Source organism: Nelumbo lutea, chromosome 1 (assembly GCF_056320005.1).
Source record: "Nelumbo lutea isolate HS-2025 chromosome 1, American lotus-T2T, whole genome shotgun sequence".
NCBI classification, from domain to species: domain Eukaryota; kingdom Viridiplantae; phylum Streptophyta; class Magnoliopsida; order Proteales; family Nelumbonaceae; genus Nelumbo; species Nelumbo lutea.
Window position 1 is genome coordinate 159,877,259 of NC_142684.1, and position 52,445 is coordinate 159,929,703.

At 37.4% G+C, this 52,445-nt stretch overlaps 1 protein-coding gene and 2 long non-coding RNA genes across 4 annotated transcripts; all 3 read right to left on the minus strand.

Annotated features, from left to right (window-relative positions):
- Nucleotides 1–2,692: 2,692 nt before the first annotated feature.
- LOC148878709 (uncharacterized) lies at nucleotides 2,693–30,184 on the minus strand. 2 transcript variants are annotated; one of them, XR_016105836.1, is made up of 7 exons: nucleotides 29,822–30,184; nucleotides 29,608–29,658; nucleotides 28,635–28,730; nucleotides 28,390–28,465; nucleotides 27,984–28,037; nucleotides 27,427–27,810; nucleotides 2,693–2,927 (listed from the first exon to the last, which is right to left on the minus strand). It is a non-coding gene; the product is annotated as an uncharacterized LOC148878709 (long non-coding RNA). The 2 variants fall into 2 exon arrangements; XR_016105837.1 differs by lacking the exons at nucleotides 27,427–27,810; nucleotides 27,984–28,037.
- Nucleotides 24,644–26,473, minus strand: LOC148878710 (uncharacterized). Its single transcript, XR_016110379.1, has 3 exons — nucleotides 26,010–26,473; nucleotides 25,437–25,931; nucleotides 24,644–25,358 (listed from the first exon to the last, which is right to left on the minus strand). It is a non-coding gene; the product is annotated as an uncharacterized LOC148878710 (long non-coding RNA).
- A 2,027-nt stretch (nucleotides 30,185–32,211) lies between the features above and the next one.
- LOC148878711 (uncharacterized) lies at nucleotides 32,212–35,412 on the minus strand. Its single transcript, XM_088973158.1, is given in 2 exon segments — nucleotides 32,212–32,730; nucleotides 32,732–35,412. Coding segments are annotated over 2 exon segments (3,048 nt in total). The 5' UTR covers nucleotides 35,261–35,412.
- Nucleotides 35,413–52,445: the final 17,033 nt, after the last annotated feature.

Here is a 52,445-nt window from a genome sequence, read left to right on the forward strand (position 1 = left end):
GAATCTATTTGTGCGAGTAGATCCCCACGCGAGAGCATCCGTTTTCTATTAATTACTGTTATTATATAATTAGTGATTATTCTAGTAATTACGATAACTAATGAATAATTAATGGAATCTACTGATTATTACAGTAATTAATTACTAATTATTACAGTAATTTAATAAATATATAATTGGTGATTATAATTAATAATTACTATTATTATAAATATTGTTAATAACTAGATACTTACTTTAAAATTATAAATACTGTTATTAAAAAATACTATTAATAAATTACTAATTATTACAATAATTTAATAAATATATAATTAGTGATTATAATTAATAATTAATGTTATTATAAATATTGTTAGTAAATAGATATTTACTTTAATTTTACTTTAAATTAAAATTATAAATATTGTTAATAAATTTAGTAATTATTGTTATATTAAAAATAATAATAAATGTTATTAAAATTATTGTTATTGATTATTTAATAAAATGCTATAGTTATTGACTATTATTGATTAATACTATTAATTTAATTTGGTTATGGTAATTATTAATTTAATGAATATTGTTAATAAATCCTATTCATAAATTTAATATTTACTGTTATATTAAAAGTAACTAAATAGTATTATTAAAACTATCATTAATGATTATTTAATTAAATAGTATAATTACTTACTATTATTGATAAATGTTGTTAATAACGTTTTGACATTCGACGGTTCGACTGTCCAGTTTGAATGGATGGCCTATTGTAACAACTAAAATTACAAGCAAAAAATTACGGATCCATTCTGGCCACCGGTTTTCGGGTCGACGGTTTGATCATCTGGATCGAACGGATGGCCTGTTCTAACAACAAAAGTTATAGGCAAAAAGTTGAGTTTGTGAGGTCCATTAAGTAGTATTACATGTTATGTCATTCGAGCGTATGACCCATATGACTCGAAAACAGAACCGTTCTGGCCACCGATTTTTGGGTCGATGGTTCGAATGGATGGCCCTTTCTGACAACAAAAAATTATAAGCAAAATATTACAGAACAGTTCTAATCGCCAGTTTTCGAGTTGATGGTTCAATCGTCTGGTTCGAACGAACGATCCATTCTAACAACAAAAATTACAAGCAAAAAATTGAGTGTGGGAGGTCCATTAAATAGTATCATACATGTTATGTCATTCAAGTGTGTGACTCATATGACCCAAAAATGAAACCATTCTAACCATCAGTTTTTGGGTTGACGGTTTGACCATCCGGTTCAAACGGATAGCCCGTTCTGACAACAAAAATTAAAATAAATAAAAAAAAGGCCAAAAACCATTGAATAGATCAATGGGTTAATGGTTCGACCACTCAGGTCAATGGGTCGTTGACTGATTTAATGGTTTTTGGCCAGGGACTAGGATTGGGGTAAAACAAAACTAGTTGTTTGGACAGTTCTCAATTAAAAAATAAAAACACGGATGACCCGTTCTGACAAAAAAAAATTATAGGCAAAAAATTGAGTGTGTGAGGTCCATTAAATAGTACCATACGTGTAATGTCATTCGAGCTTATGACTCATACGACTTGAAAACGGAACCGTTCTGGCCACTAGTTTTCAGGTTGATGATTCAACTATTCGGGTTGAACGGATGGCCGTTCTGACAACAAAAATAATAAAAAAAAAACAAAAATCATTGAACGGGTCAACAGTTTGACCGCCTCAGTCAATGGGTCATTGACCGATTCAATGATTGTTGGCCAGGGACTGAGATTATGATAAAATGGAATCGGTTGCCTGGATGGTTCCCAATTAAAAAAATGGCCAAAAACCATTAAACAGGTCAATAATTCGACGATTCAACCGTTTGAATCAATGAATCATTGACGGATTCAACGATTTTTGGTTAGAAACCGAGTCAATGGGTCAATGGGCTCCGCTAGTTTGATATTAATATGTCTAAAAATGGTTAGGTATTGTTGTTCTATGTAGAAAAATGGTAAAATGTTTTTTTTTTCGATGATTACAGCATATATGGTTTTTGCCTTTTTGCCATAATAGTATTTTTAAAATAAAAAGTAAAATTTATTAAAAAAGATTAATTACAAAAAAATGATCGATCCAAAAAAAACGCCCAAGAAGCACAAAACAAAAGATCCTAAACCAAAAAAGAGCCCCCAAACTTAACAGGAATCTATGATAAGATCATAGTCGAACCCAAAACACAATTGAGAGTCTCTCTTCCAACAAATAACTCAAGGTTTTTGAACTGCCATTGACCCGAATGGTCAGACTGTTCGGCCTGGGAAATCGTCTAGGCAATCGGTTCTGTTCTACCCCAAACCCGATCTCTGACAAAAAATTGTTGAATCAATCAACGATCTGTTGACTCAAGTGATCGAACCGTCAATCTGTTCAATGATTATTTTGCCATTTTTTAATTTTTTTTTTGTTAAAACAGACTATCCGTTAGAATCAACCCAAAAACTGACCAATAACTTTAAAATGGTTCGATTAAAGTGTCAAAAGACATAATATCAAAAAAAACTTATAATCAATCAAAAATATATCATAAAAGAAGTAACTAAATAGATGATATTCTCTATTAAAAAAAATCAGGTATATCAAAATTCATGAGGGTGCTTTGATTGATAAAGCTCTTTTTGGATATCATGTCTACCATGTGTTTCTGGTGTTATAGATTTTCCATTGCAATTAATACAGGTTGTAACCTTATTTGCTCTCTACTTCTTGGATTCAGAAAATCAATAAAAATTTACTGATAATAACAAACTATAAATTTTCATTTAATATTTTCCCCATATAACTTAGCCTGGTTGTCCCGGGTATTCCTGTGCTGGACCTTGTGGCGGCCGTGGGGCTTGTAACAACGTCCTTGTGTTATATCGGCGAGAAATCTGCTGTGCGACAGCCTCCTCACCACCTTTCAGACACAACAGTCACCAAAAGTCAAGACATAAAAACTGGTAAATAAATGCTTTGTTAATTTCACAAATGAGAAGTGATCGCTTTTCTTAAGTTGCCAATTAGTAGCTAGCGTAGAAAGTTTAGCTCAGAGAAACGATCTCACAAACATCCGGCTCGCACAATGAATTATGAATATGCTTACAGTAGTTACAGGAAGTATATAAATCAATCAAAATTTAGAGAAAAAAAAATACCAAGTAAAGTTGAACTCCTCACACAAGCAAGGAAGAGGAGAAGCCCCAGCCAAAGATGGGACAACAACCAATTTAACCGCCGGAAACTGCCCATTCTGAATTGATGAATGACAGTGTTTGGGGAAGTACTGGTGGGCAAGGGAGACGTGAATTGCGCCTCCACGCTTACATTTTTATACGCAAAACTACTTTTACTATCACGCGGATCCACTTTCAGATCCAAGACCGCTGAATCAAAATAAGCCTGCGATGCGACTCCCATTTTTAATTAGATGGGGTGACATCGTAATAGGTCACAATAATCAGGGGTAGCCACGAATCGACTTTTTCATGAATTATTCGAGTTTGGTTGGTGAAAATTGAACTGAGACAAGTTTAACTCCAATTTACAGGTTCGTTTGTTAATTAAGTCAATCTCGAACTTAATAAAGTTCGATTCGTGCTTAAATCTAAAAAAAATGTTATAATTTTTAATTTTTTAAATATTAAATAAAAAATAATTTTTTATTTTTATAAAACATTTGACTCAGTCAAACTCGAATTTACTAAGTTTTGACTCGAGTTCAAGTCTCTAACTCTAATTGATGAGGGCGGATTTGGCCCTCCAATGACATTATGACGCCTGGCGGTGAGCTACCTGGTGATGAGCTACTTGGTGACGAGCTCCCTGGTGGTGAATTACTTAGTGACGAGCCCCCTGGTGGTGAGCTACTTGGTGACGAGCTCCCTAGTGGTGAGCTACTTCGTGACGAGCTCCCTAGTGGTGAGCTACTTCGTGACGAGCTCCCTGGTGGTGAGCTACCTGATGACGAACTCCCTAGTGGTGAGCTTCCTGGTGATGAGCCCTCTGGTGGTGAGCTGCCTGTATGTGACGAGCTAGTAAGCGCTGATCCAATTTCTTAGGCTCTGGGAGTTGCCTGTAAGTGGCGAGCTGCCTGTAAGGTGAGGAGGTCTCCACTAGTTCAGAACTGTAGTCCTTAGGCTCTAGGGGCAACTTATAGTCCACTTTTGCTGATTTTTCCCATGCTGAAGAAGTGACTGGGTCTTAAGCAGTAATGTGGCTCATAGGCTTTGGGATCGACTCGTAGTCCACTCTTCTTGACTTTGCCCATGCCGAAGAGGCGACTGGGTCTTAAGCAGTTGTGTTACCCATGCCATAGAGGTGATTGGGTTTTTCAGCAATAATGTTGCCTGTAGGCTTTGGGAGCGACTTGTAGTCCACTCTTCTTGACTTTGCCCATGTCAAAGAGGCGACTGGGACTTGTGGTGTCGGGCTGCCTGTGAGGTGCCGAGCTTACCAGGTGTCGAACTACCTGTGAGGCGCCGAGCTGACCAGGTGCCGAGTTACTTGTGAGGTGTCGGGCTGACTGGGTGTCGAGCTGCCTGTGAGGTGCTGAGCTGCCTGTAAGGCGCCGAGCTGACCAATTGTTGAGCTACCTGTGAGGTGCCGAACTGACCAGGTGTCGTGCTACCTATGAGGTGTCGAGTTGACCAGGTGTCGAGCTACCTGTAAGGCACCGAGTTGACCATGTGCCTAGCTACCTGTGAGGTGTCGGGCTGACCAGGTAGGTGCCTTAGAGCTATGATTGCACTACGTCAGCCTCGTAATGCTGGTCACCTACTCCTACAAGAAGCTACTAGGAGCTCGACCTTTGGGGGCAACACTACTAACTTTAGGTCGCCAGCTCATACGGGAGCCTTGGAAGGCTCGACCAACAAGGGCGCCCATGCTGTCTGTTGTCTGCCAACTCCTGCGGAAGCCACGAAGAGCTCATCTTTGTAGGGGGGGACCTCATGAAGAGGATTGACGGGGTTTTATCTGAATTGAAAGTAAAGTTGGTAGAGCTACTTAGCCTGTTAGCTCCCTGCATAGTCTTTGAGTTCATATAAAATGGAAACTATAAAGCGAGAGCTTCAGCTTCTAAAAAGTGAGGACTTAACTTTTCGGGAGGAGAGGACTTAGCCTTTTGTAGGATGAGAACTTAGCTTTTTGTAGCGTGTTCCCACAGACGACACCAATTGATATAACTGTTTCTAGTCACGTACCAATTTTTTTTTTCGTGATGTATCAATTTTTGGCTAAGTACTTCGTCATTTGACCTGCTCCCAGGTCGCCTGTGACTCAGAGGATGATGGAGCTCCCTGGTGACAAATTGCCTGGTGGTGAGCTACTTGGTGGCGAACTCCCTGGTGGTGAGCTGCTTGGTGACGAGCTCCCTGGTGGTGATCTACCTGGTGACGATCTCCCTAGTGGTGAGTTACCTGGAGACGAGCCCCCTAGTGGTGAGCTACTTAGTGACGAGCTCCCTAGTGGTGAGCTACTTGGTGACGAGCTCCCTAGTGACGAGCTCCCTATTAAAAATGATTCTATCATGTTAGCATAGCTCTCCTTTAAGGGAAACTATTTATTTATTTTCTTCATTTTTTGTATTATTTCTTATTTTCTTTTGTTATAAAAATATAAAATAGTAATCATTGCTTATCTTGATTAGATTAAACAATCAATGAGATGCACTTTCCTGAAACCTAAACAATCTCTTCTCCTAAAATTTCAACTAAACTACCTCCCCCACTTTCTTCAAAATTATCTCGAATTCCTATTTATCTTCAAAATTATCTCTAATTTAGTACAGAGTTTCTCCCCTAAATTATCTCTAATTCCTATTTATCCTCTCCCCTACTTTTTATTTATATCTATCTAAAGAAAGTTTGGATTAAAAAATTTAAGAATTATTTAAATGTTCTAACAAAATTATATAATAACTTTAAAATATTTATTAAAAACACAAAAAATAATTTTATATTTTTATAAAATAAATCACGAAATTATGTACTAACAATTTAAGTTATGTTTTTCTAGATTATCAATTTAAATATTTTTCAAATATTTAATAATAATATGTAATAGCTTTAAATAAGTAAAATTCAAATAAAAAAAATTAAATATTTTATAGATTATTTAAATATTTATTATAACTAGATTTTAAATAGTTAAAATAACAGAATTATGTAATAAATTTAAAAAATTCTTCAAAGTAGAAAAATAATTATAACATAATATTGAAATTAATAATAATTTAATATATTAAAAATTAATATAAAATTATGTAATACTATTATAGTTTTATGGATAATTAAATTCAATAAATAATTAATATTTCAAATTTTAAATATTTTACATATTATTTAAGTATTTAAATAACTAAATATTTTAAATAACAAAATATTTAACATAACTACATTTTAAATAGTTAAAATAAAAAAATTATGTAATAAATTTAAAAAATTTTGAAAAGTACAAAAGTAATTATAAAATAATATTGAAATTAATAATAATTTAATATATTAAAAATTAATATAAAATTATGTAATAGAAGTATTATAGTTTTATGGATATTTAAATTCAATAAATAATTAATAATTTATAATTTAAAAATTTTGCATATTATTTAAGTATTTAAATAACTAAATATTTTAAATAACAAAATATTTAACATAACTAAATTTTAAATAGTTAAAATAAAGAAATTATGTAATAAATTTAAAAAAATTTTGAAAAGTAGAAAAGTAATTATAAAATAATATTGAACTTAATAATACTTGAATATTTTTACATAATATTGTAAATAACTAATTTCACTTATATCAAGTAATAAATTGAGAAAATAACTTTCAAAAACATTAATATTTATTAATAATAATTTTAAACTCTTAATCTATATTTATTATATAATTATATATACTAAGATTAATATTTATTGTCTTTCAGTAATTATTATTTTTCTGATAAATGTATTTTCAATGATTATATATAAATTTATTTTGTTTGTTATTTAAACGAAAACTTTCAATAATTATTGGAGATTAAACCAAGGTTTTTAAATCCGACGCGAAGAACGAATCGGTTAGGAGTCCGGTTCCTGGGTTGAACGATCTGACTGTTTTGACAAAAATAATAAAAAAATAAAAAATGGTCAAAACCGTTTGAACAGTTCGAACAGTTAACCGCCTAGGTCAACGGCTTGCTGACCAAAACCAACAGTTTTGGGGAAAAACGGAACTGGTCACCTGACCGATTCCCGGCTTTTTCGATCAGACCTTCTGGTCCGGTCTGGTTTTGAAAACCATGGATTAAACTACTATTATTGATTTTTTTTTTTAAATTTAATTTGTTGTACTTATTGTATTTTTGTTATAACTTAATGATTAGTTAATATTTATTAGAGATTATACTATTTATTGACTAAGTTAATATATTTTTAGTACTTATTGTATTTTTTATTATCATTAATATATTTTTAATAATTGTATATTTTTACTATAAATTTTTAATAATTATTGGACATTAAACTATTGTTATTTATCGGAGATAAGACTATTAATTTAGCTAAAATTATGAGTGTTCATGAGTTGGTTTGGACCGGTCATAGGCTATTTGGCCAACCAAATTGACCTGGTTAGGTTGGGGAGTTGGTGAGGTGAAGCCGATGTGAAGTCGATTGACTTTTTGTGAAAACTGACCCACTCAAGTTGTATTGGTTTGGGCCTATTTTCACAAAAGGTTAGTCCGTTCAAAAGATTTAAACTTAAAAATTAAATTTAATTTTAAAAATTAGTAAATTATAGTGCAATTGTAGGTAAAGGTGTAAATCGGGTTGTACCGCCCGCGGCTCGACACAAACTTGGATCGGCATAGCACGACCCAACACGATCATGTGGATCATGCTGGACCTGGGGTTTTAGGTCCACGGGCCGGCACGACCCATATATATTATTTATATATATATATTATATATTATATAAATTATAATTATATAATAATATATAGTATATAATATATTAATAAAATAAATATTTTTTTAAATTTTATTATACTAATTTATTTAATTATTATATATATAAGCAATTTTATACAAAAAAATCATATAAAATTAAAATTTTAAGTTTTTTTATCAATTTTTTTAAATAAATAGCTTTGGGCCGATGCACGGCCTGACCTGACCTAAGGCTCGACCCACGGGCCAGCCTGACCGACCCCAAAATTTTTCACCAGGGAGGACGGATCGTGTGGGCCGGCACAACCTACTTTACACCTATAATTGTAGGTACATTGTGGTCACTTATCAGAACAGAGGAGGTGTCAAACTAATACTATGCGAATGCTTGTAATGAATCCATAACTCATCGCACATCTACAATGAGTTCATAACTCATCACACATCTGTGATGAACTATTACCCGAAATAGGTTGTGATGAACTTTGGACCCATGCGGACTTGCGATGAGTTTAAATCCATCACAGAACCGTGATGAGCTCTAGACCCACGTGGACTTGCGATGAGTTTAAAGTCATTACAGAATCGTAATGAGCGCAGACTCACCACAAATCAAAAACAAATAATAGAAACACGTGTGTCATTAAGTAACGCACGTGATGGAACACTCGTGAGCTTAACGAGGGTGCACAAGCTAAATAGTGATGTCACCCATGCCACATCTTTTTAAAAGGGTCATGAAAGGAAGTAGCCCACGTGTATTATGAGAATCTTCAAACGAAAGGAAAGTCCGTCATTGAGATATCTCATAAGACATGTGGCCAACCCCTAGCAGTGTTCCCTAACAACAAACACCAAATTCAAGATTCCCTTTCCTAATGGAAACCAAACACTTTTGGCTCCTTCCTTTCAGGACCTCGGGATCCCTCCTTATAAATAGGGGTCCAATTCATAACGAGATAATCATTCTATCACCTCATTTGCCCTATCCTTTAGCCTACCTCCTCCACTCGACTTTCCTTTGTCCTTCAAGGAGACTCTCGTGCGTAGCCTAACCACCTCATTCACAACAATTATTAAAAAATAAATCTAAAAATTAGATTTATGAAATGAAACATTTTAAACTAAGAAATATGGAAAATTTCTCACTTTTTCATATTAACAATTACATTTAAAATATAAAATATTAATATATATCCATGGTTAGGTTGTTTGATTTTGGCCGGTTTATAAATGGCCAAAGTGAAACTGATCCAACTTGGTTGAATTGGGAATCTTTTGAACCAAAGCCTACATAAAATACTAGAAACCAACCAACTCGGGTTGAGTTGATCGAGTTGGTCAGTTTCATAAGTTTTGACGAATAAACCTAACTGAAATTAATTATTGTTATTTTTGTATTATAAAAAAATTATTAAAAGTAGTATAAAAAGCATGAATAAATATTAATTGAGTTGAAAGTATAAAAGAATTATATACTCTTATGTGTTTCTATTAGGGTCATTTACTAGAACACACTTTATACCTTTACATATTTACTTAAACCAACCTTGTAGTCTTCATTTTACTAAAATATCCCATATATTTTACAATTTATTTACTTAATCAACCTTTCACTAAGGACTGTTTGTTTTGCCATTACACCCATGATTTTTTATTCCAAAAAAAACCCCTTAACACTTTTTTATACAAAAAACAAAATTGGCCAAATATAGCCAATAGAGTGGTTGCTCATGTCTTATTAAGGGCAAAATGGTATTTTTATTTCTATTTTATTTTGATTAAATTTATTTAAATGAACATTAGGGTCAACATTGTCATTTTCCACTATCATCTAATGGAAGATTGATTAAATCCATTGCAAATTATAAGTGGTATTTTAATAAAATGCTAACTATAGGGTAGGTTTTTAGTAAATGACCATTTCTATTATTTATCTTTTGCTTAATAAATCCCGTGCATCACACGGGTCCCGCTAGTATATATAGTAAGACGGTCCATGTTACCATGCCTCTCATTGCTCCAAACCCATTTTCTGATTTCCTATTTTTTTATTTTTTTTAATTTCACATAATTATCCATTAAACCAATATACATATATATATATATATATATATATATATATATATATATATATGTATATACATTAAAACTGGTCCTAGCATAACTCTCCTGTGAGAGAAGCTATTTATCTATTTTCTCATTTTTTTGAATTTTTCATTTTTTAATTTCATGTCATTATTGAAACAATCAATGAGATTCACTTTCCCAATAACCTAAATAACCTCTTCTCCTACAATTTCTCCTAAACTACCTCCCCCACTATCCCTCACTTTCTCCAAAATTATCTCTAATTCCTATTTATCTCCAAAATTATCTCTAGGGAGTTTCTCTCCTAAATTATCTCTAATTCCTATTTATCATCTTCCCAACTTTTTATCTATATCTATCTAAGAAAGTTTGGATTAAAAAATTAAGAATTATTTAAATATTTTAACAAAATTATATAATAACTTTAAAAATATTTATTAAAAACATCAAAAATTTATATTTTTACAAAATATATCACGAAATTATGTACTAACAATTTAAATTATGTTTTTTTACTGATTATCAATTTAAATGTTTTTCAAATATTTAATAATATGTAATAGCTTTAAATAAATAAAATTAAAATTATGTAAATATTTTATAGATTATTTAAATATTTAAATAACTAAATATTTATCATAACTAGATTTAAATATTTAAAAATAACGAAATTATATAATAAATTTAATAAATTTCTTCAAAGTAGAAAAATAATCATAACATATTATTCAAATAATTAATAATTTAATATGTTATAAAATTAATAATGAAATTATGTTAATCTAGAAATTTTCCCTTTTTTTTAATTTTTTATTCCTTTAATTTCAAGTCATTTTTTAAACAACAATGAGATGCACTTTTCCAATAACCTAAATAATCAATTCTCCTAAAATTACTCTTAAACTACCTCCCCCACTATCCCCCACTTTCTCCAAAATTATCTCTAATTTAGTAGAGAGTTTCTCTTCTAACTTATCTCTAATTCCTATTTATCCTCCCCCCTACTTTTTACCTATATCTATCTAAAGAAAGTTTGGATTAAATAATTTAAAAATTATTTAAATATTCTAACAAAACTATAAATTAGATTAAAAATATCTTTTTTTTAATTACAAAAATTAATTTTCTATTTTGACAAAATATATCATGAAATTATGTACAAACAATTAATTTTTTTCCGTATTATCAATTTATTATTTTTTAAATATTTAATAATATGTAATAACTTTAAATATATAAAATTTAAATATTTTATAGATTATTTAAATATTTAAAAACTAGATTTTAAATAGTTAAAATAACAAAATTATGTAATAAATTTAAAAAATTTATTCAATGTAGAAAAATAATTACAAAATAATATTTAAATTAATAATAATTTAATATATTACAAAATTAATAATGAAATTATGTAATAATAGTATAAATTATGATTTTATGGATAATTAAATTCAATAGATAATTAATATTTTAAAATTTAAATATTTTACACATTATTTAAATTTTTAAATAAAAAATATTTAACATAACTAGATTTTAAATAGTTAAAATAAATAAATTATGTAATAAATTTTAAAAAAGAAATTCTAAAAGATAGAAAAATAATTATAACATAATATTGAAATTAATAATAATTTAATATTTTTACATAATATTGTACATAATTAACTTCAGTTATATCAAGTAATAATTTGAGAAAATAATTTTCACAAAATAATATTTATTAATAATAAATTTAAACTCTTAATTTGTATTTATTATATAATTATATATACTAAATTTAATATTTATTGTCTTTTGTGATAAATGTATTTTCAATGATTATGTTTAAATTTGTTTTGTTTTGTTATTTAATAGAAAACTTTCAATAATTATTGGAGATTAAATTACTGTTATTGAAATTTTTAAATTTAGTTTATTGTACTTGTTGTATTTATTGTATTTTTGTTACAAGTAATTGATTAATATTAAATTGAGATTATACTATTTATTGACTAAGTTGATATATTTTTAGTACGTATTGTATTTTTGTAATTTCTATAATTATTGTATATTTCCTTATCAATATATTTTAAATAATTGTGTATTTTTGCTATAAATTTTCAATAATTATTGGAGATTAAACTATTGTTATTTACGAGAGATAAGACTTTTAATTTAGCTGAAATTATGAGTGTTCATGAGTTGGTTCGGTTTGCTCGTAGGCTATTTGGCCAACCAAATTGACCTGGTCAGGTTGGGTCGATGTTTTGGTTTGGTTAGTATGTTCAAAATATTTAAACTTGAAATTTTAATTTAATTTTAAAAATTATAATGCAATTATTAAATAATAAATTTAAAAATTAGATTTATGATCTGAAACATTTTAGACTAAAAAATATGTCAAAATTCCCACTTTTCCATATTAAAAATTATATTTAAAATATAAAATATTGATATATATTCATGGTTAGGTCATTCGATTTTGGTCGATTTACAAATAGCCAAAGTGAAACTAATCCAACTTGGTCGAATTGGGAAATTTTTTAACCAAAGCTAACCTAAAATACTAGAAAACCGACCAACTCGGGTCAAATTAATCGGGTTGGTCAGTTTCATCAGTTTGATTAATAAACCTAATTGAAATGAATTTTTTTTTTTGTGTTATAAAAATTTTATTAAAAGTAGTATATAAAATATGAATAATTATTAATTATTTAAAAAGTTAAAAATATAAAATAATTGTATTCTCTTATGTGTTTCTATTAGGGTCATTTATTAGAACACACTTTTAGGGATGACAATTTTCCCCATCCCTAAAAATGGGGAAGGGGATTAATAGGAGTTTTTTATTTTTAATTTAAAATTTTTAAATTAAAACATTTAATATATAACATTATTTTTAATTTAATTTTTTTATTTCTTTTAAATAAATAAATAAATAAACTACTATATTATTTATTGAAAAGAAGTAAAAAATTTAAATTATAAATAATGTTATATATTAAATGTTATTTATATTAATTATACTATTATATTATTTATATTATATATATATATATATATCAAAACATATTTAAAATATTATTTATAATTTAAAACTTTTATTTCTTTCAAATAAATTTATTAAAAAAAATACTATTATCTGAAAACATTTGAGGTTTCGGGTCCCTACGGGGAACCCATCCCGGCTGAGGATCAAGGATGGGAGTTATTTCAGAATCAGGGTCGGGGACAAGGAACATGATCCCCACCATGTTGACATTCCTGCACACCTTATAGTTTTCATTTTACTAAAACATCCCATATGTTTTACAACTTATTTACTTAATCAATATTCATTAAGGAGTGTTTGTTCTGCCATTAGGCCCATGATTTTTTATTCCAAAAATACCCCTAACACTTTTTTTTTTGTATAAAAAACAAAATTGACCAAATATAGCCAATAGAGTGGTTGCCCGTGTCTTATTAAGGGAAAATGGTATTTTTATTTTCTTTTGATTAAATTTGTTAAAATGAACATTAGGGTCAACACTGTTATTTTCCACTATAATTTATTAGAAGATTGATTAAATCCATTGCAAATTATAAATTGGTGTTTTAGTAAAATGCTAACTATAGGGTAGATTTTAGTAAATTCATGAAACCATAAGGGGTATTTTAGTATATGAACCTTTCTATTATTTAGCTTTCTCTTAATAAATCTCGTGTGTTGCACAGGTCCCCGCTAGTAAGGAAATAACATAGGCTTAAATATTTCTAACAATCACAAAGAAAGAGGGATTTGTTTTTTTAATGTTTAGCCAAGTGGCACCACTTTCCCCTAAATTGCCTCTAATTCCTATTTATCTCTTATTTATCTCTTAAGTTATCTCTAATTTAGTAGATAGATTCTCTCCTACAATATCTCTAATTCCTATTTATCCTCTCCCCCATTTTCTCCTAAATTGTCTTTAATTCCTATTTATCTCCTAAATTATCTCTAACTCTTATTTATCTCTAATTTAGGGGTGTAGCTTGATTAGGCCTAATCCAAACCCGACCCAACTCAATCGAAGATTTTGTATAGGCTGGGCTTGAGTTTTCAACTTCAAGTTGGGCTTAGGCCAAAAAACTCAAGCCTAATCTAAATTCAGGTTGGGCTTGGGTTGAGGCCTTGGGTAGCCCAAGCCCAATTCGACCAATTTGAACCTGTTCAACATTTTGCGATATACATATCTACATATTATCAACATATTCCACCTAGAAATAGGGCTACAAAGTTCAACACATCCAATCCCAAGTCCAACTCAAGATGTTGGGTTGAAGCTTGGGTTGGGATTAGGTTGGTAAGAGAAAAATTACTGATAATTTTTAATACCAAAACTCGTGCGTCCCAGGGTCTCCCCAATCCAATAAACCACATCATTTTAGTTTAAAATATTGATGCAACAACTGAATGTTTCACGACCGATCAGGTAGCGATGGTTCATTCACTATTTTATTCAAGAGTCTAATATGTTTTTTGGAACTTTGGACCAACAATCATGACTAAAATGTTTGAAATTAGTGGAAATAATCCCAAGAACTAGTTTTATTGGGTCCTAGTCAATTAAAGTGGGGTTATCCATCCGAAAAGGAAACATCTATCTGGTCCTAGTAGGGGTGGCAAATGGGTGGGTTGGGTTGAGCAAGGGTTGAATATCAACCCACCATGGCCCATCATCAATGCTTCTTAAAGGGTCATAATCTACCCTAACCCTAGGTCACCCTAACCCACCCATGTTGACCCTTACCCACCCTCACCCATACTAACCCACCTTCCTTCACCTATAAATACAGAAACAGGTCAGGTTAACCCATATACCCAAAAAACTTTTTAGAGAACAAACTTTCTCGAGTCTACCATGTGCTATAAATGGGTCAGGTTGATCCGTATACCCAAAAATAACATTTTTGAGAGAATAATCTCTACCAAGGTTACCACGTCACAAAAGCGGGTTGAGTCAACCTGTATACCCAAAAATGCAAAAATTATGCAGAAAAATATAAAAACTTTAGAGATGCAAAAAAAAAATTGCAAAAAATACTAGAAAATTTGCAAAAAATGCAAAAATGATAGAAATATTGTAGAAAATTTAGAAAAAATATAGAAAAAATACAAGAAATTGCAAATATTTTGTAAAAAAATAAGAAAATGTAGAAAAATTGTAGGAAATTCAGAAAAATATAAAAAATAACATAAAATTGCAAAATGTGCAAAAAATGCATAAATTTTGTAGAAAATGCAAAAAATGCAAAAAATACCAAAAAATGTATGAAATCACGAGAAAATATGCATAAATTATGTAGAAAATACCAGAAAATTACAAAAAACAATGCAGAAAATACAATAAAGTTTCAGAAAAATACCATAAAATTGTAGAAAATAACATAACATAGAAAAAATTGCAAAAATTAAGCAGAAATACTAAAAAACTTTAGAAAATGCAGAAAATAGCAAAAAATTGTAGAAATGAAAAAAATGCACAACTTTTATAGAAAAATCAGAAAAAAGAAAAAAAGAACCAAAAAATCATAGAAAATGCATGAACACACCAGAAAACATGAAAACATACCATAAGAACATGGAGAAAAATGTTAGGAGGAAGGCTCAACCTTTACTCAGAAACCTTCAACCTTAATAGAGACTTTTGAATTACTAAAGCCAAGGATTAAAGTATCGAGTATCGGGTATTATATCGGATAACATGAATATGGATACAATTTGAAAATGCATGGATACGGATAAAAAATAGGGGTAATAGCATATAAGGGCAACTTTTGGGGTTTAATGTCAATAAAAGTAATATTTTAAAAATTTTAAAAAATAGGTTAACTTTTTAAAAATAATATCAATAAAGGGCAAAAATACTATTCAGCTTCTTCTTCTTGCCATTTGTTCACCAAAGCTGTCGTTCACCGCCGCCTGCCATTACCCGCCACCGCCGTCTGCTATCGCCCGCCGCCGCCTCCACCTTCGGCTTTGTTGCCGAAGGTGGCCAGAGGCAGAGGTGGCGGTGACGACACTGGTGGTTTCTCTATCCAACACCGCCACCTCCGACAATGTTGTGGGAGATGGGTGGAGACAGAGGTGGCGGCGGCTCCGCCCACCACTAGCGTTGTTGCCGCCACCTCTGTCTCCGGCTATCTCTGGCAACGTTGCTGGAGGCGGAGGCGGAGGTGGCGGCGTGGCAGGTGGCAGATGGCGACGGCGGACGACGGCTTTGGTGAATAAATGGCAAGAAGAAGATGAACAGTGTTTTTTCCCTTTATTGATATTATTTTTAAAAAGTTAACCTATTTTTGAATTTTTTTTAAATATATTACTTTTATTGATATTAAACCCCAAAAGTTGCCCTTATATGCTAGAAACCCTAAAAAATATGGAAACGTATGGATACGCTAAGGAAATACATACAAATTTTATAAATACATTAAGAACACTAAATTTAAGATCAAAGTAATCACAAGATAGTATATAATACATGGAAAATGTAAATTTTAATGGTATATAAGAAGAAATATATTACAATTAGTATACTGGGATGCATAGCTATCATATAATTTTATTTATAATGGATTAATCAAGAGTCCAAGGAACTAAATATATGCACCTATTATATTTTAATTATTATATCAATTATTATTTTATTTTACTATTTTAAATTTTTTAAGTTTACAAAAAATTAACTCAAATTACAATATGAATTAAAAAATTATAAAAATATAATCTTAACTTAGAGTGTGTCAATTTTGTTAAAATTTCTACGATACATATCATATACAAATTCATAGTTTTTAATTACTAAAATAATTATTCCATTATTAATATTTTTATTTCTATAATTTTTACTAAATAAAAATCATTTTTTGAAATAAATGTAGATTAGTAGATATGATAGATTTAATTTAATATTATATTCTTCAATACTTTTGTTTATAATATTTTTATTTTTGTAAATAATAAATATTTTGTTATTACTTCCTAATGTAAATTAAAATATTAGTTAATTTTTATAAAAATATATAAAAATTTTAAGATTTATATCCTATACGAATTTATAAATTTTAAGTATTAAAATAATTATTCTATTATTAATATTCTATTTGTATAATTTTTTATAATAAAAATCATCTTTTTATATAAATGTAGATTTGATAGATTATTTCTTCTATTAGTTTATAAAATAATATTTTTTAATTTTTAGTTAGAGTTGTTAAATATAAATATTTTTTTTTTGGTTTAAATTGCATGTGAACACAAAAGCTAATAAAATCATTTGTATATAACTTTTAATCACAAAATTGCATTTGGTTTAGTGGTGTGAAAATGAAGTTGAATGTTAATGTGCTAGGTGGACTTGAGTTCAAGTCTTCTTGTAAACACATTTTTTAACCCCTCGACCCAATCCATCCTGACCCTAATGGGTACCTCAACCCAACCCACCCTTACCCTTTTTTACTGACCCTAATGGGTTGTTCGACCCATATTGACCCACCAATAGAATGGGTGGATGGGTTGGGGTCAAGATTGTTGGCCCTAGATGCTAGTTCATTTGTGTTGGAGATCATATCAGCTTTCCGAGTCATAATACATAATTAGAAGGAAGCTGCAATAGTCACTCTTAGCGGGCAGCTTCTCTTATATATTTATAACGAGAAGGAACCAAGTTTGTAACATGAATAAACTGTATACTTCATGTTAAAAGATTAGACATGTTTTTCATCATTGTTGATGAAGGGTGATTTGGCTCGACCTCGTAGTCCCGGGACATGCGTGCGTGACCTGGTCCAATGAACAGCACAGCCTGACAGCACGACCGCGACTCGATGGGAGAGACGCGCCGAGTCCAACGCTAGCTACTCGGGGAGTTAAGCGACTCGCCGGGGACTGAACCAGGCCAATTTTTGACTCCCACCAAGTGGAAGGTCCCGAGCTATCCCAAGGGCCCAAACTCCCTCTAAGGGGCTTGGAGCTCTTCCGTCCCGAGGAAGAAGCACCCTGGTTCTCAGATAAGTACCACGGGCACCTCGGGGCAGACCCGCCCCCTCAATACTGGGATAGGCCTACCCTAGACAGTCCGGTGCTCGATAGCCTAGTAGGCTATGGGGAGCCCTGCCTGACATCCGTACCCGTCGGACCAAGTGGCAAGGCTTTGATCCCTTGCCAGACAGCTTTCTACGAAACTTCCTTCTTTCACTCACTAGCACCACTGACACCCATGGCTTCTTCTAGCAACTCCGAACGCTGGAACACCCCAAAGGAGCAACTCCAACTACCTACCATTTGCACCGGGCAGTTCACCATCACCCTCTTTGCGGACGGGGTTCCTAGCCTGAACGTGCCTACAATGGTGGCACCTGTAACTGTCCCACTATCCCTGCATTCGGGACGACCTCCACCGAACCCACCATTCTCCCTCCAGTGGCCGGGCAAGGCCAACTTGAAGACTTGATGCTGTGCATTCGGGCCATGTAGGCCCAGATGCAGTAGTTTCAACAACTCCAGTTCCACTAGCAGCAAGTGCTACACCAAGTATCCAAATACCAATACCAACAACAGTTTCCTTCAGTCTCCCCTCGACATCCGGTAGCACATCCAGCTAAGCTCAGCGCCGCAGTGAACTCCCTTCCCACCAGGGAGAGACTTCAGCATCATCTCACAAAAGGAAGGGAAGACTCCTTACCCCCGCCGTACTACCCGCGGTTAGGTCGGGGGTTTCCCATCCGGTTAGGCCGGCGTCGCCCCAGTACTCGTAATTCGAGCCTCTGCTCGCAGAGAACAAGTTCGAGGTGCTAGCCAACGACCTAGAATAAGGTCCTTCTGTCTGCAACTACCAGCAGTCGTCCCTACCTCCCCCCGAGCCCATTGAGCTCAGCAATACAGAAGCCAACAACACCAACGCCGAGCTAGCCAAGAAGCAGCGAAGATGTCGTCGGTCTCGCCGAACTACCACCGCCCACAACCTGCCCGAGCTCAAGGGCAAAATAAAAATAAGCTCGGGAGAGGTAAGAGCTGCACCACTTCTTTCGGTCCCCTCTCCTCTATCCCCGGAGCTCCTTGCGGTCCCCATGTCCAAGGACTTCAAGCTCCCTCCGTTGGACAAATACGATGGGTCCTTCGACCCCAACGACCACGTCGACGCCTTTCAGTCCCAGATGCATCTGGCCTGGGCGAGTGAATCTTGCATGTGTGTGGCCTTCTCTACTACGTTCAAAGGAGTGGCCCATACTTGGTACTGAAACCTATCGCCGGGCTCGATAAGGAGCTAGGTGCAGTTCGTGAGGGTCTTCACCTCCCACTTCGTCACTAGAAAGAGATGCCCGAGGACCTAAGAAAGCCTCCTCAGCATAGTCCAGAGAAATGGGGAGTCCATCTGGAACTATATCAAGTGGTTTAATGACGCTTGCCTACAGATACCTGACCTAGACCCTACAGTCAAGATTACGGCGACCAAACGAGGTATCACCCACAAAGAGTTCAGATGGCACGTGGTCGTCAACCAACCCAAAACCATGACCAAGTTACTCAAGCTCGCCGATCGGTTCATAGGAACAGAGAAGGAGATCAACCAGAAGGGCGAGCACGCCCTCGAAAAATGAAAAAGGGAACCAGAACCCTCGGCTCCTAATGACTACAAGAAGAAGAAGGATCAAGCTCGAGGGGCAAACCCAGTTCAGCCTTTCCAAGCTCCAACAGCAGAAAGGGTGTTTACACCCCTCAACACGAAGCGAGCCGAGATCCTCATGGTGATCAAGGATGCCCCGTATGTAAAGTGGCCACCTCAGCTCAAAGCCGACCCTAATGTTAGGAATAAGAACTTGTACTGTAGTTTCCATAGAGATCACGGTCATAGCACCGAAAATTGTAATAACCAGTGCGATGAGATAGAAGAGCTCATCCATCGTGGGTATTTGAGAAATTTTGTACATCACGGAAATAATAGCAATAAGGCAGGTCGACACGGGGAACAGAATAAAGAAACCCCCAAACCCAGCAGACATGTGGAGCAACCGCAGAGACAGCCTCCAAACGAGAGACCAGTCCGAGGAACCATCCACGTAATCGTCGGAGGATCAATTGTCGCGGGTTGCACCTCGGCAGCAGCTCGATCATCAGCTCACAAAGCCGCTAGAGAAGAGCTAAACCCCCCGAAGCGGCCAAGGATGGAGGAGCCGATCTTCACTGAAGACGACGTGCGAGGAGTCCACTACCCCCACGATGACGCGCTCGTCATCAAGATCAAGATCAACGACTTCGAAGTCAAGCGTGTTCTGGTAGATTCGGGTAGTTCGGCAGACATCCTTTTCAAGGCAGCCTTCGACCAGCTTTAGATCCCAAAGGGTGACTTGAAGCCCGCAAGTACTCCACTGGTGGGGTTCAGCACTGAGGAGGTCAGGCCTCTAGGGAAGGTCACTTTGCCAGTGGAGGTCGGTACCTGGCCTAGTGTGGTGAGGCTCAGTCATGAGTTCCTGGTGGTTGCGACCCCCTCTCCATACAACGCGATAGAAAGCCAGCCCATCGCCCACGTCTTGCGAGCGGTAGTCTCCACCTACCACCTAGCAATGAAGTTCCATACAGACTTCGGAGTCGGAGTGGCGTGAGGCGATCAGCTCGAGTCCCGCAAATGTTATGTAGCTGCCCTCAAAGGAAAGGCCAAGGCAGCCGACGACCTCGAGCTGGGACGACCCGCAGAGCAGTTCACAGAGCGGGCCACACCTACGGAGGAGACCATCCCTGTCCCAACCTTGGCAGACGATCCAGCGCGGGTCCTTCAGATTGGCGCTTCTATCGAGGAGCCCTTGTGGTCTCAACTGGTAAGCTTCTTACTTGAAAACCTAGATGTTTTTGCATGGTCGGTGACAGAAATTTCCGGCATAGACCCCAACATCATCACTCATAGACTTAATATTGATCTTTCAGTTAGGCTCGTTAGACAAAAGAAGCGCAACCTAGCCCCAGAACGATGGAGGGCAGTCGGCGATGAGGTCGGGAAACTCCTTGCAGCTTATTTTATCAGGGAAGTCCATTACTTGAGTTGGGTGGCCAACCCTGTTGTGGTGAAAAAGGCAAACGGTAAATGTTGCATGTGCATCGACTATACTGACCTGAACTGGGTTTGCCCAAAGGACTGCTTCTCGCTTCCCAAGATTGATCGCCTAATAGATGCGACCTCGGGGCATGAGTTATTGAGCTTCTTGGACGCCTATTCGGGCTATAACCAAATAAAAATGGACCCAGCTGACGAGGAGAAGACTGCCTTCATAACCGAGTTTGGCCTGTAGTGCTACAAGGTCATGCCCTTTGGGTTGAAGAACGCTGGGGCTACTTTTCAGAGACTTGTAAATAAGCTGTTTGAGCCACTTGTTGGCACCAAAGTAGAGTGTTATGTAGATGACATGGTCGTTAAAACTCAATTTTCAAATGATATAATACAAGATTTACACTCAGTCTTTGAAATCTTGCGTAGATTTAATATGAAGTTAAATCTGAATAAGTGCGCCTTCAGTGTCACCTCAGGTAAATTCCTGGGGTTCATCATTAACCGGCAAGGCATTGTGGCCAATCCAGACAAAATCAAGGCCATCCTAGAAATGAGACCACCTCGAAAGTTAAAAGAGGTCCAGAAGCTGAATGGCCAGTTGGCCGCCCTAAGTCACTTTTTATCCAAATCCACAGACTACTGTCTGCCTTTCTTTAAAGCCATAAATGGCAAAGGCTTTGAATGGACTGAAGAGTGCCAGCTCGCGTTCGACGAGCTCAAAAGGCGCCTCGCCAGCATCCCAGTCTTAACCCGACCCGAAGTAGGTGATGTTTTAAAGCTATACCTCTCAGCAAGTGACGAGGTGGTCAGCTCGGTACTAATAAGAGAAATAATCGGGTCCAACGGCCCGTCTATTATGTTAGCAAAGTGTTGTAGGGAGCAGAGACGAGGTACCCAGAGATAGAAAAGTTAGCCTATGCACTGGTTATAACAGCCCGAAAGCTCTGCCCGTACTTCCACACTCACACCATCATTGTCCTTACCAATAAACCTCTAAGGCAAGTTTTGCTCAGGCCCGAGGTCTCGAGAAGGTTGACAAAATGGGCCATCAAGCTCAGCGAGTACGAACTCCAGTACAAACCGCGAACTGCTATCAAGGCCCAAGCCTTGGCAGATTTTGTCATAGAATGCACATTTAGCTCCGAAGTCCCCAGGTCGGTAGAACACGAGGCCCCCAGTACGAGAGAGCTCGAAGTTCCTGGACCGATTGAACTCGAGCACCGTGAAGTTGTACCCAACGCAATGTCTCTCTTAGTTAGGCCAAGCCCGAACTGGGATGATAAACCCTGGATCCTTCACATAGATGGCTCGTCAAATCGGCAAGGCAACGGAGTTGGGATCGTTCTATACGGACCAAGCGGTGTGAAATTGGAGTATGCGCTATGCTTTGAGTTCACGACATCCAACAATGAAGCAGAATACGAGGTGCTGCTAGCCGGGCTGGACCTTGCAAAGGAAGTAAAGGCCAAACACATTGTCATCTGTAGTGATTCCTAGCTCATGGTAAATCAAGTCCAGGGTGAGTACGAAGCTCGCGAGCCGACTATGGTAGCATACATAGCCAAGTAAGAGAGACTCTGCTCAACTTTCGGTCACACTTCATCCAGCAAATCCGGTCACACTTCATCCAGCACGGGAGACAACACCATGAGGACTGTTTACATAGAAAACTTACCTCGGCCTAGCATTCTCAAGGGGGCAGAGGAGGTTGCTCCCGTCGTTCAAGCAGAGCCGAACTGGATTGATCTACTCACGAGCTTTTTACTACACGGGACCCTCCCCACAGATCGTAATGCCGCTAGGAGGGTAGAGCGCTAGGTAGCCAAATACGTCATGATAGACCGGTGGCTGTACCGAAGGTCCTACACGCTCCCCTACCTGCGCTGCCTGCGACCCTCGGAAGTCGAGATCGTCCTCCACGACACTCATGAAAGCCTGTGCAGTGGTCATTTGGGGGGGTAGGGCCCTCGCTCAGAAAGCACTACGACAGGGGTACTACTAGCCAACTATGAAAGCGGATGCGACTGAACTTGTCAAAAAATGCGACAAGTGCCAAAAGCACGCTAACATCCACCACCGACCTGCCGCCAACCCGAAATACCTCACTAGCCCATGGCCATTTGCACAATGGGGAATTGACCTACTCAGGCCATTCCTGCCATCAACATGGCAAAGAAGGTTCCTAGTGATGGCAATGGACTATTTCACAAAATGGGTCAAAGTCGAACCTCTTACGAAAATCACAACTCGGAACGTGCAAAACTTCTTTTGGAAGAACATAGTGTGTGATTTCATATTACCTAGGGTATTGATCTCCGATAATGGTAAGCAGTTCGAAGATATTAAGTTCCAAAACTGGTGCCGAGACATGGGAATCCAGTAGAACTTCACCTCGGTGGCGCACCCTCAGGCGAAGGGCCAAACGGAAGTTACGAACAGGGCTATCCTTCGAGGACTAAAAGCGCGCTTGGACCGAGCTAAGGGACTGTGGACGGGCGAGCTGCCCAGTGTACTTTGGGCCTACTGTACCACGGAAAGGACTACCACGGGAGAAACTCCCATTAACCTCACATACAACACTGAAGCAGTCATCCCAGTTGAGATTGAAGTCCCCTCACTGAGACTAGAAGCATATGAAGACAGAGCAAACGAAGACGAGCTACGTACCAACCGCAACCTGCTAGACAAGGTGAGGGACCTCGCGTATATCAGGACCGCGACCTATCAACAAAGGATAGCTCGGTACTATAATGCCAAGGATAAAAAGTGAACTCTCCGTGTTGACGACCTGGCTCTCCACAAGGTTATGGTACCTGAACCCGGCATTGGCAAGCTCGGTCCGAACTGGGAAGGACCTTACCGAGTAAAGTGAGTACTCGAGGAAGGAACATACGAACTCAAAACCCTAGAAGGGAAACAAGTACCTCAGGCATGGAATATCGTCAACCTAAGACTATATTACTCGTGAACCACCGAATTGAGTGAACCACGAGCCACTCCCTCCTAGCCTTAGGGCCAATCCGTCGAATTAGCGACAACCTCGGAAACACAAGGTCCACTCACCCCGAAAGCAGGGGCAGACTCCAAGAAAACAGTTTGGAGTGACCAAGCGTCACTCCCTCCAGCCTAAGGGTCAATGTGCCAGGTTAACTGAAGACCTCGACGCTATGCATGACTCTACCGCCTCGCCAACATAGGCTTAACATGGCAAAGACCAAAGGCGCCCCGAGAACGGACTTTCCGACTCCTAGCCTACCTCGGTATACGCTACTAGAAGTGGGCGCCAACCTAAATAGCCAAGCAAGCAAGTCGAGCACGCACCCTACTATGCCTACCTCGGCGTATATTGCTGAAATCTGATAATCACCCCTACTGAGTGCAAGAAGGCAGCTCGGGGTGACAATAGTAAGGGGTCACTCACCTCAAGAAACTGAATTTACTAACCCAATAGTTCGGATAAGGCAAACACTCCAGTAGAAGTGGATCACAAAAACACTTAACATAATATACATATATACTCTTGCCGCATAAATGCAATTTCATTACAAAGTCCCGAGTACAAAGAAACAAGAAAAAGAAAATACGAAGTGAAACACAATTATTTGGGAGGCTTATTAGCCTTGCTCAGGGCCTCTTCGGGGGCATCCTCGGGACTATCAGCCAGGTCGGTAGTATCGGCCTCCTCGTTGCCGCCCTCATCGTCAGAGTCTGGGTCGTCCGCAGCTTGACGGGCCATGTCATTTGTAATATTAAAGGTGGTGAAGGCACTTATGTCAAGGTTAGGGTATGCATGCCTTATCCACCACCTGTCGAGTTTGAACCACCTACGATAGGCCTGCGACATTACGTCCTCAAACCTAGACGACTTGACGTAGTCGATAACGGCCTGGGCCTTCACCTCCCCGAGAGCTTTGTCAAAGATCTCGGTCTTCTCGTTGATATCGGCTTTAAGGTAATCCACCTCGTGCTCCAAGTCCCCCTTGGCTTCCTTAAGCCCCTGCACCTCAAGCTACGAAGCCCTCTAACACGCCTTGAGGCTCTCCACCTCGAGCTTCAAGGCTTCTTGACCCGCTCTGAGCCCGTTCGCTTCAGCCTTCAGCCTATCCCTCTCACGGGCCAGCTCCTCCTTCTCCAGCAACAGGGCCTCGAGATGACTCTCCAGCTGGTGAATTTTGCCCTGTGCTAGCTTAGTGTGAGCTGCACGAGATGACTCCTCAGTAGCCAAAGCACGCCTCAGGTGTTTGTCAGGTTGGAAGGTCAACGCGTGCACAACAGTGTTCACCTGGCAGGAGGGGGTTGGTCAGTACCGAGGAAAGAAGAAAGAAAGAAGGAAAAGGTGGCTCTCAGGGTGTGAACTCACCACCATGGCATGGGTTGCAGCGCAGCCACCAAGCTGACTGGGGGAGAGTTCAGCCCAATCTACGACCTCCGCCGTGATAACTGCTCTTCTACTTCCATCGAGGCCGATATCAGGATTCATGATGCTCTCTTCCTCCTCCTAGGTCCCCGAGCTGGATGTCGTCGTGTCTGCGGCACGATGAGCCAACCCTTCGGAAGCTTCGGCAGCAGCCCCGGTAGGGTTTGGGACTTCAGCGGTAGCCTCGGTTGGCTCGGCAATCGGCTCTACCGCCGCTTCAGGCCCCCGAGGTGGTATGTCCCACGACATTGGAGAGCTCGAGCCCCAAAGCAGGGGCCTATGGGAGCTCGGGCCCCAAAGAAGGGGCCTGTGGAAGATTGGGATCAGGGGTAAGGGTCCCTGGGGATTCCACGCGTGCCTTCTTGGCAGCCCGCTTCTTCCTCTTCTTCATCTGACGAAGGAGTCTCGGACCAGTGATCCTCTCTTCCTCCATGGTACCTGCAACAGAGCTCAGCGTTAGTAAGTTCAAAGACGCTAAACTGATTAAGCAAAATGCTAAAGTGGAAATTGATCTACCCGGGTTTAAACTGGCCTGAACGAGCTTCCCTTCAGCAATGTAGTCCCTGTGATCGAACCCGGCCTGAGCCCATGAGTGAAAGGTCTCCCACGTCTTCCGGTTAAGAGCAACGCTGGGAGCTTGAGTGGCCACCCCCCAGTTGGTAAGGAATGGCCACCCCGTGCTGCTTCGGACTACAAAGTAGTCCTGCTTCCAGGCTGGGACCTTGCTTGGGAACTTGTGTAGCATTTTGAAACCTGGGCGAGGAGACAAGTAGTAGGTCTGCCCATGCCCGAGGGGAGCACCAGGGGCACTCTTTTTTATTAACAAGATGGAACAAAGGATGTCCGCGTCTAAAGGGAAGTTTGTGCTCGGAATAGAGGAAGATGGTCTCAACCAAGTTTCGAATAGAGTTGGGGTGGAGTTGGTCCAGCGTGATGCTGAAGCGCCTCAACACCTCGGGAATAAGGTGGTGGAGAGGAAGACGGAGCCCGCCAACAAGTTGTTCCCTAAAGATGACGGTCTCATCTGGACCGTGCTCACAAGGGAAGTTGCTGGTGGGAAGACTGTACGAGTACTCTGGAGGCAAGTAGAATTGCTGGATGAGGTGTTGATGTCCCTCCTGCGTCATAACGGATGGACCGAACTGGTCCGATGCCCGACCTCGACGAGAGGTAGACGCCAGTTTGCCCGAGGTCACCCGAGCCTCATGGGAAGGACGGGCGACGGCAAGGTCACCATGACCCGAGGTACCCACCTCGGATTCATCTAGCGATTACTTTATGCCATAACCTGTCTGATTCTCCCGGAAATCACCACAACCACTTTAGAGCACAATATTATGTAATATTCCTACCTAGTAGGCAAATGATGCATGTCAGTAGAGCAAATTCTACCAATTAATTAATTATAAACTACCATACCTAAGAGAAATTTCTTTTTTTGATAAATATACCTAAGAGAAATTTCAGAAAGAAATAAATAGATATTTCAAGCAAGTACAAGGAAAGAGATAGAGGAAAAATCTACCAAAAAGTGTCTTAATGGATGGTGGTTTTTCCTTGGTATTTTTCTTCAATTCAGCTGAAAACAGGAATGTATAGGAAAAGCAGTCAAAATCATCAATAAGATGGAAAATGTGAATAAGATAGCACAAGTTCTTTCTGATTTTTCTAGTCTTGTCCTAGAACAACTTTCTGTTTCTTTCTCCTTCCATAACCCCAACATAGAGTAATTATCAAAAAGAATGCAACTCCAAAAAATTTTAGTCTTCATGTTTCCATGTATCCTTGACCAACTTGAAAAGATATGATCTGATGATTTGAACAAATATCTAACATCTTCCTTATTATTGAAGCACAAGCAGCATATACAGTTTAATGAAGATTTAAAAACCCAATAATGCTGATATAAAAGCATGTACAGCTATTTCCATACCTGGAGAGGAAGACGGAGCCCGCCAACAAGTTGTTCCCTGAAGATGACGGTCTCATCTGGACCGTGCTCACAAGGGAAGTTGCTGGTGGGAAGACTGTACGAGTACTCTGGAGGCAAGTAGAATTGCTGGATGAGGTGTTGATGTCCCTCCTGCGTCATAACGGATGGACCGAACTGGTCCGATGCCCGACCTCGACGAGAGGTAGACGCCAGTTTGCCCGAGGTCACCCGAGCCTCATGGGAAGGACGGGCGACGGCAAGGTCACCATGACCCGAGGTACCCACCTCGGATTCATCTAGCGATTACTTTATGCCATAACCTGTCTGATTCTCCCGGAAATCTCCACAACCACTTTAGAGCACAATATTATGTAATATTCCTACCTAGTAGGCAAATGATGCATGTCAGTAGAGCAAATTCTACCAATTAATTAATTATAAACTACCATACCTAAGAGAAATTTCTTTTTTTGATAAATATACCTAAGAGAAATTTCAGAAAGAAATAAATAGATATTTCAAGCAAGTACAAGGAAAGAGATAGAGGAAAAATCTACCAAAAAGTGTCTTAATGGATGGTGGTTTTTCCTTGGTATTTTTCTTCAATTCAGCTGAAAACAGGAATGTATAGGAAAAGCAGTCAAAATCATCAATAAGATGGAAAATGTGAATAAGATAGCACAAGTTCTTTTTGATTTTTCTAGTCTTGTCCTAGAACAACTTTCTGTTTCTTTCTCCTTCCATAAACCCCAACATAGAGTAATTATCAAAAAGAATGCAACTCCAAAAAATTTTAGTCTTCATGTTTCCATGTATCCTTGACCAACTTGAAAAGATATGATATGATTTGAACAAATATCTAACATCTTCCTTATTATTGAAGCACAAGCAGCATATACAGTTTAATGAAGATTTAAAAACCCAATAATGCTGATATAAAAGCATGTACAGCTATTTCCATACCTAGCAAAGACTGAAGCTATGTGCACCAACCAATAGAGAAACAAGGTGTCACTATCACCCCTCTTGAACATTCACACTGCAAAACAAAATCTTGTATTTAAAAGGACTAAAATGATAAAAATATGAAACTAAAACTGGTTCTCATTAACTGGCATGGTCAGACACTCAGACTGTTTATCATGTGGTCTGTGGGTAGGGTGTGAGACCAATCAGTGATCCGCTGAAAGTGAAGTTCAAGATCTTACTTTTAAGGAAAACCTTGCAGCGAGCTCTGTTTGCTTGTCCTCAAACCCAGATTCGATTACAGATAACGAGTTGTTTCCAAGAACTTTTGCCATGAGCTTCACAATAAGATGATCAGAAGATTGTTTAGACTTCTTATGGACTTCTTTATTATAAAACTTCTCCTGTTAAAAGATCCATATTCACCAAGTTCAATATTCATGAACTCAAGAAATCCATACAGATTGTTTAGACTTCCAAAGGTTTCTTGATTGTAAAATCTCTCCTTTTTAATGTCTGCATTCAACATGCATAGAACCAGTGTGAACCTTTCAATTTCAATGATCAGCAACCATATTTTATCTTTATGGACAATGATAATGAGGCCTAATTGTTAATGAGGTAAACTTGGATGGTTCTACTTCACTCTGTATTTTAACTTTTCTTTTTAATGTATATTAATTTTGATGAATATAATTATGTATTTATACAAGTATTTATCAATCCAAAACATATCTTATCATATGACATGACAAATCACATTTTAGCATCAATTCGTATTTGCTCAACCCCAAACGTTTTATAAAAAACAGCAATGGTACAAAACACGACAACCTTAATTTGTTTGATGTTTGGGATCCATGCACTTTTCCATTTGAATTAGAAAACCTTCTGGCTTCTTGTAAATTTTAAAGAGAGGAGGTTTGGCCAATTAACCCTTTTGAGTGAGAAGCTTCAGAGAACTCTGGTTTAAGGCGTTGAAGTGTTTGTTATCTGGAGAGAACCAGAACCATAGGGGAATGGATTGTTAATTGTTTATCTTTTGCATCATCGTACCATGTTAATTGTTTACCTTTTGTATTTTCATTTGATGATTGAATAAGGATAAAACAAAAAAGTTGTCTTTCCCAAAACAATTAAACTAAGCATAAAAATAATCAGACTTGAGGAAAAGACAAATAGATCAGTTAAACTAAAGGGAACAGATTTCCTTACCTTCTTTCCAATTACTTTGGATAGATAAGTCGGTCTTCAAACTGACTTGGCCTGTCGAAGTACAATATCTAAAAACTGTTAGACTTGACAACAGCAATACATTGAGCCATTGGCGTAATTTTGTTATAGATTGGAATATGAAACCAAAAAGAAGAAGAACCCTAAATAACCAGAATTGTAAGGTGCATGATACGCTAAGCCGCTGTTATCTAACCTGAATTTTTTATATGCAGCAGTGGTGCTGCGATGCCTAGATTTTCCTTCTTTGATGACAAATGAAGACTTGTTATTTAACCTGGCACGAGATGAAGATTTCTTCTCCAACGAGGATGGTTTGGCACCAAATGAAGGTGGCTGTTATTTTCTTCTCTGGTGAGGCAAAGAGAGTATGCTCTCTCACAGGGTGAAGCTCTCTGCCCAGTAACGAATGTTGTTGATGGCAAACCCAATAGAAATCGGTATTTTCGGAGTGAGAGTGAGAGCGAGTTCGATTGAGAGAGAGTTGCAGCAGGTTCAGATGAGAGAGAGAGAGAGAGAGAGAGAGAGAGAGAAAACTAGAGTTGAGAGACGCGAGAGCAAGAATGCGCGGGCAATTCTTTCTTTTTGCTAAGTAGACAAAACTTTTAGAACCCGCGCAAATAAAATTGCCACGGTTTAATATTTCCCATCTCAAAATTGGGATGTATTGCAACGGTTAATTTAAAAACCGTCTCAATACATTATATTTAAGCCACTAGCTATAAAACCGTGGCCATGCTGCATACGAGAAATGATTTGTGAATTACATTAATATTGGTAATTTTCCTTGATGTTTTAAGCTTCAATATTGGCTGTGAGAATTGGTGATTTGTTAATTACATTAATATTGGTTGGAAAACCGTTTTAATGAAATTTGTGAAACAGAATTTAGGGGATTGAAGAGAATGACTAAAATAAATCTGGATTAATGAAGCACTTAGGCCATGTTTTTTTTTGAAGGAAAATGTAGGGAAAAGAAGAGAAACTTTTACAACCCTTCTATTGTATTTCCTGTCTTTTCCTTTCTTTTCCTACTTTTCCTTCAATCCAAATATAGCCTTAATGAATTGGGATCTCTTTGTTCTGTTCTTAGCTTTAGGCCCATGATACCTCATTGTTTCATGATCTATTAAGAGGTTTATGTCTTCCTTGTCACTAATTGGGTTAAGAGCATGGAATCAGAATCAGAATGGGAAAGGCCCATTCCATTTTCCAGTCATTTGTTTGGTCCGAATAGGATTCTAATTCCTATTCCTATTGAAATGCAATCCCCCAATATGGGGAAATGGTCATTTCAGATTTCTCCATTCGGAATGAAATTCTCATTTTCGAGTTTGTCAAAAAATAAAGAATTCCTCACAAAAGAAAATCCCTCAAAACCTTAATATTAATAAAATATAAGTAAAATAATACTATAACAAAATAATAATAAATTAATAATAATAAGCAAAGGAATTAATTACTAAATAATTATAACATATTAATAAAATATTCACAAATCATTAAAAGATATTAATATATTCATTATTAAATATTAATAGTAATAATAATAATAACAACAACAATAATAATAATAATAGAACGAAAATAATAAAAAAATAATTATAAAATATAATAAATATATACAAAATGAAAAAAATTTAGTTGATTTTGATTTCAACTCCAAATAAACAAAACACCAACTATTGGAATTTGACTCCGATTCCCATCTAAAACAAACATGTATTAACAATAGACAATTCTGATCTTAACCGCAAACACAAATTGGTTCAAACATGAATTATCTCCCCCATAAAAGAACTTGGGTGGCCATTCTTGCTTCATTGGAAAGATAGTTTAGGCAACCATTTCCCTGAATAGCACCTATATTTCTTTGATAGACAAACCACCCTATTTTTTAAATGCGTGATACAGAGATATACAAAGATGCGGATTCGAATCCATCAATAAAGCCCATGATTAACCCAAATCCATCAATAAAGGGGAAGAATCCACATTTGTCAATTACTTACAGAGATGTACCAATTCAAATTCAAATAAGATTCTCTTGTTAAAACCTAATTAAAGTGGAATATTTGTTTTAACCTTCATCCATGAATGAGAATCATGTATTTGCAAAGTAGCACAACATATGACCCAGACTCTTTGTAACGGCATCTAATCCAATAAGCATCCAATAACAATGTATATATTCCAACAGAAAGAAAGTTTATGGATACTAAATACAAAATATTATGTTATCAACATTATTCTTTAAACTGAACTATGAATTTACTTGTTTCAGAAAAAAAAAAAAAAAAAAAAAAAAACTATGAATTAACTACTTAAATCTGATAACCTATCAGTTTGGTCAGTGTGATTGTGCCAAACGCAAACTTAGAAATTAATTACATCCATTAATAGAGAGATTGAAATTTAGAACTCTTCAGTTGGTCTAATTGTTTGGACCTCCCTGTACTGGGGTGGTTCCCCAGTTGGCAGTTTGCCCCACAAAAACTGGTATTAGCAAATATGGATGCATGGATCGTTCCCATCCCATCCATGAACCAAAACAGAACATATATAATTCCTAACAATTAGAAGCGACTAACGGAGTAGCAGTAACAGGGAATGAGATGACAGCTTACCTGGAGCCATGTAGCCATAAGACCCAGCAATAGATGTCCAGCTGGATGAATTAGCACTCAACAATCTGGCTGTTCCGAAGTCGGAGAACCGAGGTTCGAAGTCAGACTCAAGCAAGATGTTACTCAGAGATATGTCCCGATGCACGATAGCAGGCACGCAGCCATGGTGCAAGTAAGCAACAGCATGGGCCACTCCTTGTATGATCTTCAGCCTGGCCACCCAATCTAGCTTCTCTCTTCCTTCGTCCCCAGTTAGGACATTTCTCAAACAACCTCTCTCTACGTACTCATACACCAAGTACATGCAACCATTCTTGGAGCAGAATCCATACAATCTAATGATATTTCGGTGCCGCATTCCCCTCAGTGTTCTGATTTCATTCTCGAAACTTCGTCGATTTGTTGCTGGGATATCACTAGAATCTGAAACTTTGAGTTGTTTGACGGCCAGGATGTGACCTGTTGACAGTACCGTTTTTGAAAACACTCCCTGATCCTCCTTCTCCGATACAGTACTTGTCGTTGAAGTTCTCTGTGGCTTCCATTATACCACCAAATGTAAATTTCCCTCCTTTTCCCCAAATCAATGAGTTAGAAGTTGCATCCTCATTGCCTCCTCTGTCCTTGACATTTGCTTTTCTTGATTTCCTTCTCAGGATCAGAATTCCAAAAACTATGGCTACTAAAAGTAATATGCTGAAGGACGGGACAATGAAAACGATAAGGATTTTCTTGTGCTTGATCGAATCGCCATTTGCAAGGCCGGAATTACAAGTGGGCAGTCCTTTTACATCTCCACATAAGCCTGGATTCCCTGTAAAGGCCTCAGTGGGAGTTTTCTGGAAAACCTTGCCAGTCGGGACGGGACCCATCAACTCATTGAAGGATAGATCGATATCTTGTAAACTCGGCATATCAGCTAGCGTTTTTGGGATCCTGCCAGAAAGATTGTTATGGGAGAGGTTGAGATTCTCCAATTTGATCAGCTTATCCAAGTTTTGAGGGATTGGTCCAGAGAGTGAATTTCTACTAAGATCGAGAAATGACTGCAAGTTGATCAAACTTCCCATCTCAGAAGGTATTTCACCAGATAATTCATTGTTGCTCAAATTCAGCTGTATCAAGTTGATACAATTTCCAAGTTCTACGGGTAAGCTACCACTCAGTGCATTTCCTGACAAATCCAGTTCTTGTAGCCCATATAAATTGCCGACGCTTTGAGGAATCACCCCTGTAAAGTGGTTGTTGCTCAAATAAAGACGACTTAACTTGCTTAAGTTTCCCAATTCAGTAGGAACTTTTCCGGTCAGCTCATTTGAAGAAAGGATTAGTACTCCTAACTGAGTCAACTTCCCAATCTCAGCTGGGATTTCACCAGTGATTTTATTCCCACTAATGCGCAAAGCAGTAAGATTTGCACATTGCCCCCACTCTGGAGAGAGCTGTCCAGACAATTGATTCCCACTGAGATCTATATACTCAATATTTGGATGCACTCCAAATGCCTTGGATATATCCCCTGTGAGTTGGTTATGTAGAAGCGTGACTCTGACCAGTCCTGAGCAATTCCTCAAGCAATCCGGCAAGGGGCCCGTGAAATTGTTATAAGACATCATCAAGTATTGAAGGGCAAAACTGTTGCATAGCGCGGGTGGCAACTCACCGGAAAGCATGTTACTCGAGAGGATCAGCGACATCAATTCCTTCAGGTTTCCGATCTCTGGAGGAATAGAACCTGAGAATTCATTATTGTAAAGATGGAGGTATGTAAGCTCTGTCAGTCTGCCAATCTCCGGTGGAATGTTTCCTGTGAAAGAATTGTTCTGGAGTTGCAAGGATATTAATTGCGTCCAATTTGTCAAGAAAAACGGAGAGATCTCTCCAGAGAGGAAGTTATCCGAGATACCCAGTTCAGATATCTTAGTGAGTTTACACAGGGAATAAGGCAGCTTTCCAACGAGGGAATTCTCTGCAAGGCTTAGGTACGTGAGATTAGTACAAAGGCCAAGTCCGGAAGGAATAGTAGAATTCAATCGATTATGACCGAGATCAAGAAATTCAACCATGGTGAGTTGGCCTATAGAAGGAGGAATCCGTCCGCTTAGCGAATTGTTGTATAAATCAAGAATTTGAAGTCGGGTAATGGAACCAATCTCAGTAGGTATCGCACCAGTGAAATTGTTGTATCCAAGACGTAATACTTGGAGCGAAGCAAGCTTAAACAGGTTTACAGGCAATTTCCCTTGAAAGGAATTGTAGGTGAAGTAGAGGTACTCAAGCTTCTGTAAGCTGGTCATTAAGGATTCTGGTATTGGACCACTCAAGTGGTTCACTGACAAGTCGATTAATGTTAGGTTCGGGCAATTGAGGATGAATGGCGGCAACTCCTTGGCAAGATTGTTGTAAGAAAGATTAAGGTATATCAACTGAGGCATGCCGGAAAATTTTATTGGGTTTGGGGATTCCAAGTTGTTCTCTCCAAGGTGTAAGTACTGAACCTTCTGTATATTGCTGAGCTGATATGGGATTGGACCTCCAAGTTGGTTCTTAGAGAGGTTAAGAACACGGAGCTCTGATAAAAGTCCCATTTCTGGAGGGATGATGTTATAGAAATAATTGGAGCCTAGGTCTAAATGGGTGAGCTTGCTGAGATTTCTAATGGCTGGTGGAATCGTTCCCTTGAGTTTATTGAAGCTAAGATCCAAGCGGGTGAGATTGGGTAGTGAACTCATACTGAATTGCTCAAGTGTCCCATTAAGATTTGAGGAGGGAAGATTTACCTCAATCACACTTGTATCATCGTTGCATGTGATGCCGGCCCAATTGCAGTGATTTTGAATATTGTCGAGAGACCAGGAATTGAGGGAAGCAAAAGAAGATATACTGTTCTTCCATTTGACCAGAGCTTCAGCTTCTGTTCTTGTTGATAATGTTATCTTCACAGGAAGAGAGACGAAGACGAACATAACAATGAAAAATAGAAACAAAGGCTTTTTGAATGAGAACATCTCTAGTCTTTTGGCACGTAGTATAAAGTTTGTTCGTGTTTCAGAGTAGGTTGCTTGAAATTATGAGTAGGAGCAGCTGCCCGCTTAGGGGACTGTTGCAGCTTCCATTCACTCAAGGCTATCTATATAAAAAGAGAAGTGTATGGAGGCCAAGGGTCTCTCACCCTGTTGATATACCTCAGAATTGACCGTAATGCAATGCATCAACCACAATTATTGAAAATGCACTAGATGGTCTGAACAGTTTGAAAGTTTTGGTGTTTGAAAGTCAACATTTCAATACAAACTTTGAAACACTAAACTACTAACCCAGTGAGACCATCGGATGCATTTTCATTAATTGTGGTTGATGCATGTGAGCGTCAGAAAATGATTCACTTGGGCTGGAAATGGAATACTCATTTTGATTTAATAATGACTCCTCGAGGCACTGGTTAAATCAGTGTGAGTAAGACTTGGACAGGAGAGGTACCTCTCTCCCGAGTCCTATAGGTGTGGCCCATATGAGACTCCCATGAACATAATCAATTAAACAATTAAAAACAAAAAGACGAGAACAAATCCGATGTTGTTTTATTAATTCTTTTAATTCTTCTTTCCCTTGTTTATCCACCTAATTCCTACCGTATATGCTAATGAGAATATATCTACCATTAATAAAGTAAACTACGGGGAAATCCAATTCAAACCTAAACTACCCGGATCTAACTACATAGCATGAAGGAAGAGAAATAATAAAATGAAATCGGATTTAATCATTGTGAAGTTACATTTGTATCTAACCAAAGCACGGGAATCAATAAGAACTCAGGTCGGATTGGATCAGGGACGAGAATTTTCCGGAGTGGGTTCAATGGAACCAACTCCATCAACCTTCGTCCCCGACCTCAGATCCTCATTGCAGCAAGAAAGAGGAAAAGGATGGATCAGATTTACTTGTTTATGTTTGGCCTGAAGTTGAAGAATGGGAAGGGAAACTTTGAGTCTGCTACGACGATTTGGAAGAAAGATAATAAAAACTGGATGATGCGCTGGATGTAGACCACGCAGAGAAGAAAACGATATACTAAGTTGTCACTGCTACCTCAACCTCTGCTCGACCGGCAATGAGAAATAGGGAATAGAGAGGGCTCGGCAGTCGATTGAATTAATTAGAATATTGGGGAATGGAAGGAACATAACAAAAATATAGAACGAGACTTGAAGTAGTTCGATTCGCACCGGGGAGAACTGGGAATGAAGAAGGGTTTCGTGGGTATCTAGAGGGTTTCTCTGTCATTGCTGAGAAGATGATGAACAGAGAGGAAAATCGAAGAAGAAGAAGAAGAGTGTCCCCTTGCCGCCACTGAACTCAAAGGTTCAGGAAGAAGACGAACAGTGTCCCCCTTCCCATTCTTTCACCAGGGAAGAGAGATCATGGGAAATAAATAAAGAGAGACAGAAAATGAGAAAGAGATAAGGGAAGAGGAGAAAGGAGACGAGAGAAATCAGGAGGTCGCCTCAGCCGCCCCTGTTTAGTGGAAAGGAGGAAGAGGGTGAATAGAGGTGTCAGGCCGCGCCCGGCACGACGATCTGCGGGTCGTGCCGAGCCTGGGATTTTAGGTCCACGGGCCGGCACGGCATGGCACGACCGAGCGGGCCGTCTCGCCTGCGGTATTATATATATTTATATTATATATATATTTATTTATATTTATATATATTATAATTATATAATAATATATAGTATATAATATATTAATTAAATAAATATTTTTTATTTTATTATACTAATTTATTTAATTACTGCATATATAAGCAATTTTATACACAAAATTTATATAAAATTAAAATTTAAGTTTTTTTGTCAATTTTTTTTAAATAAATAGCTTTGGCCCGATACACGGCTCGACTTGGCCCAAGGCTCGGCCCACGGACCCACATGGGCACGGGCCATAGGCCGTGCCGGGCCGACCCCCAAATTTTTCACCGGAGAGGGTGGCATGGCCCACGGTCTGCGGGCCATCATGGTACGACCCACACTTTGTGCGGACCGCCCATGGGTCGTGTCGTGCCGGTCGGACATGGCCTACTTTACACCTCTAAGGGAGAAGATTAGATTAGAGTAAATGAAGGAGATAGGTTAGCTTTTATAATAGGGTTGGGGGCGGTTTGTAATTTTTAGGAATTCAAGGGGTATTTTGGTAATTTTAATAATTAGGGTCAGGGGGGTTTTAGCTCAACGATGGGGCTTTTGGGTTAATGATCAAAGGGTTGAAATGGGTCCTAGGTACAAAGAGGGTTTTTACATGCATGGACCAATCAGATTAATTAAAATGGAATATTTCCTAATAGATGGGTAAACGAGGGGTATTTTTTACTGAAATTTGGCAGGTGAGATTTTTGGACATTCTAAGTTGATTGGTGGTTTCAGGTTGGGTCAAATAGGCATAGATCGGCCAGATTTGGAAAGGGCTTGATTCGATTAATATGGATTCTCGAAATAGAATCTATGCACGACAAAGGGGCAAACAAAGGTATTTTAGGATCAAATTTTACGGATGGGTATTTTAGGCTTGTCTAGGATTTGATGGTAATGTCTTATTGGTTTAGGGGAGTCAAGATCGTAGGAATTTGGATCAATGAGAGGATGTAGAATGGAATCTTAGCTTGATTGAGGAATAAACCTGTGAATCTTGGCTTAATGGGCAGGTGTTTTGGTGTGTCTAGGGCTTAACTGTATGGTCTGATTGACTCAAATGTGTTTGGACCAAGGGGATTTGGGTTGTAAGTGTTTTATGCTAACGAAATAGGTCAAAATGGAATATTTGCTTGATGAAAGGGTAAACGGAGGATTTTTGAGGTGATATTTGTTGGGTGTGTATTTTGGGAGGTCTTGAGTCTAATGGTGGTGTATGATATGAGGGTCAAAGTGTAGGTGGGAGTTGATTGGGGCCATTGGTTTGGCATCGGGTAAAGTTAATGGTAGGTTTGAGGGTTTGAGGGGCAAAATTCAAGTTTTTTGGCATTTTGGAGTGGTTGAAAATGATCTAATTAGGCATTCAGGGTAAATTAAGGCTTTAGGCGATGGACTAAGCAAAAATCTGGTGCTGACAATGCATTATAATCAATGTGAGAAAATGGACTAATCCTACTCCTATTGTCTACAAAATCCCTTAAAAGTATTCTTAAGTTTTCTAACAATTGACATCACCGTTAAATCATGTTGGAAATAATAAAACCCAATAAGTTGAAATTTTCAGCAACTTGATTCCTCAATGCAAATAACTTTTCAATTGAGCCTGGGGGAAGTTGTTCAGTGTCGTTGAACAGAAACAGGATTCTAGTCTTCCACTTTCGGTTTTGAAAGAAGCGATAGTAAAGTAAGAAAGGCTAGAAGGATATCGAAGATAGATTTTAGAGCTGAAGCTTTTTCCAGGCCAAATGTCCTTCAAATAGAGCCCATCTCCCATTGTGATCACTTCGACTTGATTCTTCTCCAAGTCCAACAACTCTCCCAGCCTATCCTCATCCACTAGTCTCTCTATTTTATAAATAGATTTCCCTTCTTTTTTTGTTTTCTCTTCTAAATCAATACTTAGTTGTTTCAAGTTTTCAGGATGGCTACTTGGTGCTGAAAATGTACCTATTTGAAACCCAAATTGGAGAAATTGGAAGTGGAATATGATACCAAGTACTTATGCCCCAAAACCAAGATTTAGCAACAATATCTATTTAAATCCAGCACCACTATTTCAAGCATTTGTTATCAGTGTTGTAAATTTTTTATTAAACAACTTCATTGCAATCAGAATACTGCATAGCTCATTGAATCATACAAATAAAATAGGAAAGAAGAGAGAGTTAGAAGAACATATTTTGTTGGATACCTTTTGCATTAAAAGAAAAAAGAGTATGCAACTTCGTATTTAAGAGCCTGCTTTCTTTTTTATATTAACAAAAAGAACAGACTACATAGTTCTTTACATCAGGGACATCAAGAGGATAAGTATCTAACAAAAAGTAATTATGTACGACAGTTTTACTCCTGCATGCTATCTGACGAGTTGTGATGTTACATTTTCTATTAATATATATACAAGAAACCGATTGAAAGGATTGAAATAAGTTCTGAGTTCCTTGAAGAAGAGCCAATAAAGACCAATGAAGGAAAGGTTTTCCTTGCAGGGCTGGAATAATCATTTGAGAATCCAAGCAGACCAAAGTGTTCCTTTTTCTTTGTTAAAGAGCCTGTAGGATGCCTTGATGAATAGCAAAAAGTTCTGTTGCTTCAATTGAATTTAAATTCTTTCGACCTCCTGAGATTTAAATGCATTCCAGGTGATTGTTGAGGAGGATAGTATCAAATCAAAAAACAATAAAAGATACCTTTCCTGCATCAGTAAATAAAATACCATCCATATACGATTGCACAGAAAGGTTTAAGATTGGAGGTAGATCCGAAGACAATAAAAGATACCTTTCCTGCATCAGTAAATAAAATACCATCCATATACGATTGCACAGAAAGGTTTAAGATTGGAGGTAGATCCGAAGAGGCTTCTCGTGAAATACTTGATATTTGAATACCATAAAAATAGTATTAATTTTCCTAAGAATCAATAGATTGGAGACAATAATATCTTTAAAAGATTTTTCATTGCGAGCAAACTAGATATAATATAAAGAAATAGCATACCAACTTACAACTCTTAAAAAAAATGATTTTTTCAGAGAAAAGAGAACGAAGTTTGAGAATACAGTTTATCCAATTGGGTAAAGATGATGAAGGGTTTTCAATTGATTTTGACAAAGAACATAATTTTGGTCCTGATTGGTAGTAAAATTTTTATTTTGACAAGAATAAAACCTTGGATAATCCTCCAAATGAATAATTGATAACGAGGGAGACAAGAGAGTTTCCAAATCCATTTGACACAAGATTTTTGATGGTTAGAAAATCTTGGGAGAGAATCAGGTAACAGTTCATTATAGGCAGCTGAAGTTAAAAATTTACCTATTGAATGTTTAGTCCAAATCCAGGAAATAGAGCTATTAGCTAGGAAATAGGTGTTTGTAAGATGCACTCTACTTGTTTAGTGTCAAAATATTGATGAAGATTAAGAGCATTCCAACTACCATTAATAATAATATCATTAAAGGTAAGGTAAGACTTAGGAAGAGAAATAGGGTGAGTTATCATATGAAAATTTTCATTATTTTGGATCCAAGGTAGATGAGCAAGTTGTTTTGAAGAGGATTCCCGAACTAAAAATCCTACTTCCTAAAGTAGAATTTAAAGTTTGGGTGCCAAAGATTTCCAAGAAAAAAAGGAACTATTTGAAGGGATGTAATAAGGGAAGAGAGAATGAATTGGAAGATATTTAGATTTCCAGAGTTGGGCCCACATTTTATGTTGTTCATTTAGATACCTCCAAGCTAGTTTTTAAGTACTACTAGGTTTACTAACTTAATATTTCTAAAACCTAGGCCTCCAGATGATTTAAGAATAGTTAGAGAGTTCCAAGAGCACCAATGATAAGGATGTAAATTGGATTCTGACCTGGCCCGCCAAAAATCTTTAATAATTTGCTCAATAAACAATTATAGTTTTTTGGGGTAATTGTACAACAGACATAGTATGAGATGGAATAGCTTGAATGACAGAGTGAATGAGAATTCTTTTACTAGCTTGACTGAGAGCTGTAGCTTTCCATTTATTAAGGATAGCTTTAAGATTATCCAAAATAAAGGATAATTGGGAGTGTTTATTTCAACCCCAAATTATAGGAAGACCTTGGTATTTGGTATTCTCATGAAGGGTTTTTATTTAAAGTTGTCTACGAATTATTCTTTGGTGCCTAGGATAGATGTTCTTGCTAAAATAAATTACTGGTTTCTCTAAATTAATTAATTGTCTTGAGGAGTCTTGAAATTGATGGAGAATATTTTGGAGGTTGTCTAACTCATCTCAGTGACCATGAAGGAATAATAGGATGTCATCTACAAAGAAAAGATGGGAGATGGAGGGGGCTCTAGTAGATATTTGTAAACCTTTGAGTGGATTGTTATGTTTAGCTTTCATAATCATTCTTGCTAGGCATTCCATGGATAGAATAAATAGGCAGGGGGATAATGGATCACCTTGTCTCAACCCTTTAGTAGGCAGAATTTTTCATTCAGAAGTACCATTGATAAGAATAGGGTAGGAGACTGACGAAATACATTCTAAAATGATGTGATAGAGGTCTTCAAAAAATCCTAATTCTTTTAAAACTGAAAGAAGAAAAGACCATTCCAGTCTATCATAGGCTTTGGCCATATCTAACTTAAGGGCCGCATATGTTGTACCACGCTTGTGATGTTTTAAAAAGTGAAACATTTCATGAGTTATAATGGTGTTATCTGACATTTGTCGCCATGGGATAAAGGTAGATTGGTTCAGAAAGATACATTTGTCCAAGACAGTACGAAGACGGGAAGCTATATTTTTTTTAAATGATTTTATAGAGTACATTACAAAGACTAATGGGGCGATAATCTTGGACATTCGTACAATTGACCTATTTTGGAACAAGACAAATAAAAGTATGATTTAAACGTTTAAGTAATTTTTTCTAGAAAAATTCTTTGGCAAAAGCTACAATTTCAGAGCTCATCAAATCTTAGTATTCTTTATATACTAAAGCTGGCATTCCATCTGGACCTGGAGATTTGAGACTACCTATACTGAATAAAACTATTTTAACTTCTTCCTCAGAAAGGATTGTAGTTAAGAAAGCATTATCTTCCTTAGAAATAATAGGATTAAAGATATCAGAGATAAATGACAAATCATGTTGAGGTTGATGTGTGAATAAGTCTGAAAAATAAGAGATAATGACTTTTGATATATTTTTATAATCTGTCACCCAAGAATTATTACAATCTTTAATTCCTTGGATTTCATTCTTTTTTTGGCGGTATAGAGTATTATGAAAATAGTTGGTATTTTTGTCTCTCAAAGTAAGCCAGAGTTGTCTAGATCTTTGCCTCCAAAATTTTTGTTTTTTTCCCAAGGAGTTGACTGTTCCACTTAATAATTTGTTGTTCCAAGTCACTCAATTTTTGTCGAGTTATCTTCTAAGACAGTCTATAAGTAGCATAACCATCAATTTGTAATTCCCACCCATTATGAATAATTTCTCTACATGATTCATCAGACAACCACATTTCATAAAACCTAAAAGGTTTAGAATATTGATTTTTTAGGGGAGTAGTATTCAAAATGAAAAGATGATAATCAGAACCCCATCTTGTAAATAAGTTAAGGATGACATATAGGAAAATTGAGATCCAATCTGTAGTAGCTAGAGCTCTATCTAGGGTTCGAGAGATTATTGTTCAAAACCACATTGCGATATTGGCTAGATGTAAGTCGATAGATATGGTTTGATGGCGTAGGATCAGGAGACAAGATTGTGTCTGCTTCATTAAAGTCTCCTATGAGTAAGAAAGGCAGATGCATAGCTTGTAACTGTTGATTAAGGTGGGACCAAAATTTATTTCTATGTGCTTTAATCAAGGGTCCATAAATGAATCCTACTAACCGGTCATCCAAAATAGGAGGGGAAGAAATTTTTAGAAAAAAACATACCTTGAGTGGACCAAAAAGGAAGAAACCAAGATACCGGATTTCCAAAATACAGCTAAGCCTCCTGCACATCCAATTCTAACGTGCTTACAGGAGCTTCCTAATGGTGAATAGGTTCTAGAGTATGGTTGTGCAGTTCAATATCATTTTCTAGATAAGATTGTACAACCCCAAGGATTTTGTCGGTTTAATTACTTTGATCTTAAGTTTCAGGTCTATCATTGGTAGGGAAAGCTAGATTTTCCTTTATCTCCATATTTTTGAGAAAATCAAATTGGGGGTGCTTGCCTTTGGAAGAAGAAGCTCTAGGAGTATTAGAAAATAGAAGACTAGAGAAGTTAGCTTAAGCTTGTTGAGCTAGTCTATAGGTTTTAGCTAAAACTCTCATAGTAGGTGGGTGGAAAGAAATTGGATTAGAAATAGACCCAAAGGAAGTAATTCTGGATAGAGTATAATCAGAATGGGAATTATCCTGGTGAGATGCAACTGGGGACGATTGTGCTTGAGTCGGTGGAGTAAATAGATGAATAAAGTTATAGAAAGAATGATGATTCCAACTACGACATATGGGAATTTTTACTCTAAGCCAGGGACCTAGAAGATGCATTGATCTTTGAATGAAATACTATTCATATAATTGTCCATAAACATAAGGAAGAGGTTGAGAACAACAACGGTATAGGTGACCAACTCTACTACACTGTAAACAAGTAATAGGAAGATCCTCATATCTGAAAGTGACCGAATTTGTGACATTGAAAAAACATCCAGTTTTTAGAGGTTGATCAATAGTTATAAAAACTTTAGCATGAATATAGTTTTGAATAACCTCAATATGACGGGTTGGACCTATGCGTTCAAAGATGGGGTGACCTACATCTTCTGATAAAATTTCATAAGGTCATGTAACTAAACCCAAATTTCAATTTGATTAAGTTGCCATTCATACTAAGGACGACTAGGAAGCCATGGTTTGAGAATAATCCATTAGCCATTGAGTATCCATGGCCTATTATTGTGAATACGAAGAAAATCTTCTTCATAGCGAAAACAAAGCCGAAGTGTCCTCGTTGAAAAGTTTCCTTAAGTAAACGGTCTTGATCTAGATTCCAAAGGTTATACAAACCGTGTTAGAGTTTAGAGAATTGATCTATAAGACGACGAAATAGGTGGAAAATAAAAGAAAATGTCCAGCCCTCTCGAAGATTCTCAAGAAGATGAGGATGAATATCCACAAGGTCAATCTCTTGGATATTAGATGCATGCAACATATTTTGGAAGGTTTCGTTCAAAGCTTCTATATCATCCATGACAGGAGAAAAGACGATAAAGCTAAAGGAAAATACAGGAGGGATTTCTGGAATAACAGGAGAGAAGAGTAGTAGGTAAGAGCAATACAACTAATAGAAGAAGAGTTGCAAGAGGACGAGAAGAAAGGAGTAGAGAAAGAAGAAGCACGATGAATATAGAAAATAATGATTTAGAATACTCGAAAATAAAGACAACTAAACAAAAGAAGAGAAGAAAAAGCACCAGGTGGCATGAATGAATCAAAAGACGATTCTCTCATTATAGTGTTGAAAGGCGAAAAGACATTTAAAACAAGCTCAAGACAAAGACCAAAAAAGGCGAAAAGGATTTTTGTTCGAGAAACTAAACTAGATATACAAAAACAAACAAAAAAGTGGAGATGAAACTAGATAGGACCAACTAAACCAAATCTAAAGCTTTATAATAAACTCAATAGAAGAACCATAAGAAACATGCTATAAAGGATTAAAAATTATACTGCAATAAATAAATATCATTTAAAACCTAGAACATGAAATACTCCCACGGTTGAACACGTCAGTGTTCAGTATAGATGGGTCCCAGATGGGCCCACAGTGAGCACTGGCATGTTGAACCGTGATAGGTGTAGGTATCATGGTAAGGCTATGGAGGTCAAGTCTTCGAAGGTCCTGAGAGACGATGGGGAAGAGAAGTGACATGAGGGATAGAGGAGAAGAGAGGAGAGAAGGGAGAGATCCCTTGTGAGAAGCCCTCGATCAGAGTTATGATTGTATTGCCCTTGGGGAAGAATTGCTCTCCCCTTTTTATATAGAGAAGGTTAAGGTTATTCGGGAAGAAGTTTTCTCCAGTTAGGAAATATGATATTTTCTATTAGGAAATGAGGTATTCACTTTTGTTTGACTATTAAGGGATCATTATTGGAGAATCCTAGTCCTTCTGGATTCTCTTCGTATACGACCCTATCATACTGACGTGGCGTGGGTGACATCATCGTTTGGCGGGCGTACGTTTGTTGAACCTGCATGCATAATTTAAAGACGCACGTGTAATTGGCATTTATTCCCGACCTACCGTGATTTTGTAGATCTCGTAATAGTGTCGGATTTATCACAACTCTACGTATGTTTGGGGTTCATCGTAAATCCGCATGTGTCCGGGGTTCATCACAAACCCTCATGTGTTTTATTTTTATCGCAAATTCGTGCTATCCAAAGTTCATCGCAATTTGTCCTGGGTATGAGTTCATCACAATCGCAAATCTGGGATGAGCCTATCATAGACGTGCGATGGGTTACGGATTCATCACAGATGTTCACGTAGCGTTGGTTTGACACCCTCTGTACTCTGATGGTCTTAATGACCACAATGTACCTACAATAGATAGTTCAGCTGGGTGTATATGCTTTTGTCTCCTGCTCATCCGAACTGGTATTTAAGAGCCTGCATTGTTCATTGACTTAATTCATTTTTTATAATTTCTTGTATGCTAAATTACACGGACCCCCTTATTATGAGGTAAGACCCCATAATTTTTTTTTGCAACAAATACCCCTAAACTTTTATGTTACAACAAATACCCCCTTTCGCCGTTAAGTGAAATAACGGAAGGTGTTAAGTTATCAAAAGACCCCACTAAACTTTCGCTATTTTCTTTTTTCTGCCATCTCTTAAAACCTAATTGACCCAAAAATACCTTTAATCATCACAGGAGAGTTAGACAACAGCTACGAATCCATCGTCTTCAGACGGGACACCTTGAAAACCTTGGTGGAATGGTCCAACTCCAACAATGATGGAAGTAACAGACCTGCTCTAAACAGCCAACTTCCTGCTCCCATGGTCTCATCAGTGTATCGCAGATCAAAATAGAAGCATATGATCGAACCTGCTCTAAACAGCGAACTTACTACTAGTAATTAGTTCTTGCAAAACAGGCGACGAATGGTCGATGGCCTTATGTTAAGGGTGAAAATGCTCACTATGTTTTTCTTTTTTTTTTTTTTTTTCATCAAGTGAGAAACAGGGGCGCTTGACCACAGTGGAGTTTGAACGGCGGAAAATAGTGGTCGGCCGCCGGAACGATGCTGACGGCTAATAGTTATCGCAAAACTGGCGACCAATGGTCGGTGGTCTTACGATTGAAGACGTGAAAATTTTCCCTGTTTTTTCGTCCTTAAATGAGAAAGAAACAGGGTACTATCATCGTTCGTTTTGGACGACAGAAAAGTCTTCGATCACTGGAACTACACCAGTGACAATAGTTCTTGCAAAACCAACCACTTTGGACGTGAATGATCGGTGGTATTTAAGGTTAAAAATCTCCTCTGTTACAGGTTGGCGTTCACTGAACAGGTCAAACTCAGAAGGTTGGTGATCGAAAAACATACCGAGACTTTTCTCAGGCTCTAAATGTCGGTGCTCCGTCACTGTTATCTCTATCGTGAAGCTTCAAATTCCTTCTCAAGCTCTAAACGTCACGTCGGTGTTGCTCCAGTCGATTCAAGTTTGAACCTCCGAAAGTGAACAATAAACGTCGGTAGGATGCAAATAATTTTCTCCGACTTACAGAAAGAACTTAACACAGAAGAATCCCAGTATATCACGACTTAAAATCGTGTTTGATTCTAAAGTCGAGTTGAGAGAGTATTCGTTAGGTTGGTAATAGGGATAATAGCATATAAGGGTTACTTTTGGCCCTAATATAAATAAAAGTAATATTTTAAAAAAAAATTAAATAAGTTAACTTTTTAAAATAATATCAATTAAAGACAAAAATACTACTCATCTTCATCCTCTTGCAATCTATTCACTAGCACCACCGTCCGCTACCGCCTGACGTTGCCTCCGCCCACCTTTGCCTCCGGCAGTATTGTCGGAGGTGGGTGGAGGCAAAGGTGGCGGCGACGCTGGTGGTCATTCCTCTATCCAACGCCGCCACCTCCGCCCACTAGCGCCATCGCCACCTCTGTCTCCACCCACCTTCGACAACGTTGCTAGAGGCGGAGGTGGTGGCATTGGGTAGAGGAATGACCACCAGCGCCGTTGCCGCCACCTCCAGCAACATTGTCGGAGGTGGAGGCAGAGGTGGGCGAAGGGGTTGTCAAAGGCGACGGTGGACGACGACACCGATGAATAGATGGCAAGAGGAAGAAGATGAACAATGTTTTTGCCCTTAATTGATATTATTTTTAAAAAGTTAACTTATTTTTGAAATTTTTTTAAAAATTATATTTTTATTAACTGAGATAATGGATCAAGTAATCCTGTAGTCTCGTAACGTAGCCCCGTAATATCCAATTTCTCTTTTCTTCTCTTCCGTCCCATAGTCTCGTAATGCTTCGGTACCCCACCTTTCGCTATTTCGACCTGTAGAATCATAGAAAAACAAGAATTAAACTGAGATAATGGATCAAGTAATAAAATGAAAATAAAAAAATAATGAAACATATCCGGATAAAGCAAATTAAAAATTTTCTCCAATGCTTCCCTGGCAACGGCGCCAAAAACTTGGTGTGTCTGGAAGTGCATCGTTAGACACTCTAGAACACCAATTTAAACATTTATAATTTTTACCATTTCTCAAGTAACTACTAACATAGTAAATGGGTGAGAGTGGGTCGTATCCACAGGGAAACAAGTGAAAAATTAATATATACTTAGATCCGAACAAAAGAATGCAATCGGGAATGATAGAAAATACGAAAATAAAATCTATTATTGCTGAAATTAAATGTTTTGAATTTAAATAAGACAATAAATAAAAATCAGAAGTTAATAAAGTATGGGAATCAATAAAGGAAATAAAAGAAATAAATAAATAAACGATCTAGAACCTAGATCCAGTGGCGGTAGCTGCAAATCGGCCAGGTAGCTTGCAGAAACCCCTCCAAACAAGAACCGAGTGGCTGTCCTTTCTACAACCCTCTAACCCCTCGAGACACCTTAGCCTTGAACCGAACGAATTCAGATCTGCAAAACAGAGAAACAAATAAGAATTATATCTAAAAGATTACAGAAATAAAAGTAACAGAAAAGAAAATAAAGAAAATAAAAGAATGGTTGATCAGATCCAGTGGTGGTAGTTGCAGATTGGTTGAACAGCTTGCATGAACCCCTCCTAACAACCCTTGAACTTCTCATGAAACCTTAGCCTTATAACTGGGTGAATTGACCAACCCCTTCTCCAGGGTCCCTGGGGTCCTTTTTATAGAGAATGGTGGATATAACTGTAATTAGAGAAAAAGAGGGGGGCGGCAGTTGGGTTTTAGCAAAAATTTGGGTGCCCTAGGGTTTAGAATGAAGGGTTATGATGGTTTTAAGGTGATCCTAAGGCTGAAAAGAAAAGGAGAAGGCACACAATATTATGCAAGACTGAGATTTAATGGCTAAAGGCTGAATGGTGAAGATTAGAAGTTAGGTGACTCCTAGGGTTAGAATGCTAAAAGAGAGCGCCCTAGAATGGATAGTGGAGATTAGAAGGGATGGAAGGTGAGAATTTAGCAGTTAGGGGCGGTTAGGGTTTGTTAAGAGTGAAAAGAATGGCTTAAAAGGCTCCCTAGGGTTTGCTAAGGTGTGGGGAGCATGCTAATATAGTAGGAGGGGCGCCAAACTGGGTTTAGCAGCTAAGAGGCGCCCTCCTGCTTTTAGATTTTCACAAAAGCATTCCTTCTCTCAGTTGGACTTCACACCAGCTTCCCAAAAGCTGCATTTCAGCCATGAAAACTTCCTAGTTTTCCCCAGAATTTGCATAGAGACCCTTAGAGGCCACAACATTGCATTTAATTGGGAAAATGGCACATCTTGACTATTCTAAGGCCGAAAATACCCCTGAAATGATGCCCTTAAGGCATCAAAATATAGAGTTACCAGTGGTCTACCTAGTCTTAGGGACATGCCTTGTTGTTTGATCGAGGCCGATATGGACCATATTCGAAGTTTTTACTTAATGCCCGCCGAGTATAGGCTGAGGTGTATGAGGAGGGGAGAGCACACAAATGATCCCAAGGAGGGCGAGCCGTGCATATATGAACATTCCTTTGAGGCCAAACTTAGATTTCCTTTAGATGAAGGGTAGGTGTAGATACAGACTAAACACCAAGTATTGCTTATCCAATTGCTGTTGAACTATTTTCGATACTTGATAGGTTTATTGTGATTCTACACATTGCACGGCATGTCAATGACATTCAACCAATTCCACACCCTTTAGTCCTTCAAGAAGCTCGACCAATCAAGGTTTTACTCTTTCTCAGCTTGGCAAAATTTGAAGATCATAGTCGGCACCCCTTCATCTGTTTATAAATGGAAGGACAAGTATTTCTTAGCAAGTTGAGAGAGTGGATGGCCCCTAAGGCTCCGTTTGGTTGCCGAGAAAGGATGGATGGGATGAGAAAGGATGTGATGAGAAGGGAAATTTTTTTTTCTCAATCTTGTCACCCGTGTTTGGTTGTTGAGACCAATTACCCTGTCAAATTTGTTTTCTAGTATTTGATTGCTGAGAAAATTTTATAGGATTGTTGGATCCATCCCAATTTGACAAATCCATACATTCTCTAATTTCACATCACAAGACTTGTTTTGGGGCGACGTGATGACATGGCACAATTTTAAATTGCTATGTAGTAAATATAAACCATACTTGAAATAGCTAATATAAACGGTTTCATCAAGCATATCATAGGTCAATTCCCTAATAACCAAAATATTTGAAGTCATCATTTAAACGAGTATAAGATTGACATAACCACCAAACTAATAACCAACACAAGAATGACCATCGATTGCAAACGGTCCTCTTTTCATGCCTTCACCTTCATGCCAATATCCTTTACATGGATCCTAGAAGTGTTCCCAACTGTGGAGTTTTGAGGTATTGGATACATATTGCACTGGTACTGCTGCAATTGGAATACCACCTCTTTATAAGTGTTATAGGAGCAAAAAATTGCTCCACTAAACCAATGCACTTGGGCATTACACTCTGCCCACTTGAAATAGATTCTTGGTCTATGGCCTTTGAACACAATGTAATATTTTGCCATATACTATATAGATGTAAATATATGTCTCATCAAACCTGCAAATATATCATCAATCAAGTTGCAAGATGTTTGGTTTCGCCAAACACTTGCTAATTAACCTCTGACCCAAATCATACATTTACAACCAAGCACTACCATATAAAGAGAAAAATCACAGTCACAAATTGCAGTGGATTAAATCCAATGCATCTAAACCTGTAACTAAATCTGCAATTATATCATCCATTAATCAATTAAGTTGATTAACCTGTGACCCATATCATACATTCACATTCAAGCACAATCATAGAAAGAGAAAAATCACAGTCACAAATTGCCATATGAGTACTTATAAAGATGTAAATATATATCTCATCAAACCTGCAAATATATCATCCATCATGTTGCAAGATGTTTGGTTTCACGAAACACTTGCTAATGAACCTGTGACCCATATCATTCATTCACAACCTGTGAATAATAAGTTGCAAAAATAAGTTTATATAGTATCTCAATCATTGTGTATATGTTCATATAGTATCTCAAGTCAAATATCCAATGCACCCCAATGTCTAATGAGAAATCAACATCCAATCTAATATTTGGATGCAAGCTTCATATCCAATCATGCTTTCCTCAACTGCATTTGCTAGCGACGAAATGCTATGGGCAATTGTCTGCACTTCATCAGAAACAATGCTACCATATGATTTTCTTTTCCCCAATAAGCTTCTCCCTTTAGTAGAGCTACCCTCTTCTGGTGGCCTAGCTTGTAGGTTAGAGTCACCAGCATTGTCCCCTACATCTAACTCCTCATACAATGGTTCTTGCATTGTCTGTTTGTTATTTGGAGTCATTGATGTTGTCTCCCGTCTAAGTGCCTCCCTAGCAGTAAAAGCTCTAGCCCTAGTTACTTAATCATTACCATAGACTATTGCAAGTTGATCGTAGTTATGGATTGCTTTACCATTCCTTGGTTTCATTTTTTATCTTCTTCTTAGAACTACAATACATCTTTCTTTCAATCAATTCTTTAAATTCGTTCTATTTGCCTTCTACTCCCATTTAATTTTTTTAAATTGTGCAATATTCTATGGAATATTATATAAATATTCAAAATTTACATAAAAAAATGATTGATATTTCCATCACACAAAACCTTAAAGGGTAGTGTCAAGATATCTATAGAAAAGCCAACTCTGTCTGTAAAGAAGTCAGATGGAGTAAATATAGTTATCATTCCAAAAATTAGATGGAGTAAATATTTATTTTACTATTCTAAGCCAACTCTGTCTGTAAATATAGTTATCATCCCAAAAAATACCATTACATCAAATGGAGTCCAAGAAGCTCAATAGAGAGAAAAAGTGGTTTCATATATAAGCTATAAAAGAACAAGTTAAGAATAAATGTCCCACACCATGAAAGAACAAGCAACCATGGATTTGGTGACTGTTAAGCATACATTTGATTCATATACTCAATTGTGCTTTCAACAATTTAGCATACATTTGATTAGTAACTTTCATTAAAAATTATTTATTTTGAACACCACATGTATTGATTCAATCTTGCATACATACTATGTAAAGCTTGATTCAAGAAACTACTACTAAATACAGAGTATTATTGAGAAAATAACATCCAAACCAGCACATACTACTGCTATTCATCATCATTTGCAACAGAATATACAATACCCAAATTAGTATATACTACTCCACTACAAAAAATGAAAACCCCTTGCGTAGGTTGACTGAGATGTAGTACCTTAGCTTGAAAACCCCTTGGGTTACCTGAGATAACCTGAAACACAACAAAAAATGAAAACAAAAAAAAAATACATATATGAGTTCGAGCATTATTGAGAAGAAGATGAATGTATTTGAGACCAAATCTACAATAGATCTAAAACAAATTTACAACACAAGAAATCTAACATAGACAAATGTATTCAAAACCAGCATCATCGATCTAACGACAACTCTGAAACAAATATATAACACATAGTAGATCTAGAAAAAACAATAGATCTAGAAAAAGGCAAATACCAGATGATAGATTTGGAGTTTCGGTACAGTGTGGGAAGGTGTTAGGTTGACTGAGATTTTACCTATTTTCATGAAAGGCAGGTACGGTGTGGGAAGGTGTTAGGCACCCCACACATGCCCGGTTAAACTGTCCTCTACTTCACCAATGTTCCAAGAAATATTTAATAATTTTGAGACCTATTTATTAGAAATAACGCACACACACACTA